At 40.3% G+C, this 72,089-nt stretch overlaps 2 protein-coding genes across 3 annotated transcripts in view; both read left to right on the forward strand.

Moving 5' to 3' along the window:
- Positions 1–17,276: 17,276 nt before the first annotated feature.
- On the forward strand, positions 17,277–28,018 carry LOC106611274 (zinc-binding protein A33). 2 transcript variants are annotated; one of them, XM_014211309.2, is made up of 6 exons: positions 17,277–17,832; positions 26,471–26,566; positions 26,656–26,886; positions 26,978–27,000; positions 27,084–27,202; positions 27,302–28,018. In XM_014211309.2, exons 1-6 carry the CDS (start codon positions 17,428–17,430, stop codon positions 27,829–27,831), a joined length of 1,404 nt encoding a protein of 467 aa, XP_014066784.1. In that variant the 5' UTR covers positions 17,277–17,427; the 3' UTR covers positions 27,832–28,018. The 2 variants fall into 2 exon arrangements, with proteins under 2 accessions (XP_014066784.1, XP_014066785.1); XM_014211310.2 differs by having other exon boundaries at positions 27,356–28,018.
- Positions 28,019–68,309: 40,291 nt separating this feature from the next.
- The window catches only part of LOC106611366 (forkhead box protein N3), a 215,342-nt gene continuing 211,562 nt past the window's right edge, over positions 68,310–72,089 (forward strand). Inside the window, exon 1 of the mRNA XM_045723679.1 lies at positions 68,310–68,554. The gene's annotated coding sequence lies outside the window, so the exon portion shown is untranslated. The remainder of the gene's footprint in view (positions 68,555–72,089) is intronic.

Below are 72,089 nucleotides of genomic sequence, written 5' to 3' on the forward strand. Positions count from 1 at the left end.
TAAACAGCATATAAACACTCTGAATAGGATAAATGTCATATTAAACAGCATATAAACACTCTGAATAGTTCCTCATATTAGACAGCATATAAACACTCTGAATAGGCTACATGTCATATTAAACAGCATACAAACACTCTGAATAGGATTCATGTCATATTTAACAGCATATAAACACTCTGAATAGGCTACATGTCATATGAAACAGCATATAAACACTCTGAATAGGCTACATGTCATATTAAACAGCATATAAACACTCTGAATAGGCTACATGTCATATTAAACAGCATATAAACACTCTGAATAGGCTAAATGTCGTATTAAACAGCATATAAACACTCTGAATAGGATAAATGTCATATTAAACAGCATATAAACACTCTGAATAGGCTACATGTCATATTAAACAGCATATAAACACTCTGAATAGGATACATGTCATATTAAACAGCATATAAACACTCTGAATAGGCTAAATGTCGAATTAAACAGCATATAAACACTCTGAATATGATACATGTCATATTAAACAGCATATAAACACTCTGAATAGGCTACATGTCATATTAAACAGCATATAAACACTGAATAGGATACATGTCATATTAAACAGCATATAAACACTCTGAATAGGCTAAATGTCGTATTAAACAGCATATAAACACTCTGAATAGGATACATGTCATATTAAACAGCATATAAACACTCTGAATAGTTCCTCATATTAGACAGCATCTAAACACTCTGAATAGGCTACATGTCATATTAAACAGCATACAAACACTCTGAATAGGATTCATGTCATATTTAACAGCATATAAACACTCTGAATAGGCTACATGTCATATGAAACAGCATATAAACACTCTGAATAGGCTACATGTCATATTAAACAGCATATAAACACTCTGAATAGGCTAAATGTCATATTAAACAGCATATAAACACTCTGAATAGGCTACATGTCATATTAAACAGCATATAAACACTCTGAATAGGATAAATGTCATATTAAACAGCATATAAACACTCTGAATAGGATACATGTCATATTAAACAGCATATAAACACTCTGAATAGGCTAAATGTCGAATTAAACAGCATATAAACACTCTGAATAGGATACATGTCATATTAAACAGCATATAAACACTCTGAATAGGCTACATGTCATATTAAACAGCATATAAACACTCTGAATAGGATACATGTCATATTAAACAGCATATAAACACTCTGAATAGGCTAAATGTCATATTAAACAGCATATAAACACTCTGAATAGGATACATGTCATATTAAACAGCATATAAACACTCTGAATAGTTCCTCATATTAGACAGCATCTAAACACTCTGAATAGGCTACATGTCATATTAAACAGCATACAAACACTCTGAATAGGATTCATGTCATATTTAACAGCATATAAACACTCTGAATAGGCTACATGTCATATGAAACAGCATATAAACACTCTGAATAGGCTACATGTCATATTAAACAGCATATAAACACTCTGAATAGGCTACATGTCATATTAAACAGCATATAAACACTCTGAATAGGCTAAATGTCGTATTAAACAGCATATAAACACTCTGAATAGGATAAATGTCATATTAAACAGCATATAAACACTCTGAATAGGCTACATGTCATATTAAACAGCATATAAACACTCTGAATAGGATACATGTCATATTAAACAGCATATAAACACTCTGAATAGGCTAAATGTAGAATTAAACAGCATATAAACACTCTGAATATGATACATGTCATATTAAACAGCATATAAACAATCTGAATAGTTCCTCATATTAAACAGCATATAAACACTCTGAATAGGCTACATGTCATATTAAACAGCATATAAACACTCTGAATAGGATACATGTCATATTAAACAGCATATAAACACTCTGAATAGGATACATGTCATATTTAACAGCATATAAACACTCTGAATAGGATACATGTCATATTAAACAGCATATAAACACTCTGAATAGGCTACATGTCATATTAAACAGCATATAAACACTCTGAATAGGATACATGTCATATTAAACAGCATATAAACACTCTGAATAGGATACATGTCATATTAAACAGCATATAAACACTCTGAATAGTTCCTCATATTAGACAGCATCTAAACACTCTGAATAGGCTACATGTCATATTAAACAGCATATAAACACTCTGAATAGGATACATGTCATATTAAACAGCATATAAACACTCTGAATAGGCTACATGTCATATTAAACAGCATATAAACACTCTGAATAGGCTACATGTCATATTAAACAGCATATAAACACTCTGAATAGGCTACATGTCATATTAAACAGCATATAAACAATCTGAATAGGTACCTCATATTAAACAGCATATAAACACTCTGAATAGGCTACATGTCATATTAAACAGCATATAAACACTCTGAATAGGATACATGTCATATTAAACAGCATATAAACACTCTGAATAGTTCCTCATATTAAACAGCATATAAACACTCTGAATAGGCTACATGTCATATTAAACAGCATACAAACACTCTGAATAGGATTCATGTCATATTTAAACAGCATATAAACACTCTGAATAGGCTACATGTCATATGAAACAGCATATAAACACTCTGAATAGGCTACATGTCATATTAAACAGCATATAAACACTCTGAATAGGCTACATGTCATATTAAACAGCATATAAACACTCTGAATAGGCTACATGTCATATTAAACAGCATATAAACACTCTGAATAGGTTCCTCATATTAAACAGCATATAAACACTCTGAATAGGCTACATGTCATATTAAACAGCATATAAACACTCTGAATAGGATACATGTCATATTAAACAGCATATAAACACTCTGAATAGGCTACATGTCATATTAAACAGCATATAAACACTCTGAATAGGATACATGTCATATTAAACAGCATATAAACACTCTGAATAGGCTAAATGTCGTATTAAACAGCATATAAACACTCTGAATAGGATACATGTCATATTAAACAGCATATAAACACTCTGAATAGTTCCTCATATTAGACAGCATCTAAACACTCTGAATAGGCTACATGTCATATTAAACAGCATACAAACACTCTGAATAGGATTCATGTCATATTTAACAGCATATAAACACTCTGAATAGGCTACATGTCATATGAAACAGCATATAAACACTCTGAATAGGCTACATGTCATATTAAACAGCATATAAACACTCTGAATAGGCTACATGTCATATTAAACAGCATATAAACACTCTGAATAGGCTACATGTCATATTAAACAGCATATAAACACTCTGAATAGGCTAAATGTCGTATTAAACAGCATATAAACACTCTGAATAGGATAAATGTCATATTAAACAGCATATAAACACTCTGAATAGGCTACATGTCATATTAAACAGCATATAAACACTCTGAATAGGATACATGTCATATTAAACAGCATATAAACACTCTGAATAGGCTAAATGTCGAATTAAACAGCATATAAACACTCTGAATAGGATACATGTCATATTAAACAGCATATAAACACTCTGAATAGTTCCTCATATTAAACAGCATATAAACACTCTGAATAGGCTACATGTCATATTAAACAGCATATAAACACTCTGAATAGGATACATGTCATATTAAACAGCATATAAACACTCTGAATAGGCTACATGTCATATTGGACAGCATATAAACACTCTGAATAGGATACATGTCATATTAAACAGCATATAAACACTCTGAATAGTTCCATGTCATATTAAACAGCATATAAACACTCTGAATAGGCTACATGTCATATTAAACAGCATATAAACACTCTGAATAGGCTACATGTCATATTAAACAGCATATAAACACTCTGAATAGGATACATGTCATATTAAACAGCATATAAACACTCTGAATAGGCTAAATGTCGTATTAAACAGCATATAAACACTCTGAATAGGCTACATGTCATATTAAACAGCATATAAACACTCTGAATAGTTCCTCATATTAGACAGCATCTAAACACTCTGAATAGGCTACATGTCATATTAAACAGCATACAAACACTCTGAATAGGATTCATGTCATATTAAACAGCATATAAACACTCTGAATAGGCTACATGTCATATGAAACAGCATATAAACACTCTGAATAGGCTACATGTCATATTAAACAGCATATAAACACTCTGAATAGGCTAAATGTCATATTAAACAGCATATAAACACTCTGAATAGGATAAATGTCATATTAAACAGCATATAAACACTCTGAATAGGCTACATGTCATATTAAACAGCATATAAACACTCTGAATAGGATACATGTCATATTAAACAGCATATAAACACTCTGAATAGGCTAAATGTCGAATTAAACAGCATATAAACACTCTGAATAGGATACATGTCATATTAAACAGCATATAAACACTCTGAATAGGCTACATGTCATATTAAACAGCATATAAACACTCTGAATAGGATACATGTCATATTAAACAGCATATAAACACTCTGAATAGGCTAAATGTCATATTAAACAGCATATAAACACTCTGAATAGGATACATGTCATATTAAACAGCATATAAACACTCTGAATAGTTCCTCATATTAGACAGCATCTAAACACTCTGAATAGGCTACATGTCATATTAAACAGCATACAAACACTCTGAATAGGATTCATGTCATATTTAACAGCATATAAACACTCTGAATAGGCTACATGTCATATGAAACAGCATATAAACACTCTGAATAGGCTACATGTCATATTAAACAGCATATAAACACTCTGAATAGGCTACATGTCATATTAAACAGCATATAAACACTCTGAATAGGCTAAATGTCGTATTAAACAGCATATAAACACTCTGAATAGGATAAATGTCATATTAAACAGCATATAAACACTCTGAATAGGCTACATGTCATATTAAACAGCATATAAACACTCTGAATAGGATACATGTCATATTAAACAGCATATAAACACTCTGAATAGGCTAAATGTCGAATTAAACAGCATATAAACACTCTGAATATGATACATGTCATATTAAACAGCATATAAACAATCTGAATAGTTCCTCATATTAAACAGCATATAAACACTCTGAATAGGCTACATGTCATATTAAACAGCATATACACACTCTGAATAGGCTACATGTCATATTAAACAGCATATAAACACTCTGAATAGGATTCATGTCATATTAAACAGCATATAAACACTCTGAATAGGATACATGTCATATTAAACAGCATATAAACACTCTGAATAGGCTACATGTCATATTAAACAGCATATAAACACTCTGAATAGGATACATGTCATATTAACAGCATATAAACACTCTGAATAGGATACATGTCATATTAAACAGCATATAAACACTCTGAATAGGTTACTGTCATATTAGACAGCATATAAACACTCTGAATAGGCTACATGTCATATTAAACAGCATATAAACACTCTGAATAGGCTACATGTCATATTAAACAGCATATAAACACTCTGAATAGGCTACATGTCATATTAAACAGCATATAAACACTCTGAATAGGCTACATGTCATATTAAACAGCATATAAACACTCTGAATAGGCTACATGTCATATTAAACAGCATATATACAATCTGAATAGGTTCCATGTCATATTAAACAGCATAGAAACACTCTGAATAGGCTACATGTCATATTAAACAGCATATAAACACTCTGAATAGGATACATGTCATATTAAACAGCATATAAACACTCTGAATAGGCTAAATGTCGTATTAAACAGCATATAAACACTCTGAATAGGATACATGTCATATTAAACAGCATATAAACACTCTGAATAGTTCCTCATATTAGAGAGCATCTAAACACTCTGAATAGGCTACATGTCATATTAAACAGCATACAAACACTCTGAATAGGATTCATGTCATATTTAACAGCATATAAACACTCTGAATAGGCTACATGTCATATGAAACAGCATATAAACACTCTGAATAGGCTACATGTCATATTAAACAGCATATAAACACTCTGAATAGGCTACATGTCATATTAAACAGCATATAAACACTCTGAATAGGCTACATGTCATATTAAACAGCATATAAACACTCTGAATAGGTTCTGTCATATTAAACAGCATATAAACACTCTGAATAGGCTACATGTCATATTAAACAGCATATAAACACTCTGAATAGGCTACATGTCATATTAAACAGCATATAAACACTCTGAATAGGCTACATGTCATATTAGACAGCATCTAAACACTCTGAATAGGCTACATGTCATATTAAACAGCATACAAACACTCTGAATAGGATTCATGTCATATTTAACAGCATATAAACACTCTGAATAGGCTACATGTCATATTAAACAGCATATAAACACTCTGAATAGGCTACATGTCATATTAAACAGCATATAAACACTCTGAATAGGCTAAATGTCGTATTAAACAGCATATAAACACTCTGAATAGGATACATGTCATATTAAACAGCATATAAACACTCTGAATAGGCTACATGTCATATTAAACAGCATATAAACACTCTGAATAGGATACATGTCATATTAAACAGCATATAAACACTCTGAATAGGCTAAATGTCGAATTAAACAGCATATAAACACTCTGAATATGATACATGTCATATTAAACAGCATATAAACACTCTGAATAGGCTACATGTCATATTAAACAGCATATAAACACTCTGAATAGGATACATGTCATATTAAACAGCATATAAACACTCTGAATAGGCTAAATGTCGTATTAAACAGCATATAAACACTCTGAATAGGATACATGTCATATTAAACAGCATATAAACACTCTGAATAGTTCCTCATATTAGACAGCATCTAAACACTCTGAATAGGCTACATGTCATATTAAACAGCATACAAACACTCTGAATAGGATTCATGTCATATTTAACAGCATATAAACACTCTGAATAGGCTACATGTCATATGAAACAGCATATAAACACTCTGAATAGGCTACATGTCATATTAAACAGCATATAAACACTCTGAATAGGCTACATGTCATATTAAACAGCATATAAACACTCTGAATAGGCTAAATGTCGTATTAAACAGCATATAAACACTCTGAATAGGATACATGTCATATTAAACAGCATATAAACACTCTGAATAGGCTACATGTCATATTAAACAGCATATAAACACTCTGAATAGGATACATGTCATATTAAACAGCATATAAACACTCTGAATAGGCTAAATGTCGAATTAAACAGCATATAAACACTCTGAATATGATACATGTCATATTAAACAGCATATAAACAATCTGAATAGTTCCTCATATTAAACAGCATATAAACACTCTGAATAGGCTACATGTCATATTAAACAGCATATACACACTCTGAATAGGATACATGTCATATTAAACAGCATATAAACACTCTGAATAGGCTACATGTCATATTAACAGCATATAAACACTCTGAATAGGATACATGTCATATTAAACAGCATATAAACACTCTGAATAGGATACATGTCATATTAAACAGCATATAAACACTCTGAATAGGATACATGTCATATTAACAGCATATAAACACTCTGAATAGGATACATGTCATATTAAACAGCATATAAACACTCTGAATAGTTCCTCATATTAGACAGCATATAAACACTCTGAATAGGCTACATGTCATATTAAACAGCATATAAACACTCTGAATAGGCTACATGTCATATTTAAACAGCATATAAACACTCTGAATAGGCTACATGTCATATGAAACAGCATATAAACACTCTGAATAGGCTACATGTCATATTAAACAGCATATAAACACTCTGAATAGGCTACATGTCATATTAAACAGCATATAAACAATCTGAATAGGTTCTCTCATATTAAACAGCATATAAACACTCTGAATAGGCTACATGTCATATTAAACAGCATATAAACACTCTGAATAGGATACATGTCATATTAAACAGCATATAAACACTCTGAATAGGCTACATGTCGTATTAAACAGCATATAAACACTCTGAATAGGATACATGTCATATTAAACAGCATATAAACACTCTGAATAGTTCCTCATATTAGACAGCATATAAACACTCTGAATAGGCTACATGTCATATTAAACAGCATACAAACACTCTGAATAGGATTCATGTCATATTTAACAGCATATAAACACTCTGAATAGGCTACATGTCATATGAAACAGCATATAAACACTCTGAATAGGCTACATGTCATATTAAACAGCATATAAACACTCTGAATAGGCTACATGTCATATTAAACAGCATATAAACACTCTGAATAGGCTACATGTCATATTAAACAGCATATAAACACTCTGAATAGTACCTCATATTAAACAGCATATAAACACTCTGAATAGGCTACATGTCATATTAAACAGCATATAAACACTCTGAATAGGCTACATGTCATATTAAACAGCATATAAACACTCTGAATAGGCTACATGTCATATTAAACAGCATATAAACACTCTGAATAGGATACATGTCATATTAAACAGCATATAAACACTCTGAATAGGCTACATGTCGTATTAAACAGCATATAAACACTCTGAATAGGATACATGTCATATTAAACAGCATATAAACACTCTGAATAGTTCCTCATATTAGACAGCATCTAAACACTCTGAATAGGCTACATGTCATATTAAACAGCATACAAACACTCTGAATAGGATTCATGTCATATTTAACAGCATATAAACACTCTGAATAGGCTACATGTCATATGAAACAGCATATAAACACTCTGAATAGGCTACATGTCATATTAAACAGCATATAAACACTCTGAATAGGATACATGTCATATTGAACAGCATATAAACACTCTGAATAGGATACATGTCATATTAAACAGCATATAAACACTCTGAATAGTTCCTCATATTAGACAGCATCTAAACACTCTGAATAGGCTACATGTCATATTAAACAGCATATAAACACTCTGAATAGGATACATGTCATATTTAACAGCATATAAACACTCTGAATAGGCTACATGTCATATTAAACAGCATATAAACACTCTGAATAGGCTACATGTCATATTAAACAGCATATAAACACTCTGAATAGGCTACATGTCATATTAAACAGCATATATACAATCTGAATAGTTCCTCATATTAAACAGCATAGAAACACTCTGAATAGGCTACATGTCATATTAAACAGCATATAAACACTCTGAATAGGCTACATGTCATATTAAACAGCATATAAACACTCTGAATAGGCTAAATGTCGTATTAAACAGCATATAAACACTCTGAATAGGATACATGTCATATTAAACAGCATATAAACACTCTGAATAGTTCCTCATATTAAAGAGCATATAAACACTCTGAATAGGCTACATGTCATATTAAACAGCATATAAACACTCTGAATAGGATACATGTCATATTAAACAGCATATAAACACTCTGAATAGGCTACATGTCATATTAAACAGCATATAAACACTCTGAATAGGCTACATGTCATATTAAACAGCATATAAACACTCTGAATAGGCTACATGTCATATTAAACAGCATATAAACACTCTGAATAGGCTACATGTCATATTAAACAGCATATATACACTCTGAATAGTTCCTCATATTAAACAGCATATAAACACTCTGAATAGGCTACATGTCATATTAAACAGCATATAAACACTCTGAATAGGCTACATGTCATATTAAACAGCATATAAACACTCTGAATAGGCTACATGTCATATTAAACAGCATATAAACACTCTGAATAGGATACATGTCATATTAAACAGCATATAAACACTCTGAATAGGCTAAATGTCGTATTAAACAGCATATAAACACTCTGAATAGGATACATGTCATATTAAACAGCATATAAACACTCTGAATAGTTCCTCATATTAGACAGCATCTAAACACTCTGAATAGGCTACATGTCATATTAAACAGCATACAAACACTCTGAATAGGATTCATGTCATATTTAACAGCATATAAACACTCTGAATAGGCTACATGTCATATGAAACAGCATATAAACACTCTGAATAGGCTACATGTCATATGAAACAGCATATAAACACTCTGAATAGGCTACATGTCATATTAAACAGCATATAAACACTCTGAATAGGCTACATGTCATATTAAACAGCATATAAACACTGAATAGGCTAAATGTCGTATTAAACAGCATATAAACACTCTGAATAGGATAAATGTCATATTAAACAGCATATAAACACTCTGAATAGGCTACATGTCATATTAAACAGCATATAAACACTCTGAATAGGATACATGTCATATTAAACAGCATATAAACACTCTGAATAGGCTAAATGTCGAATTAAACAGCATATAAACACTCTGAATATGATACATGTCATATTAAACAGCATATAAACACTCTGAATAGTTCCTCATATTAAACAGCATACAAACACTCTGAATAGGCTACATGTCATATTAAACAGCATATACACACTCTGAATAGGATACATGTCATATTAAACAGCATATAAACACTCTGAATAGGCTACATGTCATATTGGACAGCATATAAACACTCTGAATAGGATATATGTCATATTAAACAGCATATAAACACTCTGAATAGTTCCTCATATTAAACAGCATATAAACACTCTGAATAGGCTACATGTCATATTAAACAGCATATAAACACTCTGAATAGGATACATGTCATATTAAACAGCATATAAACACTCTGAATAGGATACATGTCATATTAAACAGCATATAAACACTCTGAATAGGCTAAATGTCGTATTAAACAGCATATAAACACTCTGAATAGGATACATGTCATATTAAACAGCATATAAACACTCTGAATAGTTCCTCATATTAGACAGCATCTAAACACTCTGAATAGGCTACATGTCATATTAAACAGCATACAAACACTCTGAATAGGATTCATGTCATATTTAACAGCATATAAACACTCTGAATAGGCTACATGTCATATTAAACAGCATATAAACACTCTGAATAGGCTACATGTCATATTAAACAGCATATAAACACTCTGAATAGGCTAAATGTCGTATTAAACAGCATATAAACACTCTGAATAGGATAAATGTCATATTAAACAGCATATAAACACTCTGAATAGGCTACATGTCATATTAAACAGCATATAAACACTCTGAATAGGCTACATGTCATATTAAACAGCATATAAACACTCTGAATAGGCTAAATGTCGAATTAAACAGCATATAAACACTCTGAATATGATACATGTCATATTAAACAGCATATAAACACTCTGAATAGGCTACATGTCATATTAAACAGCATATAAACACTCTGAATAGGATACATGTCATATTAAACAGCATATAAACACTCTGAATAGGCTAAATGTCGTATTAAACAGCATATAAACACTCTGAATAGGATACATGTCATATTAAACAGCATATAAACACTCTGAATAGTTCCTCATATTAGACAGCATCTAAACACTCTGAATAGGCTACATGTCATATTAAACAGCATACAAACACTCTGAATAGGATTCATGTCATATTTAACAGCATATAAACACTCTGAATAGGCTACATGTCATATGAAACAGCATATAAACACTCTGAATAGGCTACATGTCATATTAAACAGCATATAAACACTCTGAATAGGCTACATGTCATATTAAACAGCATATAAACACTCTGAATAGGCTAAATGTCGTATTAAACAGCATATAAACACTCTGAATAGGATAAATGTCATATTAAACAGCATATAAACACTCTGAATAGGCTACATGTCATATTAAACAGCATATAAACACTCTGAATAGGATACATGTCATATTAAACAGCATATAAACACTCTGAATAGGCTAAATGTAGAATTAAACAGCATATAAACACTCTGAATATGATACATGTCATATTAAACAGCATATAAACAATCTGAATAGTTCCTCATATTAAACAGCATATAAACACTCTGAATAGGCTACATGTCATATTAAACAGCATATACACACTCTGAATAGGATACATGTCATATTAAACAGCATATAAACACTCTGAATAGGATACATGTCATATTTAACAGCATATAAACACTCTGAATAGGCTACATGTCATATTAAACAGCATATAAACACTCTGAATAGGCTACATGTCATATTAAACAGCATATAAACACTCTGAATAGGATACATGTCATATTGAACAGCATATAAACACTCTGAATAGGATACATGTCATATTAAACAGCATATAAACACTCTGAATAGTTCCTCATATTAGACAGCATCTAAACACTCTGAATAGGCTACATGTCATATTAAACAGCATATAAACACTCTGAATAGGATACATGTCATATTTAACAGCATATAAACACTCTGAATAGGCTACATGTCATATTAAACAGCATATAAACACTCTGAATAGGCTACATGTCATATTAAACAGCATATAAACACTCTGAATAGGCTACATGTCATATTAAACAGCATATATACAATCTGAATAGTTCCTCATATTAAACAGCATAGAAACACTCTGAATAGGCTACATGTCATATTAAACAGCATATAAACACTCTGAATAGGATACATGTCATATTAAACAGCATATAAACACTCTGAATAGGCTAAATGTCGTATTAAACAGCATATAAACACTCTGAATAGGATACATGTCATATTAAACAGCATATAAACACTCTGAATAGTTCCTCATATTAGAGAGCATCTAAACACTCTGAATAGGCTACATGTCATATTAAACAGCATACAAACACTCTGAATTGGATTCATGTCATATTTAACAGCATATAAACACTCTGAATAGGCTACATGTCATATGAAACAGCATATAAACACTCTGAATAGGCTACATGTCATATTAAACAGCATATAAACACTCTGAATAGGCTACATGTCATATTAAACAGCATATAAACACTCTGAATAGGCTACATGTCATATTAAACAGCATATATACACTCTGAATAGGTTCGTCATATTAAACAGCATATAAACACTCTGAATAGGCTACATGTCGTATTAAACAGCATATAAACACTCTGAATAGGATACATGTCATATTAAACAGCATATAAACACTCTGAATAGGCTACATGTCATATTAAACAGCATATAAACACTCTGAATAGGATACATGTCATATTAAACAGCATATAAACACTCTGAATAGGCTAAATGTCGTATTAAACAGCATATAAACACTCTGAATAGGATACATGTCATATTAAACAGCATATAAACACTCTGAATAGTTCCTCATATTAGACAGCATATAAACACTCTGAATAGGCTACATGTCATATTAAACAGCATATAAACACTCTGAATAGGAAAGAAGCTCAGCCCGGCGGAGCGAAACTATGACGTGGGGGACCGGGAGTTGTTGGCTGTCGTCAAGGCTTTGAAGGCGTGGAGACATTGGCTTGAGGGGGCTAAACACCCTTTTCTCATCTGGACGGACCACCGCAATCTGGAGTACATCCGGGCGGCGAGGAGACTGAACCCTCGCCAGGCAAGGTGGGCCATGTTCTTTACCCATTTTGTTTTCACCCTGTCCTACAGACCATGATGTATGACACAGAGGAGCGGTCCATGGATCCCACTCCCATACTCCCAGCCTCTTGCCTGGTGGCACCGATAGTGTGGGAGCTGGACACGGACATCGAGCGGGCGTTACGTACAGAGCCCACTCCCCCCCAGTGTCCAGCTGGGCGTCTGTACGTTCCGTTTGCTGTCCGCGACCGTTTGATCTATTGGGCCCACCCGTCACCCTCCTCTGGTCATCCGGGCATCGGTCGGATGGGGCGCTGTCTTAGTGGGAAGTACTGGTGGTCCACCTTGGCTAAGGACGTGAGGGTTAATGTTTCCTCCTGCTCGGTGTGCGCCCAATGCAAGGCCCCTAGGCACCTGCCCAGAGGGAAGTTACAACCCTTACCCGTTCCACAACGACCGTGGTCGCACCTGTCGGTGGACTTCCTGGCGGATCTGCCTCCCTCACAGGGTAACACCACGATCCTGGTCGTTGTGGATCGGTTTTCTAAGTCTTGCTGTCTCCTCCCTTTGCCCGGTCTCCCTACGGCCCTACAGACTGTGGAGGCCCTGTTTACACACGTCTTCCGGCACTACGGGTGCCTGTGGACATAGTATCTGATCGAGGTCCCCAGTTCACGTCAAGGGTCTGGAGGGCGTTCATGGAATGTCTGGGGGTCTCGGTTAGCCTTACCTCAGGTTTTCACCCCGAGAGTAATGAGCAGGTGGAGAGAGTAAACCAGGATGTGGGTAGGTTTCTGCGGTCTTATTGCCAGGACCGGCCGGGGGAGTGGGCGGCGATCATACCCTGGGCAGAGATGGCCCAGAACTCGCTCCGCCACTCCTCTACCAACCTCTCCCCTTTCCAGTGCGCACTGGGGTACCAGCCGGTTCTGGCGCCGTGGCATCAGAGCCAGATTGAGGCTCCTGCAGTGGACGACTGGTTTAGGCACTCGGAGGAGACGTGGGACGCCGCTCATGTGCACCTTCAGCGGTCCATGAGGCGTCAGAAAGCCAGCGCAGACCGCCACCGCAGTGAAGCCCCGGTGTTCGCACCTGGCTCTCGACCAGAAACCTGCCCCTCCGCCTGCCCTGCCAGAAGCTGGGTCCGTGGTTTGTGGGGCCATTCAAAGTCTTGAGGAGAGTGAACGAGGTTTATTACAGTTTACAGCTTCTCCCAGATTACCGTATTAACTCCTCGTGTCTCTCCTCAGGCCGGTAGTGGCTGGTCCACTCCCGGAGTCTGAGGTGCGGGAGGTTCCTCCACCCCCTCTGGATATAGAGGGGGCCCCGGCGTATGCAGTCCGATCCATCCTGGACTCGAAGGCGTCGGGCGAGGGGCCTTCAGTACCTTGTGGAGTTGGAGGGGTACGGTCCCGAGGAGAGATGCTGGGTGCCTGTGGAGGCCATATTGGACCCTTCGATGCTGCGGGATTTCCACCGTCTCCATCCGGATCGCCCTGCGCCTTGCCCTCCGGGTCGTCCCCGAGGCCGGTGTCGGCACACTGCTGGAGCTGGAGTCGGTCCCTCTCCTTGTTCGAGCGGCTTTCGGCGGTCGACGTCACCGGCCTTCTAGCCATCACCGATCCACTTTTCATTTTCCATTTGTTTTGTCTTTGGTTTTTACACACCTGGTTTCAATTCCCCCATTTAACTGTTCATTATTTAACCATCTGGAGTACCCCCATGTTTGTGTGCGTGTTTGTTTTATTGTAAGGCTGTATCTGACGGGTGGTATATTGTTACCGGGTTTTGTATATATGCCCGTTTATTTCGTGGTACCGGTAATTTTCCAGCACCATAGTATTGTGTTTATACTGGTGTTTTCTTGAATTAAATACTTTGTCCACACATCTCAGCTTTCCTGCGCCTGACTCCTTTCACCAGTTACCCAAAGTCTTGACAGTCTGTTGTCATACTTGGCTTTAAACGATAACTCCAAAGTCTGCTACGGTGAGTCCAAAAACATAAACACCTGTCGCTGAAACGACATAACCTGTTTCAAAGCCGGGTGTTTGCAACCCAACGGGACAATCTTAATTGAACTTGCGAACTTCCCAAACCGCAATAACTCACACTCCAATAGCGTATTGGGAATAAACGGCGGTTGATTTGAAATCGTTACCCTTGTTGATGGAGATAAAAGCGGCGTAAGTTGAATAAACATTCCTTTAAGAAGTACGCCATGCTCAACCATACGAGGCGCTCTTCTTTAAGAAAAACCACCACCGCTTAATTCATCCGTGACGCATAAGCAACATTCTCATATCCTACCTTCTCTCCTATGGAGACCAGAAACTCCTCCACCGTGACAGTAGCTTCAGTAACACACCTAAAGCCGTGCCGAAGTGACAGGTACGTTGTCCCCATGTGGGTCGCCATCACCGCCAAAACCAGGGTAATTTCGACACGAAAAACAATGTACTTAATTCTACCACAACAACTAAATAAAATAATGATAACCTTAACCATGCATAGGAAGAAAAAAATGATAGCACCAAGAAAAGGAAACGTAAAAGAAAAACAAGATATCTAACTCCACACAACACTCGCACTCACTCACACAATTCCCAGCATGCACCAAACACTCCCAGCATGCAGAGAGAGTGAGAGAGAGAGAAATGGCCCACGTGTTTCTCCAGTTGTTGAGGTTTGGCATGGTAGGACTGGAGGCAAGGCAGGGGTTTGTCCAGGTGTTGAGGTTTGGCATGGTAGGACTGGAGGCAAGGCAGGGGTTTGTCCAGTTGTTGAGGTTTGGCATGGTAGGACTGGAGGCAAGGCAGGGGTTTGTCCAGTTGTTGAGGTTTGGCATGGTAGGACTGGAGGCAAGGCAGGGAAGGATGCATGCTGCTCTGGCAGTGTTCGGTGTCATTGTCTCTTTCAGCCACCAACACCCAACAGCAGGCCAAGTGCATTTCAGCTTGGCTCTCTAGGATAAAGCCAGGAAGAGAGAGAGAGGTGTGTGTGTGTGTGTGTGTGTGTGTGTGTGTGTGTGTGAACATAGATGTAGATGTGTTTCCTGAATATGAATGAGCAGAGTCAATGGGATCTCATTAATCAGCTGTGCCAGATAAATGATGGACCTCTGGTGGACCTGCTACCGTGTCACTGCTACACTCTTTCTCTGGCTTTCCCTCTATCTCTCTCTCTCTCGCTCTCTTTCTCTCGCTCTCTTTCTCTCTCTCTCTTTCTCTCTCTCTCTTTCTCTCGCTCTCTTTCTCTCTCTCTCTCTCTCTCGCTCTCTCTCTCGCTCTCTTTCTCTCTCTCTCTCTCTCTCTCTCACTCTTTCTCTCTCGCTCTCTCTCTTTCTCTCTCTCTCTTTCTCTCTCTTTCTCGCTGTCTTTCAGAACAACTCTTTACTCTCCCTGCTACTCTCATCCACCTGAAGAGAGAAAGTTATCTCCCACCATCTCACTCTGTTGTCAAACACATGCGGTTACGTAGAATCAGACTCAGACACACCCATACCCTCCCATACATGCACACATAGGGAAATTATTTTCCTGTGTAACCAGTCACTTGATTTCCTGTCTTCTCCACTCCATTCTCCACCTGTTGAAGGTGAAGTGCGGATCACTCCGGGGCTCACTCTCTAGGCCACAACCTCACACAGGGACTGGAGTTAGTTGATCAGAGAGAATTTATTCAACAGATACAAGACAACATTTGGAAGAAGGAGTGACAACAAATTATAAAATGGCTTCCAGCTCATTTTTCCCAGAAGAGGATTTATCTTGTCCTGTGTGCTGTGATATCTTTGTTGATCCAGTTGTTCTGTCATGTAGCCACAGCGTCTGTAAAACCTGTCTGCAGAACTTCTGGAAACAGAAGGGATCTCAGGAATGCCCACTCTGTAGGAGAAGATCCTCAAAGACTGAACCTCCCTGTAACCAGGTCTTAAAGAACCTGTGTGAGTCCTTCTTACAGAAGAGAATTCAGAGAGATTCAGCAGGACCTGCGGTGCTCTGCAGTCTGCACAATGAGAATCTCAAGCTCTTCTGTCTGGAGGATAAACAGTCCATCTGCTTTGTGTGCCAGGCCTCAAAGAAACATAAATATCATGACTGTGTGCCAATAGATGAGGCTGCGCAGGATCACAAGGTAAGAGAACCTGTTTAACTTGCTTTAGATTTACATGAGTCATGCTGAAACTGCTTCCCTGTCATTTGGCAAAAGTGATAACATTCCGGAATATGAATCCACTAGTTCACCAGTGCGAAACAAAAGGCAGAATAATATGTTGTTTGGAGCTATGTTAGATTCCATACATGTACTGTCTGTGTGACGTTCGTCATAAAGGGTAGACCAAGGCGCAGCGTGTGTTGGGTTCATCATATTTTTATTTAACGGTGAACCAGCAAAAAACAAAACAATAAACAACACAATGGACGAAAGGTCTTGCAGGCTACTAACAGCAATACAAAAACAAGATCCCACAACTGAAAGTGGGAAAAAGGGCTGCCTAAGTATGATTTCCAATCAGAGACAACGATAGACAGCTGCCTCTGATTGGAAACCATACTAGGCCAATCAAAGGAAAAAAAACACCATAGAAATATAACACATAGAATGCCCACCCCATGTCACACCCTGACCTAACCAAACAGAGAAAAACGTCTCTCTCAGGTCAGGGCGTGACAGTCTGTGAGTAGTTGTCAGGATTATACTAAACCACCTAGAGTCTAGGCTATTTGATTCAGAATTTTAGGACCCCTTTAGGTATAAAAAAAAACATACAAAAATTATTTGTGGAAACATTGAATTTAGTCTTACTGCTATTAGCCCATAGAAACACAATGAATAACAGATTCATACAGTGCATTTGGAAAAAGTATTCAGACCCCTTGAATTTTTCCACTTTTTTTTTTACATTATAGCTTTGTTCTAAAATTGATTAAATTATATAAAAATTGTATCGATCTACACAAAATATCCCATAATGAAAAAGTGAAAACAGATTTTTAGAAACTGTGGGACCTTATATAGACAGATGTGGGCCTTTCCAAATCATGCCCAATCAATTGAATTTACCACAATGGATACAGGATGCACTTGAGCTCAATTTCGTAGCAAAGTTCTGAATACTTATGTCAATAAGGAATTTCTGTTGTGTTTATATATTTGCAAAAAATGTCTAAAAAACAGTTTTCGCATTGTCAATATGGGGTATAATGTGATTTTTTTTAAAATAGATTTTAGAGATAAGGCTGTAACGTAACAAAATATGGAAAAAGTCAAGGGGTCTGAATACTTCCGAAGGCACTGTACATCCATTCATTTTTTAAACTGGTACTGGGCTACCTTCAGATGAGTCTTGTGAGACTTGTGGGCAAAACAACCAACATGCATGAGTTTGTGAGAATCTCACCTTTCCATAGAGGGGTAATATTATTATGTAGCCCAAACTGTTCGGACGCTACAGACAGAAGTTTTCAGATTGGCGGATCCGACTTTAGACGAGTTGTCACGTTAACTCCAGGGTAAGGAAGCATGCAGGAAACCCCTACCATCCCCGTCACCCCATCCTCCAAAGATTCACCTCTGGCAGGCGGTTCAGGTCACCCATGATCAAAACCTCCCACCCCCTGAAGCGTTTCTCCCCCCCGGGTTATGGCCCTCACCAACCGGCCACCTGGCCCATAGGAGGCTGCTGAGGGGATCTGGCCCATAGCGACTAAAGGACCATGTATACTGCACATCGCATCAAGCCATCTCTGAACTGTAGACAAAAAAGCTACACTATACTGCATTGCACTCTGTCCATCTCTCTGTATTTAGATATATTCTTACTGATACTGTAAATGTAGTATCCGTATAAATATATCTCCACTGTATATCAACCGTATACACACTGTACATTTGTGTATCTGCTCATTCTCTTATAGTTCTATGCTCACTCTACCTAGTTGTATATAATGTATGTACAATTTCTTTAAACTTCATTGTCTGTATTCTGCCTCTAAATGTTGTCTCTCAGGCAGCTCCATATCACCAAGTAACATTCTGACTGTGTACTTGGTGAATAAAGATGATTCTGATTCCACCGCAGATGTGGAAGGCCAAACATTGGTGGAGGCAGTGGATTGAGACACAGCTCAGTCCATGCAAACAGATATCTCTCGCTTAAACAGACAGATTTTATGGAGATGTTTGTATTATGCTAACTGGTTCAAGACCAACTTGGGGTGAGAAGAGGGAGGGAAGCAACACTGTTACATTGATGCTGTCGATCCGGATCACTGGTTGCTGCGGAAAAGAAGGTCAAAGGGGGATGAGTGTAACCGGTGTAAAATGGCTAGCTAGTTGGCTAGCTAGCCTTCCCTGTAGCTCAGTTGGTAGAGCATGGTGTTTGCAACGCCAGGGTTGTGGGTTCGATTCCCACGGGGGGCCAGCACAAAAAAAAATGTATGAAATTGTATGAAATGTATGCATTCACTACTGTAAGTCGCTCTGGATAAGAGCTAAATGACAAAAATAAAAATAAAAAATGTAGTTAGCGGAGTGCACTAGCGACGTCACTCGCTCAGAGACCTTGAAGTAGTTGTTTCCCTTCCTCTGCATGGGCCGCTGCTTTTTTTATAGAGTGATAGGTAACAAGGCTTCGTGGGTGACTGTTGTTGATGTGTTCAGAGGGTCCCTGGTTCAAGCCCAGGTTGGTAGCAAGGTAACTGTTACACTGGCTTGCTGTGATTGGCTCAGATAATGGATAAAAATGGTGTTCATGAACTTCTTTAGCTAGCTAACCAAACGAGACAGAAGACACCCTGTAACAACTGATAATATAATGAAATGCTAATAGTGTAATAACTGCTAATAATGTAATACTTTTTGCATTTATAATGTAATAAATGTCAATCATATTTTAAATATGCTGAACGCATAATGTTTCAGCGCATGTTGTAATAATTATTACATTATGTGTTGATGACTACCTTACAGTAAAAAAATGTTTCCATTACTAGTGTAATAACTGTCTCATCGTAGCCGGGGATCAGGTCTACCAACATCGTGTCGTCAGAAAACTTGATGATGGTGTTGGAGTCGTGTGTGGCCACGCGGTCGTGGGTGAACAGAGAGTACAGGAGGGGACTAAGCACACACCCCTGTGGTACACTGACAACCTGAAATAGTCCATTCACTCATGCTGCCAAACATACCCTCGTAAAACTGAATAGCCTACCAATCCTCGACTTCGGCGATGTCATTTACAAAATAGCCTCCAACACTCTAATCAACAAATTGGATGCAGTCTATCACAGCGCCATCCGTTTTGTCACCAAAGCCCCATATACTATCCACCACTGTGACCTGTACGCTCTCGTTGGCTGGCCCTCACTTCATACTCGTCGCCAAACCCACTGGCGCCAGGTCATCTACAAGTCTTTGCTAGGTAAAGCCCCGCCTTATCTCAGTTCACTGGTCACCATAGCAGCACAGCAAGAATTTTGTCTTGGTCACTAAGACCCTCACAAACGTTTACAGATTCACCATAGAGCATCCTGACTGGTTGTATCACTGCCTGGTATGTCAATTGCACTGTCACCAACCGCAGGGCTCTCCAGAGTGTGGTGCGGTCAGCCTAGCTCATCACCGGAGGCACACTGCCTGCCCTCCAGGACATCTGCAGCACCTGGTGTCACAGGAAGGCCAAGAAGTTCATCAAGGAGCTCAGCCACCCGAGCCATGGCTTGTTAACCCTGCTACCATCTAGAAGGTGGAGACAGTACAGGTGCATCAAAGCTGGGACTCAGAGACTGAAAAACAGCTTCCATTTCCAGGCCATCAGACGGTTAATTAAATAGTCACCACTAGCCGGCGTCCACCCAGAACCCTGCCCTGAACCTTAGTCACTGTTACTAGCCGACTACCACCCACTACTCAACCCTGCACTTTAGATACTACTGCCCTACAGATGTAGGAACTTAATTTGGTCAATATTTTGTTGCTGAGAAACGCGAACTTGTAGTATATTCATGGTTTAAAAAGGCTTCTAAAGTTTGTAATTTCCATTTTAATATGCGACCCATTTCAAGAAGCTAGGCGTATGTCGCACATCACCACTTCACAGGAGAGGCATTTGATAATCATTTTTTTTTAAATCAAAATGTGTTTTTGGCAGAAATGCCTTCTGGAACATGTGATTTTTAATTTGCCTTAATAACAAACTTGCGTGCCGTCTGTAAACACGAATACAATTGTTAAATTACGAGCCATGTAGGTTTAACCTGAGTGGCAGGTATCCTAGTGGTTAGAGCGTTGGACTAGTAACCGAAAAGTTGCAAGATTGAATCACCTAGCAGACAAGGTAAAAATCTGTCGTTCTGCACCTGAACAAGGCAGTTAACTCGTCATTGAAAATAAGAATTTGTTCTTAACTGACTTGCCTAGTTAAATAAAGGTAAAAAATAAAAAAACACGGAAAAAGGTCAGGAACCTTTCTGGATGACTGAGATAATGGATGATCTGGATATGCTAAAAGATGAGTTTGGATTAGTCTGTTTCTGTGTATAACATGAGCTGCTGCTCAGTATGTGTAGATAATCCTTGCTACAGTGTCTTTTTTGAAAATAAATCATGGAGAACTGCAAAAGTGTTGCTAATGCTCTCAACATTGCTGCCCTGAATTTATCAAGCGCTATCAACGAAGATCAGTGGGAAAAAGTTGTGATGAACTACTTTCTGGAAGACGATCGTGCCATGCTGACTCTCTCTGACTCTGAAAATGATGCCGGCCTTGAGGACATCCCTCATTTAGGTAAAAACAGTTTAATTGAATCAGACGCTGTAGAGTTTTCTGATGACAGTAATGGAGAAGAAACGGCGATCAACAGGGTTGTTTTTAAATCAGTGGAATGCGCGGTGGAAGCGCAGTATGATTGCAAAAGCGGAAGGAATCAAAAGAGAACCCAGAAGGCTGTTGTATAAAACACCTGTCTCCGGATTACATCTTCAAACTAAGGGCAACTATTGCGTCCATGACAGAGAGGGAGAAGCGTTCATCCATGTATACAGCTAACAGTCTAGCTACATTTTGAGATATTATAGTTCTACATTTTGTCAGAAAGCTGTTTTCACTGCATGGTGGCTAACTATGACAATCCGTTTGTATTGCTAGTAGTATGGGTTGGGATTATGGTTCATTGTTTAGCTCACTCTGTTTAGCACATCGCCTCACATGTGAATCCTTAAAGAGATGGGTGGGGCTAAGGCTTAAGAGGGTGTGAACGATGCTGAATGGGTGCAGACAAAGATGAGCTCTCCAGTAAGTTTACCAAAAGATTCAAGGGACATTTTCTCAAAAGTGGGGATACAGGTTTATCAACTTTCAAAGCAGAATTACTTTTCCATTGTTCCTCAACTGCAGTTTATGATACACCATTTTCTAGCTCTGACACTCTGCTTTTATCCAATGTAAAAAACAACATTTCAAATGTTGATACATAAGACCAAATCAAGGTGGTGGGTCACGTCAGACTTGATTTGCCCTAACGAAAAATGTATTAACCCCCACAAATAATGACCATTAATTATAATCCATATAATAATTAACATTTCCTGTTGCTGCAGGATTATTTTCCTGCCATAACAAACTGGCTCAAATTAAGATTCTACATCTGTATGTACACAGTCAATGAACATTGGCCACTTTAGTCATTTTTACATACTGTTTTACCCACTTCATATGTATTTACTTTATTCTAGTCAATGCTCATCCTATATAACTACTGCTGTAAATACATGTTCTATTCATATACTGTCCATACTGTCTATACCTATACAGTGTCTATACCTATACAGTGTCTTTACCTATACAGTGTCTATACCTATACAGTGTCTTTACCTATACAATGTCTATACCTATACAGTGTCACAGTGTCTATACCTATACAGTGTCTTTACCTATACTGTGTCTATACCTATACAGTGTCTATACCTATACAGTGTCTATACCTATACAGTGTATATACCTGTACAGTCTCTATTTCTATACAGTGTATATACCTATACAGTGTTACAGTGTCTATACCTATACAGCGTCTTTACCTATACAATGTCTATACATATACAGTGCCTATACCTATACAGTGTATATACCTATACAGTGTCTATACCTATGCAGTGTCTATACCTATACAGTGTCACAGTGTATATACCTATACAATGTATATACCTATACAGTGTCTATACCTATACAGTGCCAATAGAAAGTCTGCACGGTCTTGAACTTTAAAAATTTGTTGTTGTGGGACAAAGTGGGATTGAAATAGATGTAATTCTAATGCTTTGTCATTGATTTTAAAATATACTCTATAATATCAAAGTGAAAATACAATTATTTACTGTATATATATATATGGACACACGTACTCACGCAAGTTTTTAGATTTTTTTAAGAATGCCAAGAGTGTGCAAATCTGTCATCAAGGCAAAGGGTGGCTACTTTGAAGAATCTGAAATCTAAATTATATTTTGATTTGTTTAACACTTTTTTGGTTACGGCATGATTCCACGTGTGTTATTTCATAGTTTTGATGACTTCACTATTATTCTACAATGTAGAAAATAGCAAAAATAAAGAAAAACCCTTGAACGAATAGGTGTGTCCAAACTTGACTGGTACTGTATATATACAGTGCCTTCAGAAAGTATTCAGGACCCTTGACTTTTTCCACATTGTTACGTTACATTCTTACTCTAAAATGGATTAAAACAATAATAATTCCTCAGCAATCAACACACAATACCCCATAATGACAAAGTGAAAACAGGTTTTTAGAAATTTCACACATTTATAAAAAATTTAAAACAGAATTTTGCTGTCTAGCCATGATCCACAAAACCTTGACAGAGCATTTTGTAAAGAATAATGGCCAAATATTCCACTTCTCTGATTCAGAGGGGTTAAATGTTTTGGTTAAATGCATTGTTGTGCAACTGACTAGCTATCCCCTTTCTCCTTTCCCAATGCACAACGCTCTTATGACAATTACCCAAGAAGACTCACAGCTGTAATTACTGCAAAACGTGTTTCTAACATGTATTGACTCAGGGGGGTGAATATTAGTGTGTTATTTTTTATTAGTCTTTCGTTTTTCCAATTTGACCTTAGACTATTTTGTGTAGATCGTTGACCCCCCCCCAAAAGACAATTCAATCCATTTTAATCCCAGAATAAAATGTGAAGAAATCTAAATTGGGAAATATTTATTCCAGACTTTGACATTACTCATTCTGGTATTTCTTAATTTGGGTGTATTGTTTTGTATTGCTAGGTATTACTGCACTGTTGGAGATAGACACACAAGCATTTAGCTAGGTATTACTGCACTGTTGGAGCTAGAACACAAGCATTTAGCTACACCTGCGATAACATCTGCATACTGCACACCACCAATAAGATTTAATTGGACATGCGCGCGCACACACACACACACACAGGCACATACACACACAGGCACATACACACACAGGCACACACACACACACAGGCACACACACATACACACAGGCACACACACACACAGGCACACACACACACGCAAAGCTTTTAATAGTGTTTTCAACTTACATATTTTACACACTTTGACATACATAATTACGTTGTGTATGTTTATTCATAAAGTCATTATTATTCAACATGTCCTCACCTGGGATTTCAACTCACAACCTCTTGGTTGACGGAATTCCAATCATCCTGCTATGCCACCGTGTAGGTGTTACTGACTGACTGGTTTCACCTGTATTCCTACAACTTTACACTTCAAAGTACATCTCAGCTCTGTTAAAAAATACTCTCAAGAAAACCTCATTTATCAGAAGTCACATGAAAACAGAATACTATGTCCCACCAACATTAGACAACTATACTGAAAACACTATACTGAAAACACAAACTAAAATCTCAAATAAGTAAGTGAAATCAATGATGAGAGAATAGTCATATTAACTAATAACTAAGGGTGCGTTCGTAAATTCCCTCTGGCTATCTACTCCGATTTCAGAGCACTCTTGTCTGAGTGTCCCAGAGCGCAGAATAACTGATGAACTTAGGACCGCTCAACACCCGTTGAATATGGCCGGTGTCAGTAAACGACGGCAAAAAAAACGTAATTAAATTGTTGCCAGCAGCACAGTTACAGTCACCAACGCTCTAGTTAACATGAAAACAGCTTAACCAGCTCTGCTAGTGCAAGTAAAATGGTCAGAGTGAGGTGTTCTCTCAATTATGCCTGGAAGTCCCTAGCAAGCTAGCTAACTTTTGCCAGTTAGCTTGGATGCTTGTCTGCCTTTGTGAGGTCAGAACACTCTGATCAACCCTACTCCTCGGCCAGAGTGTCCAGTTTGCACTATAAACGCGAAACGCTCTGAATTTACGAACGGACAATCTGACAACGCTCTGAATTTGTAGTATGGAGCGACACCTGAGACAGCGTTTTTCACCAACATCAACAAAACACCAAATTATGGAATTTCTTGAGGAAGAATGGTGTCGCATCCTTCCAATGGTGTCGCATCCTTATTTTTGGCAGTTACCTGTATATCGAGCGCACCTCAAGTATTTCAAATATTTTGGATATTCAACCCATGTCCACTATGCTGCCTCTACAGGAATACATTGGATTTGATCACGTTGGATGTGTTCTGTTAGAACACATCCATGGATGGACTGAACAGTTCTGTTAGAACTCATTTGGTAATCTGCTGCATAACAGTATAGTGAGGTTTTGTCTCATTTCAGGAGCAACTCCAGACTGCCTTGAAGCCCTTACAGAATAAAATGGAAGTCTTCAATGAAGTTAAACAAACATTTGATCAAACAGCTGAGCACATTAAGGTATGTATAAATCCTACAAGTGTTCCTTAGTTATAGAAGTATTATTGGAGAATTCTAATTAGAATCCAAATGTTTGATATTGTCTCCAGAGCCAGACCCAGCACACAGAGAGACAGATTAAGAAGGAGTTTGAGAAGCTTCACCAGTTTCTACTAGATGAAGAGGCAGTCAGCATCGCTGCACTGAGGAAGGAAGAGGAGCACAAGAGTCTGATGATGATGAAGAAGATTGAGAAGATGAAAAGAGAGATATCATCCCTTTCAGACACAATCAAATCCATAGAGGTGGAGTTGATAGCTACAGACATCTCATTCCTGCAGGTTAGAACTTCTCTCTCATCTGGTCATTGTGGTCCGACAGTAAATACTAATCCCTTTGCCCAATAATCACATTTTGTCATATGCTTTACAGAACTTCAAGGCCACCATAGAAAGGTAAGTATGTTGCCTCCTGTCTCTCTTCTCTTGGGTTCTGAACCCAAGCCCACAGCAGAACTAACTCCTGAATGTTCTTCCAGAGCCCACTGCACACTGCCGTACCCAGAGAGGGTTTCAGGAGCGCTGATAGATGTAGCCAAACACCTTGGCAACCTGCAGTTCAGAGTCTGGGAGAAGATGCAGGGGATTGTCAAACATAGTGAGTACAAAATTGATAATATTAATGAACAGAGTTAATTGAAAAGCCAATATAATAAGCCATGTATTGTTCATACAATACGACCTCTTCTGTTTTTAGCCCCTGTGATTCTTGACCCCAACACTGCACATGCCTGTCTCTCTCTGTCTGAAGATCTGACCACTGTGAGATGCTCAGACCAAAGGCAGCAGCTCCCTGACAACCCGGAGCGGTGTATGTTCTACGCAGATGTTCTGGGCTCTGAGGGGTTTAGCTCAGGGAAGCACAGCTGGGAGGTGGAGGTGGGGGATCACCCATACTGGTTTCTAGGAGTGGTCAAAGAGTCCATCAACAGGAAGGTAGAGATAAATAGAACACCAAGTTTTGGAATATGGCAAATTGGGCAGATGTCTGGTCAATATATAGAAGCAGACAGGACACTTGCTATGAAGAGGAGACCCCGGAGGATCAGAGTGGAGCTGGATTACAACAGGGGGGAGTTGTCCTTTTACGACCCCAAGGACATGACACTTATCCACACATATAAAGACAGGTTTACTAAGCGACTTTACCCATTCCTCTCTGTTGGACTGGCTGTTGGTGCCAACAACCCTAATTTACAGATCTGCTTATCAAAGAGTTGTCTTTGACAGTGCTGTCATCACAGTGATATGTCCAGCTCCTTTATTGGCCCAATAACAAACTTTATTTCATTTTAACCTGTTGGGGCTAGGGGGCAGTATTTTCATGGCTGGATAAAAAAACGTACCCAATTTAATCTGGTTACTAATCCTACCCAGTAACTAGAATATGCATATACTTATTATATATGGATAGAAAACACCCTAAAGTTTCTAAAACTGTTTGAATGGTGTCTGTGAGTATAACAGAACTCATTTGGCAGGCAAAACCCTGAGACAGATTCTGACAGGAATTGGATACCTGATGTGTTGAATTACCTTTAAGCCTATGCCATTGAAACACACAGGGGCTTATTAATGTTTTGGCACTTCCTATTGCTTCCACTAGATGTCACCAGCCTTTACAAAGTGTTTTGAGTCTTCTACTGTGAGATCTGACTGAACAAGAGCCTTGGAACGGTGATGGCCGATTAGACTCTGGCGCGCGAGGTCATGTTGGGTACCCTCGTTCCAATACGTTTTAAAAGAGAATGCATTCGTCCACCTTGAATATTATTCATGTTCTGGTTAAAAAAGGCACTAATGATTTATGCTATTGTCGTGTCTTTGGGGGTACCATTAAACTGAAGATATGTTTATCAATTAGCTCCCTGTAATTATTATCACGCGATTAAACTGATTAATCGTTTAACCTGTTAGGGCTAGGGGGCAGCATTGACACGGCTGGATAAAAAACATACCCGATTTAATCTGGTTACCACTCCTACTCAGTAACTAGAATATGCATATACTTATTACATATGGATAGAAAACACCCTAAATTTTCTAAAACTGTTTGAATGGTGTCTGTGAGTATAACAGAACTCAAATGGCAGGTCAAAACCTGAGAGATTCCTTTACAGGAAGTGGCCTGTCTGACCATTTGTTGAACTTCTTGTCCATCTCTATCATTTACTAAGGATCTCTGCTCTAACGTGACACTTCCCACGTCGTCCATAGGCGCTCAGAGCCCGGGAAAAAACAGAATGTCGTCATTCCAGCCCCAGGCTGAAACACATTATCGCCTTTCTCAAGTGGCCCATCAAGAGACACTAGCTTATGCGCGTGACCCCGACCGCCCCCGCCTTTGGGATTTTTTCCTCTGTTTGCCGAAAAGGAGATTCCCTGTCGGAATATTATCGCTTTTCTACGAGAAAAATGGCGTAAAAATTGATTTTAAACAGCGGTTGACATGCTTCGAAGTACGGTCATGGAATACTTAGAATTTTATTGTCACGAATTGCGCCAAGCGCGTGACACTTCTTTACTATTTCGGATAGTGTCTGGAACGCACGAACAAAACGCCGCTATTCGGATATAACGATGGATTATTTTGGACCAAACCAACATTTGTTATTGAAGTAGCTGTCCTGGGTGTGTATTCTGACGAAGACAACAAAAGGTAATGACATTTTTATAATAGTAAATATGATTATGGTGAGTGCTAAACTTGCCGGGTGTCTAAATAGCGAGCCCGTGATGCCTGGGCTATGTACTTAGAATATTGCAAAATGTGCTTTCACCAAAAAGCTATTTTAAAATCGGACATATCGAGTGCATAGAGGAGGTCTGTATCTATAATTCTTAAAATAATTGTTATGCTTTTAATTGTAATTAACTAGGAGATCGGGGCACCAAGGAGAATATTCAGATTACAAAGCTATAATTTTCCTAATATAACTTTCCTGTACTATAATATTCTATTCTATTATAGTATAGGCCGATTATCTTCTAGTTTAAATGGTGTATTTACCTCGAGTCCAGTCTCATTCCAAACGTCGTAAATTGTTGTATCTGCACCAGTCTTTACTAAAATCATCCATACATCAATTGTCTTAAAATCATTTATTTACTACACTAAGTAATTAACAGAAAACATACAAACAGTAATTATCGTCACAAAGGTTTGGTAGAGGAATGTGCCCTTGTGGGCTAAACAGGCAGGTCGGCCTGTTGAACAATGGGTCATAAACGGTCTGCTGAGAAGTTACACAGAGTTCATTAATATTAACAATTGAAGGCTCACTCATTCGGGAACAATTGCAATCAATATATATTTACGCTCATGTGTCGTCGTGATCCTTGTTCGAGAGTTCTGTTCTGTTGGGGAGTTTTGTCCGCGTTCTCTCTCTCTCTCTCTCTCTCTCTCTCTCTCTCGGTTAGAATGGATCTTTCAGAGCGACATTCATTAATGTCGTCATCGAATGGTTGTTTCGTTGGTCTTCGCGTTCAATGATATAATTTACTTAGCTGCAGACTAATAATTAATATCTAAGACTTGTTCTTATTCTGTCGGTCTCGATAGTCTAAAAGTTAACCACGTGGTATAGTTCACTTTCAGTAGAGTACTTGGATGGTCAAACCTCTGGCCATAGAGTGTAGGCCTGGTCTGAAGAAATGTAAATCAGGGGGTGTTTTATAGTGCCCATAGAACAGCTTGTCAAATGACGCCTGGTCCTGTATGGGTCTCTGGGGGCGTGCCTATGACTGAGTTAGATTTGGTTACAGAAATACAATTCTATCACATTACATCAGTACATAGCATCTCAATGTCTTACAAAAGCTTTATCCTTATTAATACATTCTATACAACCATTATGATGCTATTATATAAACAGTTTTATGGTAATATGGCTATATTGTCTCTTCTGAGTATCACAAAATTGTACCAAGCGGATCAGTTCGTAGCTGGATTCTTCACCAATCTTCCATACCTTCTCCAGAACACAAAATGTCGCTTGGCTCTCCAATTCTATGAGTTGGAAGAATTTCCTGTGTCTCTCTATGGGCCATGTGGCCAGAGACTCTCTAGGGAATTTTAGAGTTTTTACGACCCTTTACACACAGGGTGGATTGGGGGGAAGGTAGGGGGTGGTTTTGCAGAAGGGAGGGGGTCAACTGTCCTCCCTGTACCAAAAGAGGCCAACGTCATGACACTATACAACGTTTGACATGTTTGAACGAACGTAAATATATTTTTTCCCCTCGTTCATGAAGTGAAGTCCGGCGGGCTTAGATCATGTGCTAACAACACGGAGCTTTTTGGACATAAATGATGAGCTTTTTTGAACAAAACTACATTCGTTATGGACCTGGGATCCCTGGAAGTGACATCTGATGAAGAGAATCAAAGGTAATGGATTATTTACATAGTATTTTAGATTTTAGATCTCTCCAACATGGCGGTTAGTCTGTATCGCAAAGCGTATTTTTCTGGGCGCAGTGCTCAGATTATTGCAAAGTGTGATTTCCCAGTAAGGTTATTTTTAAATCTGGCAAGTCGATTGCGTTCAAGAGATGTAAATCTATAATTCTTTAAATGACAATATAATATTTTACCAATGTTTTCTAATATTAATGATTTAATTTGTTGTGCTGACTTGACTGCCGGTTATTGGAGGGAAACGATTTCCTGAACATCAACGCCATAGTAAAACGCTATTTTTGGATATAAATATGAACTTGATAGAACTAAAAATGCATGTATTGTCTAACATAATGTCCTAGGAGTGTCATCTGATGGAGATTGTCAAAGGTTAGTGCATAACTTCAGCTGATTTTGTGGTTTTGGTGATGCCTGTCTTTGAATTGACAAAACATTACACACAGCTATTGTCAATGTACTCTCCTAACATAATCTATCTTTATGCTTTCGCCGTAAAACCTTTTTGAAATCGGACAATGTGGTTAGATTAAGGAGATGTTTATCTTTCAAAGGGTGTAAGATAGTTGTATGTTTGAAAAATTTGAATTTTGACATTTATTTGGTTTCAAATTTGCCGCTCTTGAAATGCACCTGCTGTTGATAGGGTGCACCACGGGTGGCACGCTAGCGTCCCACATAGCCCCAAGAGGTTAACACACTAGCAAGTTCGAAACAAACCCCACTCCTCATTCACTGCACATAGAACCCCATCCAATCCCTCTCAAAATCCCCCAGATGGTTTTCCATCCTCCCATATGCATACTCCAGTGTGAGCCGAGCCGGCATAAGTACTAGCAGCACAGCTCTGGGGTCTATACACCCCGCCACATGCATCTCATGTTTCCTGGCACACTGCCATTTTTAACTGTCCCAACCAGTAGTTTACTAGGCAGTCCCTTCACCTATTGGCTACGCTATACGTAGGCCCGCCAATAAATGGGTCCAGAGTCAGACCCAAAAACAAAAGTAGGGTGGTTGGTCGGGGTGGAGGGAGGGCTTATAACATGATTATCTAGCAACCAAAAGGTTGTGAGATCCAATCTCATCACGGACAACTTCAGAATTTTTGCTAATTAGCAACTTTTCAACTACTTACTACTTTTTAGCTACTTTGCAACTACTCAGCATGTTAGCTAACCCTGACCCTAACCTTCTCTATGAGAGGCTTATACAGGGAGCGCCAACATCCTCTCAGAGAGGAGCCACGTTCCCAACCCCCGTCCCTCTACCACCCTGTTGCCCTCAGCCCATGCAGATGGTCTTTCTGAGCCACCTTCACAGCTACCATGTACAGAGCCTTTTTGCTGTGCAAAAGGTTCCCAGCTTTGGAGTCTTGAACGATAGGATCATTCCCTCACCCTACTGGTATTCTCTGCAGTGGCAGCAATTGTGAAAGGAGGTAGATCAGTGTCATTAGTGGTTAGACGGTTCCAGTCTCCCTAGCGGCTCTCTGAATGAGCCCGGAAGTGCAGCATGGACCCCCTCCACCTCCTGCTGCAGCAGCCTGGCTGACCTTGTGGATGAAGCCTCCGCGATGTCGCTGGCAGATTTCCACCCAGCCTCTTCTTCCAGGTCACCCAACTTAGTGATCCCCGCTCTCACAAGCCTGGCTTGCAAGCTGGCGGAGGTCAACACTCTGGACTGGATGAATAGGTTGTGCAACGGTGGCTTCTCCATTATCCATGGCCATGAAACATCTCTGTGAGCAGATACCAAGGTCATACCCAAGGTCCTGTGCTCTCCTCAGAACAGCCCAAGCACTGTCCCTGCAGCACACACCCTTCTGGTACAGAAGTCTCTTTGCAGCTTTAAGACGGAAAGCTGTCACTCTGGACCCAATATCCACCAGCCCTTGGCCCCCGTGATGCAAAGGGAGATGTAACACTTCTGCATGTGGCCAGTGTTGACCAAAATAAATCCACCTGTGACCTCTGCAGTTGCTAGACGAGACTCTGTGGGGTTCCAACACCATCAGCCTGTGATAGATCATTGAAGCCGCCAAGTTATTGGTGACCAGTGGCAACAACCACCGCCATTTAGACAACTTAACTGCAACCTTGTCCACCAGCCCCTCCCAGTTTCTCTCCTGAAACTCTGAGGCCCCCAAGAACACCCTTAAGAACATCTCTTCTCTGCCCCACTGTAGCCCCCCAGGAAGACTAGGAGATCCTGCTATGACCCAGTGTAACCCCCCAGGAAGCCTAGGAGATCCTGCTCTGACCCACTGTAACCCCCCCAGGAAGACCAGGAGATCCTGCTCTGACCCACTGTAGCCCCCCAGGAAGACTAGGAGATCCTGCTCTGACCCACTGTAGCCCCCCAGGAAGACTAGGAGATCCTGCTCTGACCCACTGTAACCCCCCAGGAAGACTAGGAGATCCTGCTCTGACCCACTGTAGCCCCCAAGGAAGACTAGGAGATCCTGCTCTGACCCACTGTAACCCCCCCAGGAAGCCTAGGAGATCCTGCTCTGACCCACTGTAACCCCCCAGGAAGACTAGGAGATCCTGCTCTGGCCCACTGTAACCCCCCAGGAAGACTAGGAGATCCTGCTCTGACCCACTGTAACCCCCCAGGAAGACTAGGAGATCCTGCTCTGACCCACTGTAGCCCCCCAGGAAGACTAGGAGATCCTGCTCTGACCCACTGTAGCCCCCCAGGAAGACTAGGAGATCCCACTCTTCTCCCAGGTCACCTTAGCTGATACCATCACCTCAAACAACAATAAAGCCTTGCTAAACTCTTCTACATCTCCCTCCCCTTTAAAAACACTGTTACATCATCAGCAGAAGCCGACAATGAAACCGTCTCCGACAATCCAACTACTGCGCCTGGAACTGACAACCCCTGCAGCCTCTCCCTCAGCCTACTACCCCTGGAACGGACAACCCCTGCAGCCTCTCCCTCAGCCTACTACACCTGGGACTGACAACACCTGCAGCCTCTCCCTCAGCCTACTACACCTGGGACTGACAACCCCTGCAGCCTCTCCCTCAGCCTACTACCCCTGGAACTGACAACCCCTGCAGCCTCCCCCTTAGCCTACTACCCCTGGAACTGACAACCCCTGCAGCCTCTCCCTCAGCCTACTACCCCTGGAACTGACAACCCCTGCAGCCTCTCCCTCAGCCTACAACCCCTGCAGCCTCTCCCTCACCAAACTACCCCTGCAGCCTCTCCCTCAGCCTACAACCCCCCGCAGCCACTCCCTCAGCCTACACAGCAGTGTTTCTACGGCTAAACTGTAGAGCTGACTCGAGAGTGGACACCCCTGCCAAATCCCTCTCTTAACTGGGACTGGCTGGCTCAGCTGACCCCCACTTTTACCATAACAGAAGCCCCACAGTACAATAACTTGACCCATGATCTAAACCTGCTACCCAGGCCAAACACTTCCAAACAGATACGCATGACACACTCTACCAAAAGCCTTTTCTAGATCTATCGAAGTGAGTCCCAGATCCTGATCATACATCCTAGTGATGTCTATCACATTTTAAAAAATGTAACCTTTATTTAAATAGGCAAGTCAATTAAGAACAAATTCTTATTTACAATGACGGCCTACTCTGGCCAAACTCAGACGACGCTGAGCCAATTGTGCACCGCCCTATGGGACTCCCAATCACGGCTGGATGTGATACAGCCTGGATCTCCCACATCTCTCAAAAGAAACACGTTGTCCATTATTGTCCGCCCAGGCACACAGTATGCCTGGACCCTGTGAACTATTGTGTCCAAACAACCTTTCAGCCGATTTGCCAAACACCATGTAATGCAAGCCAAGCAATGACACCAGCCTCCAGTTCTTCAATATAGGGAAGTCCCCATTGTTCGGCAGCAGTGACAGCACTACCCACTGGCAGCTGACTGGTAGCACAGAGTTATAATACTCAGATGTCAGCCCATCGACCCATGGCACACAGCCTGGGGAGAGCTGCTGCACAGCGACTGTTAGTTCCTGAAACTAAAGTTCCCCCTCCAGCCCAACACTCTGCTCAGGCCTGAGCTTAGGCGACCCCTCTAAATTCTCCTGAGCACACAGTGTTGCTGTCACCGTAGAGGTCTGCGTAGAAGACCATAGTCATCCTCCTCATCTCTGTTGGATCCAACGTCAGAGACCCTGAAGGATGCCTGATCTTGTAAAAAAGACCCCAGCTGCGTCCGCTTAGCCCTCAAACTTCGTCTCTGACCCTGAGTCAATGTCTCTAATATCCGGCTCCAACCTCTGAATAGTAGACCTTATCCTAGCTGGCGCAGAGTACTGCTCAAAAATCATTCTTTAACTTGTCTCCTCCCTTTCATCTACACTGATTGAAGTGCATTTAACAAGTGACATCAATAAGGGATCATATCTTCCATCTGGTCAGTCTATGTCATGGAAAGAACAGGAGTTCTTAACATGTGATGTTTCTGAGATGCCACTAGAGCAAATCTTGGAGCCCAAAACCCTCTTTCTCCCTTACTGACATAGATCCTATGTAGCCTTGCTGCACTAATCTTCCCCTTCACTACCTTCACACATGTATAGATCCTGTCTCCACACGTCTACTAGTCCATGCTGTTTCAACACATTGGTTAAGGCCACCTCCAACTGTGGATGAGCTTCTTCCCAGTTCCTATCTAGTGTGGAATCTGTTTTACAGTTCCTCCATTCCTCTATCCTCATCGGGCAGCCCCACGGAATCCGGAGCCCCCAGCTGCCCCCCAACTGCCTCCAACTCCTCCCCACAATCACCCCGCGTGTCTGTAATTACACTGGGCACATCACCCTGCGTGTCTGTAATTACACTGGGCACATCACCCTGTGTGTCTGTAATTACACTGGGCACATCACCCTGTGTGTCTGTAATTACACTGGGCACATCACCCCGCGTATCAGTAATTACACTGGGCACATCACCCTGTGTGTCTGTAATTACACTGGGCACATCACCCTGTGCGTCTGTAATTACACTGGGCACATCACCCCGCGCGTCTGTAATTACACTGGGCACATCACCCCGCGTGTCTGTAATTACACTGGGCACATCACCCTGTGTGTCTGTAATTACACTGGGCACATCACCCCGCGTGTCTGTAATTACACTGGGCACATCACCCTGCGTGTCTGTAATTACACTGGGCACATCATTCTCTGTTGTCTGTGAGACAGGCGTATCAGCCTTGGAGTCAGCATTGCCACTGCCCTCGGTAACCACTGCTGGGAGTTCAGTCACTAACACGCCCGCCCCTGAGCTCTCCGCCACAGCAATCTCGGCTACATCAACATTAACGTCATCAGTATGTACCGAACTGATACACAAAACAACTCTGGATTCAAACTTAGATAGTTATAAAACAATTATTGCAACCAATAGAATGTTATATACAGTATGTTGGGGATACAACCAATAGAATGTTATATACAGTATGTTGGGGATACAACCAATAGAATGTTATATACAGTATGTTGGGGATACAACCAATAGAATGTTATATACAGTATGTTGGGGATACAACCAATAGAATGTTATATACAGTATGTTGGGGATACAACCATCCCAGCTCTGCAGATGTTTCTGCGAAGAGATAGAATCATTAGATCATTTGTTTCTGGCCTCTATGTCAATTTTTTTTATGGTAAAGGTCTTTATTTTTTTATTTACATATTTAATACATTTTGGGTATTGAAGATGCACTCTGTTCATTCTCCATATTCTGACACTAAGTGTATTTTATGTTGGTGTAATTAAGCATGATACAAGAGAATGATCCGATATCAATAATCATGGATTTTTTAACCCAGTGTATTGTTGAGTGGATTTTTGGAAATAAAAATGCAATTCTGAGTAGCTTTTCTTAATTTGAAACAAAAAAAGAGTAGTCTTTTGTAGTTGGGAATAATAATCTTCTGGTGTTCTGTAAAATATTTGTAGAGATTACATTTTTCATCCTCTTTGGCAGGTAAGAATTTCACTGTAAGGTCTACACCTGTTGTATTCTGCGCATGTGACAAATAAAATTGGATTTAATTTGAATTAAATTAGCCTTTTTTATTTATTTATATGTTTGTCTAAATGTGTGATTTAGGTTGCCTCCTAAATTAATATTTCCTGTCTGGGTTTGATTTAATATCGATTGAATGCTATTTAAACACACCAGGTTTGCCCCTACGGGGATATACAATACACTCAATGTGTATCTTTCACCATGTAAGGTGCAATTCAAAATGAGAACCTCTTTCTTGGTCTGTATGCTGGGATATAAGGGAAAATTATGTATTCTTATTTATCAGGATGCCTACACCTCTACTGTTACTACAGTAGGTGGCAGCATTGGCTTCTCTAACCCAGCTACTCTTTAAATATTACATTTCAAACATTTTTAAGTGTAACTCTTGCAGGAAAACCACATCTGCTGACAATCTCTTTAGATGTTCATGAACCTTATGCTTTTTTTGGACATCATGAAGCCTATGCACATTCCATGTAAAAAGCTGGATTTTTTTGGCCTTTGTTGGCCTTGACTTATGTGAAGAATCATAGTTATGGATGGAAATTACAAGTGTAATGGCTGTGCTCAATGCAATGGCACTTATAAATGTAGATCCTTCAAACACCCCCAAACAGGGAAATCTATCCCAATTAAAGGTGTTATTACGTGTTCCACTAAGGCAGTTATTTATCTTATAACTTGTCCTTGTGGTAAAAATTATGTGGGTAAAACAAAGCGTGAATTAAAAGTACGTATCTCAGAGCATCGTAGCACCATTAGGTGCAAAAACTTAACTTACCCAGTTGCGGCCCACTTTTTGGAAGCAAACCATCCGATTTCGTCTCTGTGTTATATTGGTATCGAACATGTCACCCTCCCGAGGAGAGGGGGTGACCTTGATACTTTATTGTTAAAACAAGAGGCTGCCTGGATCTTTAATTTAAAGACCCTTGCTCCCTTCGATCTCAACATAGACTTTGATCTGAAGCCATTCTTGTGATAATTGTGATTTTGCCATTGTAATTGTTTGTTAGATACATTTTAGACTACAAATGCTATGATCGTATGCTATCCATTTGTTTGTCTTTTTGTATGTTCTTTGTATGCCATTTTTTAAAATATTTGAGTTAACCAATGATATTAGGCCATACTTGGCCATGATTACAAACACCTGTGTGTCTCTTGACACTATATAAATGACTCATCTCGCAGTGTTTGATGATACCCTGATGAAGACAGCTTCGCTGTCGAAACGTTGGTTATTAAATTTTTGCATCTGAGCTCTTAGTGTGCGGCTTTCCTTTATTTTCAAGAATCATAGTTAACCTTGTCTTTCATTGAGAACCAGATGAAACATTTTAGCAGACATGTCATATGAGGACGGTGGACATCCCATGGATGTCGACGAGTCATAGTGTGAATACATAGTTATTGTATACATTACATACAGTTGGAGTCAGAAGTTTACATACACTTAGGTTGGAGTCATTAAAACTCGTTTTTCAACCACTCCACAAATTTCTTGTTAACTAACTATAGTTTTGGCAAGTCGGTTAGGACATCTACTTTGTGCATGACACAAGTATTTATCCAACAATTGTTTCCAGACAGATTATTTCACTTATAATTCACTGTATCACAATTCCAGTGGGTCAGAAGTTTACATACACTAAGTTGACTGTGCCTTTAAACAGCTTGGGAAATCCCAGAAAATGATGTCATGGCTTTAGAAGCTTCTGATAGGCTAATTGACATCATTTTTTAAATTTGAGTCAATTGGAGGTGTACCTGTGGATGTATTTCAAGGCCTACCTTCAAACTCAGTGCCTCTTTGCTTGACATCATGGGAAAATCAAAAGAAATCAGGCAAGACCTCAGAAAACAAATTGTAGACCTCCACAAGTCTGGTTCATCCTTGGGAGAAATTTCCAAAAGCCTGAAGTTACCACGTTCCACTGTACAAACAATAGCACGCAAGAATAAACACCATAGGACCATGCAGCCGTCATACTGCTCAGGAAGGAGACGCATTCTCTCTCCTAGAGATGAATGTACTTTGGTGCGAAAAGTGCAAATCAATCCCAGAACATCAGCAAAGGACATTGTGAAGATGCTGGAGGAAACAGGTACAAAAGTATCTATATCCACAGTAAAACGAGTCCTATATCGACATAATCTGAAAGGTCGCTCAGCAAGGAAGAAGCCACTGCTCCAAAACCGCCATAAAAACAGCCAGACTACGGTTTGCAACTGCACGTGGGGACAAATATCGTACTTTTTGCAGAAATGTCCTCTGGTCTGATGAAACAAAAATATAACTTTCTGGCCATAATGACCATCTTTATGTTTGGAGGAAAAAGGGAGAGGCTTGCAAGCCAAAGAACACCATCCCAACCGTGAAGCATGGGGGTGGCGGCATTATGTTGTGGGGGTGCTTTGCTGCAGGAGGGACTGGTGCACCTCACAAAATAGATGGCATCATGAAGCATGAAAATTATATGGATATATTGAAGCATCATCTCAAGACATCATTCAGGAAGTTAAAGCTTGGTTGCAAATGGGTCTTCCAAATGGACGATGACCTCAACCATACTTCCAAAGTTGTGGCAAAATGGCTAAAGGACAACAAAGTCAAGGTATTGGAGTGGCCTTCACAAAGCTCTGACCTCAAGCCTATAGAAAATCTGTGGGCAGAGCTGAAAAAGAGTGTGCGAGCAAGAAGGCCTACAAACCTGACTCAGTTACACCATCTTTGTCAGGAGGAACGGGCCAAAATTCACCCAATTTATTGCAGGAAGCTTGTGGAAGGCTACCCGAAACATTTGACCCAAGTTAAACAATTTAAAGGCAATGCTACCAAAATACTAATTGAGTGTATGTAAACTTTTGAACCACTGGGAATGTGATGAAAGAATTAAAAGCTGAAATAAATCATTCTCTCTACTATTATTCTGACATTTCACATTCTTAAAATAAAGTGGTGATCCTAACTAACCTAAAACAGGGAATTTTTACTACGATTAAATGTCAGGAAATGTGATTAACTGAGTTTAAATGTATTTGGCTAAGCTGTATGTAAACTTCCGACTTCAACTGTATATAGAACGTGTGAACATGTAGGCAGAGCAAACATTTAACAGAGAACACACCAACAAACATAAAGCAAAGTACTTCTTTTGACTTTGAGGGGTTTTGCCTTCTTAGGGTTTATAAGATCCATCCTCTCCTAATGTACCAACAGTCTGTGGATGATGTCATTGTAAATACATTGGAGAAAGACTCACTTAAATACTGAGGTCAGTTTGTAATACCTTATGAATTAAATCAAAGTATAGTGGCTGGCGGGGCTCTACTTGTGGAGAGTGGGTCCACTGAAAGACCGAAGTGAGATGAGTGGAGGCACCACGCGTACTTCAGGGAAGAGGGACCAAGCTTGTCCCTCTCTACCTCCTCCCTCCCAGTTGTATTTCCCCCTTTACCCCCCCAACCTCCCATCCTTGCCCACCCTTAGCCACCCTTACCCATCCTTGTCCTAACCGCCCCTCTTTTCCCACCCTCCTCTCTTCTCAGACACATTTACACCCATCCATCCATACATCAACTTACTTGTCCATTCTCCTTCATTCACATACAACGTATACCCTATGCATCCACACACCCATTCTCTCCCGCCCTCCAACACATATTTATATTGGGTCTCGTGAGAGCGTGTAGGTGGGCCATGGCCAGTCAATCATTTGTCATCAGTGAAGAGTAGAGAGAAAGGTAGAGAGTACAGGGGGAGGGACTGGGGGCAGGGTGAAATCAGTGATCAATCAAATGGTCAAATCAATCAACTAACCAGTCAATCCATCTTTTAACACATTTTACAAAGTGTTTTACGAAGTGCTGACAACATAGAGGGAGGAGGTTTAGGAGTGTGGATTCCTCTCCTCTCTCTCTCCTCTTCTCCTCTGCATGCGCGCCTGTGTGTGTGTGTGTGTGTTTGTGTGTGTGTGTCCCTCTCTTATTTGGCCCACTTCTAAAGGCAGGCTGGTTGCTCTGTCTGTGCCTTGGGGCAGCACTGAATCACCAATCTGAAGACTTAAAGAACTGGAGGAGGTTTTGCCATGCCAACGGCTGACAGAGAGAGGGAGAGAGGGAGATGGTGAGAGAGAGATGGAGATGTTTGTTACTCACAGATAGTGGCTGTATAATATTACAGATGAAAGATGCCCTGTTTAAATGACTACAGTTTAGATTTTCTTAAGCAAATCTGCCAAAACTGGCTGAAGGTCCAACACTGACCGCTTTTTATTATACAAGCAGAATTGGGGACTAGACTGTGTTTATCTCATACTTATCCTGGTTGGCTTCAAATGGAAACCATAAAACCAGCGACAAAGCCAGAGGGTGACTCTTTATTCTTTATATACATCTTCAAAATAGAAGTGAAAGGTCTCTCTCTCTCTCTCTCTCTCTCTCTCTCAAAGTAAAATAACATTAGAGACATGTAGAAGTATGATACACCCAAAGAGACGAACTCAACGAAAACATCTCAAGGCAGAGGGTGACTCTTTATTCTTTATATACATCTTCAAAATAGAAGTGAAAGGTCCATCTCTCTCTCTCTCTCTCTCTCTATTTTTCTCTCTTTCCCTCTCTTTCCCTCTTTTTCGCTCTCTCTCCCTCTCTTTGTGAAAGTATAATAACATTAGAGAGATGTAGAATACACCCAAAGAGACGAACTCAACGAAAACCTCTCCAGTTTAAAACTGAACAAGACCCAGATACAGAAACAGACCGTAAGACAGGGGCCGGCTACACACGCGCAGAGAGAAATTGGTTGCCATAGAGACAGGTCCTTTGGCGTCGGCAAACTATATCTTTATTTTTTTACACAACGAAAGACATCCCGCGGGTGACTGGCGTTCTCTGGAACTATCACAAAAACATCCCCATCTCATTATAACACACACTGTTACGCTGCCGGCCAAGGGGAAACAGAGATGAATGGAGAATGGACAGTGTGTTGGTTTTGCTTTCCTAGCTTCTCTATTTGTATGTTCCTGCCTGTGCCACTTTGCCAAGAGGTCTGGACTTTTATGGCGAAGGAGGCTCAGTCAGTGGTTCAAGCCCTGTTATGGATGGGCTATTCCCCCATCAATCATGACACATATTTCTTTTTTTAGGGTGAAACATTGCAATATCCCACTGACTAAGGCTTCCCCTGTAACCTTGACTGTGAATGACCTTGTCTTGAACAGTTTTCTGTCTGTAAACAATACACTCTAAAAATGAGAGGTTCAACCGGGGTTCCTCAAAGATCCTCAAAGTTCTTCAAAGAACCTTAGGGTTCTTGGCTCTGAATATTGCCCCCCCAAAAGGTTCTTCAAATAACCTCATAGGAGATGGGGTTCATTGAGGAACCTCCTTAGGTTCCTGCAAGAACCCCCACCAACTAACTGCCCAACTGAAACAGTTGGATTTGAATTTAAAATGACAGCAGGTGAAGGCACTTAACTGAAAAATGTAAAGAGCTCAGTTTAAGGTAAGGTTTGTTCCTTGTATGATCTAAATGTGTATTGTTTTGTGATGATACCATCTATCTTTTCATATTTGTGCCAATCTTTCTAAAATAGAGAATGGACACAATTCAATAGATATCAGTCAACAAAGAGGTAAGAATATTTATGTTATAAGAATATGTTGAAGGCTATCTGTATTGGGTGAAGATGACTGAACTGCTCACGTCTGTGTCTGTCTGCAGGTATACAGACAAGGAGGCATACAAAGGTATGTCAATTGCTATTGGTATGTTATTATGCAGATAATATTTACTTTCCTCCTCCCTTACGTCTTCAATGAATATCCCATAAGCCTCTACATTATGGACAAGGTATGTGTATGAAAACCGTTATCAAAACAGCTTTTAACATTCACATTTACCACAAAAAACCAAGGTATGAATACTGTTGTGTGTTTTGTTAATCATCTGTATAATTACTATTTTATGGGATTCACAGACTTCACCCTCCCTACACCTCTGATGAATATAACAGGAAACCTGTTCAATCACAATGCACTGCAAAATCATTCTGGCTATGGATACAGAGAACATCAACACAGTATCATCAACACATTAACATCAACACAGTATCATCAACACAGTATCATCAACACAGTATCATCAACACAGTATCATCAACACAGTATCATCAACACAGTAACATCAACACAGTAACATCAACACAGTAACATCAACACAGTAACATCAACACAGTAACATCAACACAGTAACATCAACACAGTATCATCAACACAGTATCATCAACACATTAACATTAACACATTAACATTAACACATTAACATTAACACATTAACATTAACACAGTAACATTAACACAGTAACATCAACACATTAACATCAACACAGTATCATCAACACATTAACAACATCAACACATTAACATCATCAACACAGTAACATCAACACAGTAACATCAACACAGTAACATCAACACAGTAACATCAACACAGTACGATCAACACAGTACGATCAACACAGTACGATCAACACAGTACGATCAACACAGTATCATCAACACAGTATCATCAACACAGTAACATCAACACATTAACATCAACACATTAACATCCACACAGTAACATCAACACAGTAACATCAACACGGTAACATCAACACAGTATCATCAACACAGTATCATCAACACATTAACATCAACACAGTATCATCAACACATTAACATCAACACAGTAACATCAACACAGTAACATCAACACAGTAACATCAACACAGTAACATCAACACAGTAACATCAACACAGTAACATCAACACATTAAAAACATCAACACATTAAAAACATCAACACAGTATCATCAACACATTTTAACATCAACACATTAACATCAACACATTAACATCAACACAGTATCATCAACACATTATCATCAACACATTAACATTAACATCAACACAGTAACATTAACATCAACACAGTATCATCAACACATTATCATCAACACAGTAACATCAACACATTATCATCAACACAGTAACATCAACACAGCAACATCAACACAGTATCATCAACACATTAACATCAACTCATTAACATCAACACATTAACATCAACACAGTATCATCAACACAGTACGATCAACACAGTAACATCAACACATTAACATCAACACATTAACATCAACACAGTATCATCAAGACAGTAACATCAACACAGTATCATCAACACAGTAACATCAACACAGTATCATCAACACAGTACGATCAACACAGTAACATCAACACATTAACATCAACACATTAACATCAACACAGTATCATCAAGACAGTATCATCAACACAGTATCATCAACACATTAACATCAACACAGTATCATCAACACAGTAACATCAACACAGTACGATCAACACAGTACGATCAACACAGTAACATCAACACAGTAACATCAACACAGTATCATCAACACAGTATCATCAACACAGTATCATCAACACATTAACATCAACACAGTATCATCAACACAGTATCATCAACACAGTAACATCAACACAGTACGATCAACACAGTAACATCAACACAGTATCATCAACACAGTATCATCAACACAGTAACATCAACACAGTAACATCAACACAGTAACATCAACACATTAACATCAACAAAGTATCATCAACACAGTACGATCAACACAGTAACATCAACACATTAACATCAACACAGTATCATCAACACAGTATCATCAACACAGTATCATCAACACAGTTACATCAACACAGTTACATCAACAGAGTAACATCAACATAGTAACATCAACACAGTACGATCAACACAGTACGATTAGATAAAGAACCTGATATTAGATAAAGAACCTAATATTAGATAAAGAACCTGATATTAGATAAAGAACCTGATATTAGATAAAGAACCTAATATTAGATAAAGAACCTGATATTAGATAAAGAACCTAATATTAGATAAAGAACCTGATATTAGATAAAGAACCTAATATTAGATAAAGAACCTGATATTAGATAAAGAACCTGATATTAGATAAAGAACCTGATATTAGATAAAGAACCTAATATTAGATAAAGAACCTGATATTAGATAAAGAACCTAATATTAGATAAAGAACCTGATATTAGATAAAGAACCTAATATTAGATAAAGAACCTGATATTAGATAAAGAACCTGATATTAGATAAAGAACCTAATATTAGATAAAGAACCTGAGTGAACAAATAACACAACAATTACATACTTACTTCATTTATTTGATTAACAAAGTTATGCAACACCCAAAGCCCCTGTGTGAAAAAGTAATTGCCCCCATTACACTCAATAACTGGTTGTGCCACCTTTAGCTGCAATGACTGCAACCAAACTGCTTCCTGTAGTTGTTGATCAGTCTCTCACGTCGCTGTGGAGGAGTTTTGATCCGCTCTTCCTTGCAGAACTGCTGTATCCAAAACTACACATTTGTTCCTTTTTAGCCATTTTCATGTAGACTTGATTGTGTGTTTTGTATCACAAGTTCACGTTTGTTCCACCTGAGTGAGTCTGACCACAAGTCAGAGACCACTATGATGACACACCAAATGTGTTTGATGGATCGTGGGAAAAGAGCAGGAATGGGCTTTGGTAGGCTACAGTCCAAGCTATGTCTTCCAATGGTGCAACTGCTGTCGGCATCCAAAGATTATCCAACTTGAATAAACGCTTGGAGTTAAGGATGACAGCAGTGGTGTAGTCTACAGCGATACGGATATCACTTATTATTGACATCTACATAGCGCACTAATGTGAATCACACTGCTGCTCTCTCATTTAGCTATTTGCGCCTTACGGATTGTGGTTGTTGTGGACGGCTGTTCACAAATCTGAATGTATATTTGAACCCAATAATGGTTGAATTCAAGAAGTTTAAGCTGCCTATCAATCATTGTTTTTGAAACCTGTGGACAGCCAGGAAAAAATGCACTCTTGCAACAGCTGCATATTGCGGATCCCAACCTATGGAATAAAAGTGGGGCTTTTATTTCTCAATCTAATTCATGCTGTTAACAATAAAAATCCATAGGCCTAATGGACACATGTTGAAACTCACACAGTTTTGATAGACTTAAAGGGTCAACCTTTAGTTACTACATCCATTTTTGGACTTCTAAATATATACATACCCATTGATTCTTGACGAATATAACTTATACATGCCTCATAAGTTTAGTTCAACTGTCACACTCCATCAGAACCCAAAATATGCACTTGTTTTTCTCCAATGTTTGTAAATGTAAACCAACAATGTATAGCCTCATAACTTGGTAAAAACAATTGTTATATCATGGATGTTCAGTCCTTGCATCCATGGCTCTGTCTATTAATATGAGGGTGTTTACATTTCTCCAGGCCCATCCCTCAGCTTTTTACCAAAATAGAGGCGGGGTGTCCGTTTTGTTATTGTTTCATCTGTGGATTTGCCCTTTAAACAACTGCATATTATCAAGATATCAAAGTGTCATCAACAAAAACGTAAACAATATGCCTATAGCAAATGCAGCATATGGAAATCATTTTTCCCATAAAATATATAGTACTTTTCAGTAGTGCTCAAAGCATGCCATTCCATGAGCGTAGAACTCGAATCAATGAGCCCAATCAGTCCTCCATGACAACAAAATCATAAACAGAGAAGGGCTGGCTAATAAGTTCTTAGTTTTGGGGTCATTCTCAGGTAAAACAATTTGGCTAATCTATACTTCCATATTTACTTATCCTATTCTTGAAGATCAAGGGGTATAACATTTATTGGAATGACTGGAATTCTGATATAGACTTTGGTTTTTAAGGTAAAGATATAATTTAATCGTATTATTATATGTAGTAGAAAGCGATGGGTTAGAAGAAGCCTACATAACCAACCCATAAAGTAAAAATGTACATCCATATATGGCCAGCTATGTAGACTCCTGAACAGGTAATCAAATGGCTACCGGGACTATTTGCATTGTGTGCCCCCCAACCCCTCTTTTTACGCTGCTGCTACTCTCTGTTCATCATATATGCATAGTCACTTTAAACATATCTACATGTACATACTACCTCAATCAGCCTGACTAACCGGTGCCTTTATGTAGCCTCGCTACTGTATATAGCCTCGTTACTGTTATTTTTCACTGTCTTTTTACTGTTGTTTTTATTTCTTTACTTACCTATTGTACACCTAATACTTTTTTTGCACTGTTGGTTAGAGCCTGTAAGTAAGCATTTCACTGTAAGGTCTACACCTGTTGTATTCGGCGCAAGTGACAAATAAACGTTCATTTGATTTGATCAGTCATTTTTCCACATTGAGTGTACAGTACATGTCCATGAGAGACCGTTCATTACACTTTGAAAGTTTCAGTTGAAAAAGACATGATGGATTATGTACCCTTGTGTCTCTGCTTTCTCAGTAGTATGAAGTATACGATACAGACAGGACATATACATATTATTAAACTCCTATATACTGTAGGCTGCTTTTCTCACTCCACAATACAAATAAATGCTTCTCTTCTTGCCTCCATGGTCACATTCAGTCAAATATATTATACAGTGTTACACATGTTGGGGTGAGAGTTTCCGTCCATGCTTGTCTTCCTGCATGCTGTCTGTATGTGTGTTTCTTCCGTCTAGTCTCATACCCGTCCCATCCCGTCTCATCACCGTCCCGTCTCATCACCGTCCCGTCTTATCCCCGTCTCGTACTGTCTCATCCCAGTCTCATCTCTTCCCCGTCCCTTTCCTCTGTCTCGAGTCAATAAACTCTTGGTCACACCTCACAAATCCTGACTCTCTCTTCCCATTCATTAAGCAGCCTAACGTCCCTGTGCTGAGTGTCCCACAGGAGGAAGTAACAGAGCCGTGTCATCTTGGACGGATGGAGAGAGAGAGTATGAGAGTGTGTAGGGGTGTGTGTGTAGACCTGCTGGGTAGAGAGAGTAGGAGAGTGTGTATCCTGCTTAGACCTGCAATATCCCATGATGTAAATGACCCTCCAGGGCCCGGGGCCACTAGAGATGAGAAGAAGTAAACGAACGACTCCATCTGTGCCTGCATTTGACCTTGCCACTGCCAGAGTGTGTGTGTGTGTGTGTGTGTGTGAGTGTGAGTGTGAGTGTGAGTGTGAGTGTGAGTGTGTGTGTGTGTGTGTGTGTGTGTATCACACAACAGGGTGCTCCATAATAACATGGGTTTATAGTCACTCCAGCGATGTGTGTCATTATAACAGAGAACGGCTCAATCTGACTGGAGCTAATACACCTGTCACTCCTTCACGGGAGGGAGGGAGGGATGGAGAGACGCAGAGAGAGAATATGACAGTTCATGAAACGGTTGTATAATGAGTAGAGAGAGAGAGAGAAAAGGAGTAAAAGAGAGACAGAAAGAGAGAAAGTGATGGTTGGGACATCTCATAGTGCTAGATAAAGTGAATGAGAGAGGGATTTGTAGTAATTCTAGATTAAGAGAGAAAGTAGAAGTAGAAGTAGAGAGAGAGAAAGAGGGATAGAATTGACAGATGGTAACATTATTCCCCTCTGCAAGCGATATTTGTGGCATGAATATTGGTTGTTTTTATTGAAAGAGAATCACGTGTGCCATTTTACTGTTTGCCTATCACGTTAAGCTTGCACAGCATTCCATATTCCACATTCCGTGTTCTGTATTCCAGTGTTCAGTGTTCTGTCAGGGGAGTGGATACGGGCAGCCTGGCCATTAATTTGATTGATTGTTGCCAGGGGGAACGTACGACGGTGTCAAATCCATCACCTGCCCTCCGGTCTACACTCATTCACTCTCTTCTCCCTCTTCTCTCTTCATTCTCTCTCTCCTATTCTTACCTCTCATTCCCCTTCTTCCCCCTTTATCCCACATCTTGGTTGTTGTTAGCTCTCATGTTGATGGAGGGGATGAAACTAAGAAAACCACAACAACAACCACCGTCATGCACACATTATTTTAGAGGGGGAACTAAGTACACAAGGACGGAGGTGGCGCAGCCCCTCTTCTGGAAGTTGGAGAGTTTAGCATTTTTCAAACACCTGAAACAGCTTTTTCATGCAATCTCTGAGCTACAAGTCATTATGCCTAATTCTATGTCCGAAATATGTTATGTTTTGTTCTGCATAGGTTGCATTCCTCTTTATCCGTCCAATTGTCATTTTATTAAGGGTATAATACCTGAATGTTCTAAATCACACATCTCAATACATTGCACCAACATGCCTAGGATATTACATCAAAACACAGTGCATGGGATCATAACACATATCATCGAAACAGGCACATACTGTATCATAATTAACTTCTATGCGGGACATTGTCGGCGGAAAATTCAAAAACAACAAAATGTCATAATTCAACTTTTCAACTATTTTACACAATTTTAAAGATAAACTTCTCGTTAATCTAACCACATTGTCCGATTTCAAAAAGGCTTTACAGCGAAAGCAAAACATTAGATTATGTTAGGAGAGTACATAGACAGAAATAATCACACAGCCATTTTCCAAGCAAGGACATGTGTCAATAAAACCCAATACACAGCTAAATGAAGCACTAACCTTTGACGATCTTCATCAGATGACACTCCTAGGACATTATGTTACACAATACATGTATGTTTTGTTCGATAAAGTTCATATTTATATGCAAAAACAGCATTTTACATTGGCGCGTGATGTTCAGAAAATGTATTCCCACCAAAACGGCCGGTGAATGTGCACATCAATTTACAAAAATACTCATCATAAACGTTGACAAAATATATAACAATTATTTTAAGAATTATAGATAGACTACCCCTGGATGCAACCGCTGTGTCAGATTTTAAAATAGCTTTACGGAGAAAGCACATTTTTCAATATTCTGAGTACATAGCTCAGCCGTCACGGGTAGCTATTCAGACACCCGCCAAGTTCGGGGCAACCTAAACTCAGAATTAGTATTAGAAATATTCTCTTACCTTTGCTGATCTTCGTCAGAATGCACTCCCAGGACTGCTACTTCCACAAGAAATGTTGTTTTTGTTCGAAATAATCCATATTTATGTACAAATACCTCCGTTTTGTTCGTGCGTACAGATCACTTACCCAAAGGCATAACGCGCGAGCGCGGAACGAGAGACGAAAAGTCAAAATGTTCCATTACCGTACTTAGAAGCATGTCAAATGCTGTTTCAAATCAATCGTTATGGTATTTTTAATGTACAATTGCAATAATATTCCAACCGGACAATAGCATATTCATTCAAGAAGAAAAAGAAGGAGGGGCACGCTCGCGGGACCGAGCATGTCCAATCCCTTTGTTGCCAGGCAGTCCACTCAGAAACTGAGCTCCTATTATCTGCCCAGTGACAGGAAAATACTCAAACCACTTTCTGAAGGCTTTAGACAGCCAATGGAAGCCTTAGGAAGTGCAACATCCCCCACAGACACTGTAGTTTCGATAGAGAATCAAAAGAAGAACTACAATTCTCATACTTTCCACTTCCTGCTTGGAATTTTCTCAGGTTTTTGCCTGCCATATGAGTTCTGTTATACTCACAGACACCATTCAAACAGTTTTAGAAACGTCAGAGTGTTGTCTATCCAAATCTACTAATAATATGCATATTCTAGTTTCTGGCCCAGAGTAGTAACCTGTTTAAATTGGGTACGTTTTTCATCCGGCCGTGAAAATACTGCCCCCTTGCCCAGACAGGTTAATACAAACATATCCTGATGTTTTACATGTTATCTGTCACCTTATGATAATAAGTATTTTTCATTATATCTAAGCATACAGTGTTTTCGGAAAGTATTCAGACCCCTTCTCTTTTTTCCACATTTTGTTACGTTACATCCATATTCTAAAATGAAATTTAAAAAAAATGTCTTCATTAATCTATACACAATACCCCATAATGACAAAGTGAAAACAAGATTTATGACTTTTTGCAAATGTATTAAAAATAAAAAACAGAAATACCTAAGTATTCAGACCCTTTGCTATGAGACACGAAATTGATCTCAGGTGCATCCTGTTTCCATTGACCATCCTTGAGATGTTTCTACAACTTGATTGGAGTCCACCTGGGGTAAATTAAATTGATTGGACATGATTTGGAAAAAGCCTTTTAGAAATCGGACAATGTGGTTAGATTAAAACCTGTTAGGGACAGACGTTCCGCTAACTTCAATTTTTCAAACATATTATTATTTTACACAATTTTAGCCTGTTAGGGCTAGGGGGCAGTATTGACACGGCTGGATAAAAAACATACCCGATTTAATCTGGTTACCACTCCTACCCAGTAACTAGAATATGCATATACTTATTACATATGGATAGAAAACACCCTACATTTTCTAAAACAGTTTGAATGGTGTCTGTGAGTATAACAGAACTCAAATGGCAGGTCAAAACCTGAGAGATTCCTTTACAGGAAGTGGCCTGTCTGACCATTTCTTGAACTTCTTATCCATCTCTATCTTTTACTAAGGATCTCTGCTCTAACGTGACACTTCCCACGTCTTCCATAGGCTCTCAGAGCCCGGAAAAAAACAGAATGTCGTCATTCCAGCCCCAGGCTGAAACACATTATCGCCTTTCTCAAGTGGCCGATCAAGGGACTCTGGGCTTATGCGCATGACCCGACCGCCCCCGCCTTTGTGATTTTTTCCTCTGTTTGCCGAAAAGGAGATTCCCTGTCGGAATATTATCGCTTTTCTACGAGAAAAATGGCGTAAAAATTGATTTTAAACAGCGGTTGACATGCTTCGAAGTACGGTAATGGAATATTTAGAATTTTATTGTCATGAATTGCACCATGCGCGCGACACTTCTTTACCATTTCGGATAGTGTCTGGACGCATACGAACAAAACGCCGCTATTCGGATATAACGATGGATTATTTTGGACCAAACCAACATTTGTTATTGAAGTAGACGTCCTGGGAGTGCATTCTGACGAAGACAACAAAAGGTAATCAAACTTTTATAATAGTAAATATGATTATGGTGAGTGCTAAACTTGCCGGGTGTCTAAATAAGCGAGCCCGTGATGCCTGGGCTATGTACTTAGAATATTGCAAAATGTGCTTTCACCAAAAGCTATTTTAAAATCGGACATATCGAGTGCATAGAGGAGGTCTGTATCTATAATTCTTAAAATAATTGTTATGCTTTTTGTGAACGTTTATCGTGAGTAATTTAGTAAAATGTTAGCGAATTCCCCGGAAGTTTGCGGGGGTATGCTAGTTCTGAACGTCACATGCTAATGTAAAAAGCTGGTTTTTGATATAAATATGAACTTGATTGAACAAAACATGCATGTATTGTATAACATAATGTCCTAGGGTTGTCATCTGATGAAGATCATCAAAGGTGAGTGCTGCATTTAGCTGTCTTCTGGGTTTTGGTGACATTATATGCTGGCTTGAAAAATGGGTGTCTGATTATTTCTGGCTTGGTACTCTGCTGACATAATCTAATGTTTTGCTTTCGTTGTAAAGCCTTTTTGAAATCGGACAGTGTGGTTAGATTAACGAGAGTCTTGTCTTTAAATAGCTGTAAAATAGTCATATGTTTGAGAAATTGAAGCAATAGGATTTTTAAGGTTTTGAAAATCGCGCCACAGGCTGCAAGTGGCTGTTACGTAGGTGGGACGAATTCGTCCCGCCTAGCCTAGAGAGGTTAAAGACGAGACTCTCTTTTATCTAACCACATTGTCCCATTTCAAAAAGGCTTTACAACGAAAGCAAAACATTATATTATGTCAGGAGAGTACCCTCCCAAAAATAATCACACAGCCATTTTCAAAGCAAGCATATATGTCACAAAAACCAAAACCACAGCTAAATGCAGCACTAACCTTTGATGATCTTCATCAGATGACACTCCTAGGACATTATGTTATACAATACATGCATGTTTTGTTCAATCAAGTTCATATTTATATCAAAAAACAGCTTTTTACATTCGCATGTGATGTTCAGAACTAGCATACCCACCGCAAACTTCCGGTGAATTTACTAAATTACTCACGATAAACGTTGACAAAAAACATAACAATTATTTTAAGAATTATAGATACAGAACTCCTTTATGCAATCGCGGTGTCAGATTTTAAAATAGCTTTTCGGTGAAAGCACATTTTGCGATATTCTGAGTAGATAGCCCGGCCATCATGGCTAGCTAATTTGACACCCACCAAGTTTGGCCCTCAACAAACTCAGATTTACTATAAGAAAAATTGGATTACCTTTGCTGTTCTTTGTCAGAATGCACTCCCAGGACTTCTACTTCAACAACAAATGTTGTTTTGGTTCGAAATAATCCATAGTTATATCCAAATAGCTCCGTTTTGTTCGTGCGTTCAAGTCACTATCCGAAGGCTGACGCGCCGGTGCATTTCGTGACAAAAAATTTCAAAATATTCCATTACCGTACTTCGAAGCATGACAAACGCTGTTTAAAAAAAATTATGCTATTTTTCTCGTAAAATAGCGATAATATTCCAACCGGGCGACGTTGTATTCGTTCAAACACTGAAAGAAACAAATGGAGAATTCTCGTGCACGCGCGCTCCAGTGTCATTGTTCTTAGAAGGACCACTCAGAAAAACTCTTGCTGTTTTTCGCCCAGAGACTGGAGAGCTCTCATTCCACTTTCTGGCGCCTTCTGAGAGCCAATGAAAGCCTTAGAAAATGTCATGTTACAGCAGAGATGCTTTATTTTTGATAGAGATGCCCTAGAAGGAGAACAAATTGTCAGACAGGGCACTTCCTGTATAGAATCTTCTCAGGTTTTGGCCTGCCATACGAGTTCTGTTATACTCACAGACACCATTCAAACAGTTTTAGAAACTTTAGAGTGTTTTCTATCAAAATCTACTAATTATATGCATATTCTAGTTTCTGGGCAGGAGTAGTAACCAGATTAAATCGTGTACGTTTTTTATCCGGCCGTGAAAATACTGCCCCTATCCCAAACAGGTTAACGAGAGTCTTGTCTTTAAAATGGTGTAAAATAGTCATATGTTTGAGAAATTGAAGTTATAGCATTTTTGAGGTATTTGTATTTCGTGCCACACGTTTCCACTGGCTGTTGACTAGGGTGGGACGCAAGCGTCCCACCTAGCCCAGGGAAGTTAAGGTCCCCAAGAACACAGTGACCTCCATCATTCTTAAATGTAACCACCAAGACTCTTCCTAATGCTGGCTGCCCGGCCAAACTGAGTAATCGGGGGAGAAGAGCCTTGATCAGGGAGGTGACCAAGAACCTGATGGTCATTCTGACAGAGCTCCAGAGTTCCTCTGTGGAGATGGGACAACCTTCCAGAAGGACAACCATCTCTGCAACACTCCACCAATCAGACCTTTATGTTAGAGTGGCGAGATGGAAGCCACTCCTCAGTAAAAGGCACATGACAGCCTGCTTGGAGTTTGTGAGAAACATGAGAAACAAGATTCTCTGGTCTGATGTAACCAAGATGGAACTCTTTGACCTGAATGCCAAGCGTCACATCTGGAGGAAACCTGGCACCATCCCTACGGTGAAGCATGGTGATGGCAGCATCATGCTGTGGGAATGTTATTCAGCGGCAGGGACAGGGAGACTAGTCAGGATTGAGGGAATCATGAACGGAGAAAAGTACAGAGAGATTGTTGATGAAAACCTGCTCCAGGTTCACCTTCCAACAGGACAACGACCCTACGCACACAGCCAAGAAAACGCAGGAGTGGCTTCGGGGCATGTCTCTGAATGTCCTTGAGTGGCCCAGCCAGAGCCCGGACTTGAACCCGATCGAACATCTCTGGAGAGACTCTTTGCCCTGTCCAGTCAGTGTGCCCCCTCTGAAAAATACAGCTGACAAATCATTTTTATAAATAACTATGATAAAACATGGACAAAAAACTGTTTAGTTTAACATCATTTAACATCTGAACATTTGTAAAACAGGACAAATATGAGCAGGCACTTGCCCTTGTGTCCCCTAGGGCATGATGCCTCAAAATAATCTTTGTCTCAGCAGGAAAAGGCCATCCTTGAATCCTCCCCCCCAATCTACCAGTCTTCCAGTCCCCCTCTTTATGTCTCTTCCCATCCTCTCTTTCACTCTCCCTCTTACTCTCTCTTCATCCCTCCCCCCCCTCGTTTTCGCCCTCTCTCTGTAGAAGTGTCGGCCCCACAGGCTGTAATAGATAGTAATGAATGTAAAAGGTCCCTGCGGTCTCATCACAGGTGTGTATGATCATCACGCACTGTGTGCGTCTGTGTGACTGATGGTTTGTGTTCAGTCTTACCCTGTGTGTGACTGATGGTTTGTGTTCTGTCTTACCGTGTGTGTAACTGATGGTTTGTGTTCTGTCTTACCGTGTGTGTGACTGATGGTTTGTGTTCTGTCTTACCGTGTGTGTGACTGATGTTTTGTGTTCTGTCTTACCGTGTGTGTGACTGATGGTCGGTGTTCTGTCTTACCGTGTGTGTGACTGATGGTTTGTGTTCTGTCTTACCGTGTGTGTGACTGATGGTTTGTGTTCTGTCTTACCGTGTGTGTGACTGATGGTTTGTGTTCTGTCTTACCGTGTGTGTGACTGATGGTTTGTGTTCTGTCTTACCGTGTGTGACTGATGGTTTGTGTTCTGTCTTACCGTGTGTGTGACTGATGGTTTGTGTTCTGTCTTACCCTGTGTGTGACTGATGGTTTGTGTTCTGTCTTACCGTGTGTGTGACTGATGGTTTGTGTTCTGTCTTACCGTGTGTGACTGATGGTTTGTGTTCTGTCTTACCGTGTGTGTGACTGATGGTTTGTGTTCTGTCTTACCCTGTGTGTGACTGATGGTTTGTGTTCTGTCTTACCGTGTGTGTGACTGATGGTTTGTGTTCTGTCTTACCGTGTGTGTGACTGATGGTTTGTGTTCTGTCTTACCGTGTGTGTGACTGATGGTCGGTGTTCAGTCTTACCGTGTGTGTAACCACGACTTGTCTAGAGGTGTGACACTACCCTCAGGAGGATAATCATTGATTTTAAAACATCCTTCAACTAATCGGGTTTTAACACGTTTTTCAACAGCTTCCTCTTGTCACTCTTACTTTCTCCCCTGTCTTTATTTACCTCACCACACCCCCCCATCTCTGACCTCTGTCTCTCTGTCTCTCTCTCTCTCTCTCTCTCTCTCTCTCTCTCTCTCTCTCTCTCTCTCGCACACTCTCTCATCCTCTCTCTCTCTCCCTCCCCTCTTTCTCTCTCTCTCTAAGGACATCAAGGCCAGTCCAGTGTTGCAGTAGCTGCATCCTTCTGATACCAAGGAGTATTGTCCTGGATGTACTGTAAGGTGAGATGTTCCATCATGGGCGACAGAAGTCTCCACAACAACACCGCAATCAGAGACAGTCACTGGCTCAGTTTGCATATCAATTCGTGTCCACCTGAGCTCCAGTCCAGTCCAGTCCGGTTGCACAGGATGTTGAGGTCCGGCCAGGCTGACCAGACTCCAAAGCCCGCAGCACGAGTGTCCAATATTTCATTGGCCTTCCTCCTGAAGCCCAGGAAGTTGTCCTCAATGTTCCTGGCCAGTGGAACCTTCCTCCTCCGTAGGTCCAGAAGGAGGGATATTCTGGCTAACTCCTTAACTGTCACATCGTCACTGTTGAACATGTTTAACTGGTGAGTCAGTCTGGTAGGAGTGTAAATCCACTCAATATTCGGGACACCTAAACCCCCCTCTCTTCGGCTCAGGAAGAAAACATCACACGTGGTGTAAGTGTTTAAGCACAGCCACTTTCTCATCACTTAAACAGCTTTGTTATTCATTTCCCCTAGATATGCACATTTGCAAGCTTCCTCTCACCTCTCTTTCTTTCTCCCATCTTTGTTTATCTCCCCCCTCTCTGACCTCTGTCTCTCTCTTCCTCTCTCTCTCCCCTCTGTCTCTCTCTCTTTCTCTTTTCTCTCTCTCTCTCCCTCCCCTCTTTCTCTCATTCATCCTCTCTCTCGCCTCTTTCTCTATCTCTCTCTACCCTCTGTCTCTCTCTCTCCCTCCTCTCTCTCACTCTCTCATCCTCTCTTTCTCTCCCTTCTCTCTTTCTCTCTCTCTCCCATCTCTCTCTCCCCTCTTTCTCTCTCTCTCCCTCCTCTTTCTCTCATCCTCTCTCTCACTCTGTCTGTTGTTGTCTTTCAGTGTGGTCTCTTGTTAAAGGGACATAGTACAGAGACGAGAGGTCACAGTGACCTACAGCCTTTACTCAGAGAGACACTATGAGGAGATGAGATAGTATTTTATTAGAGAGAGAGAAAGAAAGAAAGACAGGGGAGAGAGTGAGATGAAGCTATTAATATCAAATGTTATTGGTCACGTACACATGTTTAGCCGATGTTATTGCGTGTGTAGCGAAATGCTTGTTTTGAGAGAGAGAGAGAGGCAGAAGAGATAGCCCTGTTCATCAATTTTTGCTTGATGATTATTCTATAATGTTATTTTTATGTAAAGAGTAGCCACATAATTAAATAGAAAATGTTGTATATCTATGGTGTTGCGCCTGCAGCTATATTGTACTGTGATCCAGAGCCCAATAAACCCATTGTACACATTGGCTTGACCTCTTACTTTAACATGGGCTTAAATGAGCGCTCCACATACAGTATGTCCTGTGACATAATTAATGCTATTACCTCCCTACACACACACGCACACACACACACATTTTAAATACTTTATTTGAATCCACCAATCACATTTTCCAGAAAAAACATCAAACACTTCAAATGTATGGTACTCAAGGGTACAGAAAGCACCTCCTCCAAACAGCTGAGCTGCCCACAACAGCTGAAACAGAGCAGTATCTAGCCAACTGCTTTGCCCTATTTTTTGTCAGGCCCGCAATCTGGAAGCCACGCACTGGAAGCCTGTGTACTTGGCCGAGACTGCCAAATATCAGCACCAACAGCACTGTCACGGATCCCTCTGGAACTTTCATTACACACACCTGTCCCCACTGATAAGTACTTGTATAAGTGTGCCCTTTGGATTCCATTGGGCTCTCGATTATTGTTACTATGTCTGTTGGTGCGTGTGAGTACCTGTGCTGTGGCTTTCATGCCCTTGTGGATTGTGCAGATGATTACAGGTCTCGTCCCGTGTGTTAATCATTTTTTAATTTTACCTTTATTTAACTAGGCAAGTCAGTTAAGAGCAAATTCTTATTTTCAATGACAGCCTAGGAACAGTGGGTTAACTGCCTTGTTCAGGGGCAGAACGACAGATTTGTACCTTGTCAGCTCGGGGATTCAAACTTGCAACCTTTCAGTTACTAGTCCAATGCTCTAACCACTAGGCTACCCTGCCGCCCCATTGTGCACGTGTGTTATTAATTCGAGGTACTCCTCGCTCTTTTGTTTTGGGTTTCTACCCTGTGTTTTGTTACGTGTTTATTTGGTCTTCGTCTTCGTGACTTTTAACGGCATGCCGTAATTTGGGTTTAATGAAAACCCCTATTACGCATTCCTGCGCCTGTCTCCCAAATCGCTTCATACCAACGTGACAGAATAAAACAACCATTAAGGGAGACAGCGAAAATGGCCGTCCGACAACGCTGCGACTAGCCGTCCAGCGCTGCCTCAACTTCGGCAGCTGCAATGGGTTTTCCGACGACACCACTTCAGCAGCCTCAACTGGCCCGTCCGATGCCGCCACAACCGGTCCATCCTGTCGCCACTGGTCCCTCCGACGCCACCGCAACTTCTGCAGCGGCAACTGGCCCGTCCGACAACGACACAACTTTGGCAACTGAATTGGGTCCTGATCGACCTGCACTGCGTTCCTGTGATTGTCCTTGAGGCCGGTGTCGTTGCGCTGCTGGTGCAGGGAGTCTGGGGGTGGTACCGTCACGGATCCCTCCGGAACTTTCATTACACACACCTGTCCCCTATTCCCACTGATTAGTACTTGTATAAGTGTGCCCTTTGGTTTCCATTGGGCTGTCGATTATTGTTACAATGTCCGTTGGTGCGTGTGAGTACCTGTGCTGTGTGTTTTGGCTTTCATGCCCTTGTGGATTGTGCAGATGATTACGGGTCTCGTCCCGTGTGTTAATCATTGTGTGCATGTGTTATTTATTCGAGGTACTCCTCGCTCTTTTGTTTTGGGTTTCTACCCTGTGTTTTGTTACGTGTTTGTTTGGTCTTCATCCCCCTGCCTTTACATGGCACGCCGTAATTTGGGCTTCATAAAAAAAAGCTATTACGCATTCCTGCGCCTGTCTCCCGAATCTCTTCATACCAACGTGATATGCACCTACACCCGAGGCTGTCCCAGCATGCCACGAGGGGCTGGTACTGGACTGCAAAGGCCGTCTCCATGTAGCCGTCCAATGAGCAGCCCACTTCCAAAATGAGCCCCTCTCCCTGGCCTCCCCCCACAACAACAATATCTGGTGTATTTGGCCCACAGGAAAACACATCATCAACATCACACCAGCTTCAACCTTAAACAAGAATGTTCATGCATGTGTGCTGTTGGTGAGAGCACTTGTCTCACCTCACTGGCTATCAGTTCAACAAGGCGGTCATGTCTAGCAATGTACAAATCCTTGATTGAACAGCAGCCATTCGCAACATGGGTAATGGACTCCATTACATTTGACTCATGTAGAATACAAAAAGGTTCATGGTTTTCAGGGTACCAGAGTGCTAGATTATATTTCGTTGGTAGAACTTGCAGCCTCACCTTAACAGTAAACGTGAGAATGTCCTCGCCAATGGCAGTATTCTGGTACATGGAATGTGAGACAGAGTGGTCAGCACAGTCCAGAGCAGCGAGTTTCCCCTGCAGCCTCAGGCCAGTCCAGTGATACAGTAGCTGCATCCTTCTGATACCAAGGAGTGTTGTCCTGGATGTACTGTAAGGTGAGATGTTCCATCATGGGCGACAGAAGTCTCCACAACAACACCGCAATCAGAGGCAGTCACTGGCTCAGTTTGCATATCAGTCCGTGTCCACCTGACCTCCAGTCCAGTCCGGTTGCACAGGATGTTGAGGTCCGGCCAGTCTGACCAGACTCCAAAGCCCGCAGCACGAGTGTCCAATATTTCATTGGCCTTCCTCCTGAAGCCCAGGAAGTTGTCCTCAGTGTTCCTGGCCAGTGGAACCTTCCGCCTTCGTAGGTCCAGAAGGAGGGATATTCTGGCTAACTCCTTAACTGTCACATCGTCACTGTTGAACATGTTCAACAGGTGAGTCAGTCTGGTAGGAGTGTAAATCCACTCAATATTCGGGACACCTAAACCCCCTCTCTTCGGCTCAGGAAGAAAACGTCACATGTGGTGTGTGTGTTTAAGCATAGTCATTTTTTCACCACTTGAACAGTTTTGTTATTCATTTCCCCCAGAACCTTCTGTGGATATGCACATTTGCAAGCAAATGTTGAATCTTTGCTAGGGCCACCTGTCTCACAGCTTCAAGTCCACAGACACACACGTTAACGTTCAGTCCCTGGAAAATAAAGTAGACGAGCTCAGGTCAAGGATCTTCTTCCAGAGAGACATCAGGGACTATAACATACTCTGATTTTATGGAAATAAGAAGGTGGAGGGGTTTTATTAACAACTCATGGTGTGATTATGGTAACTTACAGGAACTCAAGTCCTTTTGTTCTCCTGAAATACCTGACCATCGCATTACAGCATTACCTCCCAATGATAATTTTCTTTGATCATTGTCACTGCCGTGTATATTCCCCCGTAGCCGACACTGCGACAGCTCTCAATGAACTACACTGGACTACACTGGACCACGTTTATTGTAGCTGGGGACTTTAATAAAGGTAATCTGAGGAAAATGCTACCAAAATTCTATCAACACATCTGTGCTACGTGCGCAACCTGGCCCTGGATCGTTGCTACTCTTCCTTCCCGGGACGGCTACAAGGCCATCCCCGCGCTCCCTTCAGCAAATCAGATCACGCCTCCATCATGCTCCTCTCCTTACATCTAGGCAGAAACTTAAACAGGAAGCTCCCGTGGTAAGGACTATTCAATGTTGGTCTGACCAATCAGAATCCATGCTTCCAGATTGTTTTGATCAAGCAGACTGGGAAATGTTCCGGGTTGCCTCTGAGAATAGTATTGGCGTATGCATTGAGTTAGTGACTGAGTTAAAACCACTTAACCTCTATGGGCTAGTTCAATTTACAGTTCATGAGGGTTGCCTAATCACACATATGAAGTTTTCAAAGATGTGACCTTTTTAACCCTTCAAAACAGCCCCTATGACCCCAATTTAACCTCTTGGGGCTAGGTGGGACGCTAGCGTGCCACCCGTGGTGCACTCCATCAACAGCAGGTGCATTTCAAGAGCGGCAAATTTGAATCCAAATAAATGTCAAAATTCAAATTTTTCAAAAATACAACTATTTTACACCATTTGAAAGATAAACATCTCCTTAATCTAACCACGTTTTACGATTTCAAAAAGGTTTTACGGCGAAAGCATAAATTTAGAGTATGTTAGGACAGTACATTTACAAGAGTTGTGTGTAATGTTTTGTCAAGTCAAAGACAGGGTCACCAAAACCATAAAACCAGCTAAAATGATGCACTAACCTTTTACAATCTCCATCAGATGACACTCCTAGGACATTATGTTAGACAATGCATGCATTTTTAGTTCTATCAAGTTCATATTTATATCCAAAAACAGCGTTTTACTATGGCATTGATGTTGAGGAAATCGTTTCCCTCCAATAACCGGCAGTCAAGTCAGCGTCACAAATTAAATAATTAAAATTAGAAAACATTGGTAAAATATTATATTGTCATTTAAAGAATTATAGATTTACATCTCTTGAACGCAATCAACTTGCCAGATTTAAAAATAACCTTACTGGGAAATCACACTTTGCAATAATCTGAGCACTGCGCCCAGAAAATACGGCGTTGCGATACAGACTAGACGTCATGTTGGGGAGATCTAAAATCGAAAATACTATGTAAATAATCCATTACCTTTGATTCTCTTCATCAGATGTCACTTCCAGGTATCACAGGTCCATAACGAATGTAGTTTTGTTCAAAAAAGCTCATCATTTATGTCCAAAAATCTCCGTCTTGTTCGCACATGATCTAAGCCAGCCGGACTTCTCGTCATGAACGAGGGGAAAAAATATATTTCCGTTCGTTCAAACATGTCAAACGTTGTATAGCATAAATCATTAGGGCCTTTTTTAACCAGAACATGAATAATATTCAAGGTGGACGAATGCATACTCTTTTATAACGTATTGGAACGAGGGTACCCAACATGAACTCGCGCGCCAGGTGTCTAATGGGACATCATCGTTCCATGGCTCTTGTTCGGTCAGATCTCCCTCCAGAAGACTCAAAACACTTTGTAAAGGCTGGTGACATCTAGTGGAAGCAATAGGAAGTGCCAAAATATTCCTAAACCCCTGTGTTTTTCAATGGGATAGGTTTAAAGTCAATACAACACATCAGGTATCCACTTCCTGTCAGAAAATGTCTCAGGGTTTTGCCTGCCAAATGAGTTCTGTTATACTCACAGACACCATTCAAACAGTTTTAGAAACTTTAGAGTGTTTTCTATCCATATATAATAAGTATATGCATATTCTAGTTACTGGGTAGGATTAGTAACCAGATTAAATCGGGTACATTTTTTTTATCCAGACGTGCAAATGCTGCCCCCTAGCCCTAACAGGTTAAGTATCGGCCCCTTTTTTTAAATTTTTGCCTAAAATGACATACCCAAATCTAACTGCCTGTAGCTCAGGACCTGAAGCAAGGATATGCATTTTCTTTGTACCATTTGAAAGGAAATACTTTGAGTTTTGTGGAAATGTGAAAGGAATGTAGGAGAATATAACACATTAGATCTGGTAAAAGATAATACAAAGAAAAAAAAAAACCGTTTTGTACCATCATCTTTGAAATACAAGAGAAATGCCATAATGTATTATTCCAGCCCAGGTGCAATTTAGATATTGGCCACTAGATGGCAGCAGTGTATGTGCAATGTTTTAGTCTGATCCAATGAACCGTTGCATTTCTGTTCAAATGTTGTATCAAGACTGCCCAAATGTGCCTAATTTGTTTATTAACAACTTGTCATGTTCAAAACTGTGCACTCTCCTCAAATAATAGCATGTAATAGCTACTGTAAATTGGACAGTGCAGTTATATTAACAAGAATTTAAGCTTTCTGCCAATATCAGATATGTCTATATCCTGGGAAATGTTCTTGTTACTTAACCTCATGTTGTTACAACCTCATGCTAATCGCATTAGCCTATGTTAGCTAAACCGTCCCGCAGGGGACCCACCAATCCTGAAGAAGTGTTAGGAAGTGCATAGAGGAGGTCGTTCCTACTGTGACGATTAGAACTTATCCAGGCCATTCACGCAAAACTGAAAGGGTAAACCAACACATTTAACCACGGCAAGGTGACTGGGAAAATGGACAAGTACAAATAGACCAGCTACGACCTGCACAAGGCAGGTCTGCTCCTGTTCTCCGTGGCCGACGTGGTCTTACGAGGACTGTCTACTCTTGTTCTCTGGGGTCGACGTGAGTAAGTCATTTAGACAGCATCCCAAGCTGTGTCCTCAGAGAACGTGCAGACCAGCTAGCACTCACTTCTGTCATCATGAAGAGCTTGAGAGGCTAGTTAAGGACCACACCACTTCCATGTTACCCAACACCCTAGACACACTATCACCGCCTGGTATTGCAATTACACCGTCCGCAACACTGCCTGCCCTCCAGGACATCTACAGCACCCGAAATCACAGGAAGGCCAAGAAGATCATCAATGACCTCAACCACCCGAGCCACTGCCTGTTCACCCCGCTACCATCTACAAGGCGGAGACAGTACAGGTGCATCAAAACCGGGACCGATAGACTGAGAAACAGCTTATATCGCCAGGTCACCAGACTGTTAATTAGTCACCACTAACCTTAGTCACTGTTACTAGCCGGCTACCACCCGGTAATCTACCCTGAACCTTAGAGACTGCTGCCCTATGTACATAGAGTCAATGAACACTGGTCACTTTAGCCTTTTTTTATAATTTTTTTTCGAGCAGCACATTCAAATTACATAAATAGTAATATTTAACATTCATGAAAATACAAAGTGTCATACATCAAAATAAAGCTTAACCTGTTAGGGCTAGGGGGCAGTATTGACACGGCTGGATAAAAAACATACCCGATTTAATCTGGTTACCACTCCTACCCAGTAACTAGAATATGCATATACTTATTACATATGGATAGAAAACACCCTAAATTTTCTAAAACTGTTTGAATGGTGTCTGTGAGTATAACAGAACTCAAATGGCAGGTCAAAACCTGAGAGATTCCTTTACAGGAAGTGGCCTGTCTGACCATTTCTTGAACTTCTTTTCCATCTCTATCATTTACTAAGGATCTCTGCTCTAACGTGACACTTCCCACGTCGTCCATAGGCGCTCAGAGCCCGGGAAAAAACAGAATGTCGTCATTCCAGCCCCAGGCTGAAACACATTATCGCCTTTCTCAAGTGGCCGATCAAGGGACACTGGGCTTATGCGCGTGACCCCGACCGCCCCCGCCTTTGGGATTTTTTCCTCTGTTTGCCGAAAAGGAGATTCCCTGTCGGAATATTATCGCTTTCTACGAGAAAAATGTCGTAAAAATTGATTTTAAACAGCGGTTGACATGCTTCGAAGTACGGTAATGGAATATTTAGAATTTTATTGTCACGAATTGCGCCATGCGCGCGACACTTCTTTACTATTTCGGATAGTGTCTGGAACGCATACGAACAAAACGCCGCTATTCGGATATAACGATGGATTATTTTGGACCAAACCAACATTTGTTATTGAAGTAGCAGTCCTGGGTGTGCATTCTGACGAAGACAACAAAAGGTAATCAAACTTTTATAATAGTAAATATGATTATGGTGAGTGCTAAACTTGCCGGGTGTCTAAATAGCGAGCCCGTGATGCCTGGGCTATGTACTTAGAATATTGCAAAATGTGCTTTCACCAAAAGCTATTTTAAAATCGGACATATCGAGTGCATAGAGGAGGTCTGTATCTATAATTCTTAAAATAATTGTTATGCTTTTTGTGAACGTTTATCGTGAGTAATTTAGTAAAATGTTAGCGAATTCCCCGGAAGTTTGCGGGGGTATGCTAGTTCTGAACGTCACATGCTAATGTAAAAAGCTGGTTTTTGATATAAATATGAACTTGATTGAACAAAACATGCATGTATTGTATAACATAATGTCCTAGGGTTGTCATCTGATGAAGATCATCAAAGGTGAGTGCTGCATTTAGCTGTCTTCTGGGTTTTGGTGACATTATATGCTGGCTTGAAAAATGGGTGTCTGATTATTTCTGGCTTGGTACTCTGCTGACATAATCTAATGTTTTGCTTTCGTTGTAAAGCCTTTTTGAAATCGGACAGTGTGGTTAGATTAACGAGAGTGTTGTCTTTAAATGGCTGTAAAATAGTCATATGTTTGAGAAATTGAAGTAATAGGATTTTTAAGGTTTTGAAAATCGCGCCACAGGCTGGCAGTGGCTGTTACGTAGGTGGGACGCAAGCGTCCCACCTAGCCCATAGAGGTTAACTTCTTGTTAATCCAGCCGCTGTGTTAGATTTCAAAAAGGCTTTACGGCGAAAGCATACCATGCGGTTATCTGAGGACAGCGCCCCGCTTACAAAAGCATACAAACATTTTCAAGCCAAGTAGAGGAGTCACAAAAGTCAGAAATAGTTATAGAATTAATCACTTACCTTTGATGATCTTCATCTGGTTGCACTCACAAGAGTCCCTGTTAAACAATAAATGTTTGTTTTATTTGATAAAGTCCCTCTTTATGTCCCAAAAACATATGCATATCCTAGCTTCTGGGCCTGAGTAACAGGCAGTTTACTTTGGGCACCTCAGTCATCCAAACTTTCGAATACTGCCCCCATCCCAAAAAAGTTTTAATAAAGTTTACATACAGTACTGTTTAACACAATTTATATGTATATATTGTATTTTACCATATCTACATGTATATAATACCTCAATCAGCCTGACCAACCGGTGTCTGTATGTAGCCTCGCTACTTTTATAGCCTCGCTACTGTATATAGCCTGTCTTTTTACTGTTGTTTTATTTCTTTACTTACCTATTGTTCACCTAATACCTTTTTTTCACTATTGGTTAGAGCCTGTAAGTAAGCATTTCACTGTAAGATCTACAACTGTTGTATTCAGCACACGTGACAAATAAACTTTGATTTGATTTGTATTAACACCTCATCCTATATAACTACTGCCGTACACACCTTTTCCATGTTTTACTTTTATTGCCAGGTATTACTGTTGGAGCTAGAAACACATTTCGCTGCACTTGCGATAACATCTGCAAATCTGTGTAACTACTGCCGTACACATCTTTTCTATTCATATACTGTCTGTACTGTCTTTACACATCAGTGTATATATACATTTATATTCCGTTCTCTGACGTTGCTCTTTCTAATATTTCGACATTTTTCTGGGATATGCGTGTCTTGTTTTTTATAGTTTTTTTTTATTGCTAGGTATTACTGTTGTTAATTTGATTTGACACACACACATGCATGCCTGCAAACATGTACACACACACACTCACACACACACACACGAGTCAAGTCTTCCCCTTCAAGTTCCTGAAAGGTGAAAGAATGTTGTCTTCACTTTTTGAGTGTGTGTGTGTGTGTGTGTGTGTGTGTGTGTGTGTGTGTGTGTGTGTGTGTGTGTGTGTGTGTGTGTGTGTGTGTGTGTGTGTGTGTGTGTGTGTGTGTGTGTGTGTGTGTGAGTGTGTGTGACTCCAGGCGATGCATTGTCTCTGTGTTGTAGCTGCATCTCCACTTCCTCCCATTACATGGGTCATTGTTCTGTTCCTTCTCTCTTCGTTACTAAGTGTTCTTGTAACAGACGTTGGTTTCCGAAAACTAGTCTTCCCTGGCACTGTTGTTGTTTACAGTAATGTTGCAGAGACATTGATTTATCTCTTTCTCTCTGTCTATTATTGTCTCTCTCTTTCTCTCTTCTCTCTCTCTTCTCTCTCTCTCTTCACCCGCTCCTCTCGCTCTCTCTCCCCTCTCCCTCTTCTCTCTCTCATCACTCTCTCCTCTCTTCTCTCTCTCTTTTCTCTCTCTTCTCTCTCACTCACTCACTCTCAGTTTGAGTTTATTTAATTGTCATACATATGCATTCAAATCAAATGACTCCTACCACCTGGAGATGACGTGTCACCCAGGATGAATGTACATGTGTCTTAGTGATGAAACCAAACAGCGGTGGTGGCTCACTGTGTACACACACACACACACACACACACACACACACACACACACACACACACACACACACACACACACACACACATACACACACACACACACACACACACACACACACACTCACGTGATCTTGCACTTGATCATTCCCCATATTCAGAATGGTGATAATGAAATTCCGTAGTGATAATCTTGAACATTCTTTATGATCATGTACAGTTAAATCAGAGATGAGGCTATGTGGCTATAAATGTCTTTAACATGAGAGAGATGAGACGATGCTGAGATATAATGGGGACATGCTGTATAGCGGTAATAAGAAACTTTCACGTCATAGAAGATGAGAACATGAGACAAGAACAGTCTGATAATCAATTTTTTTTTCTTTTTTTTTTCCTCTCATCACCTCTTTTTCCTCTATTTTTTTACGTCCTCATTCTAAAATCCTGCACACGTATAACACATTTTTCTTGTGCTCTTAAGTATTTTTCCTGTAAGGCGTGTCTCTTTCTCAGTCTGGAAACGTTACGTTTCAATTATGGCTGTCACATCACTAATGGCTTTTCTGATTGGTGGAGAAAAAATGACATCGAGACTTAAGCTCACTTTGTTCTGTGTGACTATGACTAGTGTGTGTGTGTGTGTGTGTGTGTGTGTGTGTGTGTGTGTGTGTGTGTGTGTGTGTGTGTGTGTGTGTGTGTGTGTGTGTGTGTGTGACTGCGTGTGTAGCAAGGCGACAAGGAACAATGACATTCTCTCAGTCAACCCAGGAAACACTAGGACCCAGAGAGTCTGTTTGACTGCCTCCTCCGCTTCAGCACAGAGAGAGAGAGAGAGTGAGAGAGAAAGAGAGAGTGAGAGAGAGAGAGAGTAAGAGAGAGAGAGAGAGAGAGAGGAACAGAAGAGAGGAAAAGAAGAGAGGAACTGAAATGAGTGTGGTTGTCTCTCTGTGGTCTCTGCTGTAACACTGATTCTGAATGGAATGGAGCGATTAAACGCTGGGATTTAAACCTTTTGGAGGAAGAAGGGAGGAGGAAGAAGGGAGGAAGAAGGAAAGGAAGGAAGGAGTGAAAGAAGGAGTGTATCAGGAGCGGGAGAGAAGCAGGATTTAAAGGTTAATATACGTTTTATCTAATCTGTGAGCTCTGACTTGTTCTTCTCAGTGTGAGGAGTCCTGTGTGTGTGTGTGTGTGTGTGTGTGTGTGTGTGTGTGTGTGTGTGTGTGTGTGTGTGTGTGTGTGTGTGTGTGTGTGTGTGTGTGTGTGTGTGTGAACAGGTCTCGCTCTTGTCCCTGTGAGGGGGTACGTATGGTAGTCGACAGTACACACACCAAGCTAACAGGGTACACACACACCAAGAGAACAGGTTACACACACCAAGCTAATTAACACACCAAGAGAACAGGTTACACACACCAAGCTAACAGGGTACACACACACCAAAAGAACAGGTTACACAAACCAAGAGAACAGGTCACAAACCAAACTAATAGTTTAACACACCAAGATAACAGGTTACACAACACCAAGAGAACAGGTTACACACACCAAGCAAACACGTTACAAACACCAAGCAAACAGGGTACCCACACCATGGTAACAGGTTACACACACCAAGCTAACATGTTAAACACACCAACCTAACAGGTTACACACACCATGCTAAAAGGTTACACACACCAAGCTAACAGGTTAAATACTCCAAGCAAACAGGTTACACACACCAAGCTAACAGGTTAAATACTCCAAGCAAACAGGTTAAATACTCCAAGCAAACATGTTAAACACACCAACCTAACAGGTTAAACACACCAACCTAACAGGTTACACACACCAAGCTAACAGGTTACACACACAAAGCAAACGGTACCCACACCATGCTAACAGGTTACACATAGCAAGCTAACAGGTTTTGCAGAGACCAAACAAATAGATTACACACCAAGCTAATATGGTACACACAACAAGGTAACAGGTTACACACACCAAGCTAACAGGGTACACACACCAAGCTATTAGTTTAACACACTAAGCGAACATGTTACACACACCAAGCTAACAGCGTACACACACCGAGCTAACAGGTTTTCGCAGAGACCAAACGAACAGGTTACACACACAAAGCTAACAGGTTACACACACCAGGCTAACAGGTTACACACAGCAAGCTAACAGGTTACACACACCAAGCTAACAGGTTACACACACCAAGCTAACAGTTTACACACACCAAGCTACCAGGTTACACACACCAAGCTACCAGGTTACACACACCAAGCTACCAAGTTACACACACCAAGCTAACAAGTTACACACACCAAGCTACCAGGTTACACACACCAAGCTACCAGGTTACACACACCAAGCTAACAGGTTACACACACCATGCTAACAGGTTACACACACCATGCTAACAGATAACACACACAAAGCTAACAGGTAACACACACAAAGCTAACAGGTGTCACACACCAGGCTAACAGGTTACACACACCAGGCTAACATGTTAAACACACCAAGCTAACAGGTTACACACACCAAGCTAACAGGTTAGACACACCAAACTACCAAGTTACACTCACCAAGCTAACAGGTTACACACACCAAGCTAACAGGTTACACACACCAAGATAATAGCACTCCAAGCTAACAGGTTACACACACAAGATAACAGGTTACACACAGAAGGCTAACAGGTTACACACACCAAGATAACAGCACTCCAAGCTAACAGGTTACACACACAAGATAACAGGTTACACACACAAGGCTAACAGGTTACACACACACCAGGCTAACAGGTTACACAGCAGGGGTTGGAAATGAAAGTATTTTCATTCTGAACAGAAACACTACTTTTTCCGTTCTGTTCCACTGTTCTGACCAGCAAAATAAAGTTCTGAACCGGTTCGAACCCCCAAAAAGTACTGATTTATATCGTTCCTTTCTGTTCCTTTTTTATCCTGTGAAATCAACTGTTTTTCACATTTAGCTCATTCAATGACTTCACCAATCATTGCAGATAGAGCAGGCAAGCTAGTTGTTTACATGTGTGATGGGCAGACAATTGTAGCCTATGGAGCAAGATGTGACTGACATTTTGCGGGTGGGGCGAAAGTGAAGGAGGGTTGAGGAGGAGGCTTGAAGCGCTGGACATCTTTTTATGACATCCATTATCTGAATAAGTTTCACAGAATTACTCTATGGAGGAACATTGAAGGTCCTTTGAACTAGCTAGCTAACAAGCTTGTGTGTGCAGAGTAGAACCAGAATTAAAAACATGTCTTAACTTTTTGTAGTAATTAAATCGAATGTGAAATGTGATAACTGGGCATATACTATCCTTAACTAGCATTGACAAAGTTAATGCATTCTTCTCTAGCTAATTAAAAATCTCTCACTATCTTCTGAATCAAGCTTGTAACGTCAGTACAGTAGCCAATGGTAAAGTCAGTACAGTAGCCTATGGTAACGTCAGTACAAAAGTCTATAGTTACGTCAGTACAGTAGCCAATGGCAACGTCAGTACAGTAGCCAATGGCAACGTCAGTACAGTAGCCAATGGCAACGTCAGTACAGTAGCCTATGGTAACGTCAGTACAGTAACCTATGGTAACGTCAGTACAGTAGCCAATGGCAACATCAGTACAGTAGCCAATGGCAACGTCAGTACAGTAGCCTATGTTAATGTTAGTAAAGTAGCCAATTGTAACATCAGAACAGTATCCTATGGTAACGTCAGTACAGTAGCCTATGGTGAAGTCAGTACAGTAGCCTATGGTAAATTCAGTGCAGTAACCTATGGTAAAGTCAGTACAGTAGCCTATGGTAACAATTGTAAAGTAACCTATGGTAACGTCAGAACAATAGCCTGTGGTAACATCAGTACGGTAGCCTATGGTAAAGTCAGTACATTAGCCTACGGTAACTACAGTACAATAGCCTATGGTAAAGTCAGTACAGTAGCCTACAGTAACTACAGTACAATAGCCAATGGTAAAGTCAGTATAGTAGCCTACAGTAACTACAGTACAATAGCCTATGGTAAAGTCAGTACAGTAGCCAGTGGTAACGCGTCAGTAGAGTAGCCTATGGTAACGTCGGTACAGTAGCCAATGGTAACGTCAGCACAGTAGCCTATGGTAACGTTAGTAAAGTAGCCTATGGTAACGTCAATACTGTAACCTATGGTAACGTCAGTACAATAGCCTATGGTAATGTCAGAACAGTAGCCAATGGTAACGTCAGCACAGTAGCCTATGGTAACGTTAGTAAAGTAGCCTATGGTAACGTCAATACTGTAACCTATGGTAACGTCAGTACAATAGCCTATGGTAATGTCAGAACAGTGGCCAATGGTAACGTCAGCACAGTAGCCTATGGTAACGTTAGTAAAGTAGCCTATGGTAACGTCAATACTGTAACCTATGGTAACGTCAGTACAGTATCCTATGGTAATGTCAGAACAGTGGCCAATGGTAATATCAGTGCAGTAGCCAAGGGTAACGTCAGCACAGTAGCCAATGGTAACGTCAGTACAGTAGCCAATGGTAACGTCAGTACAGTAACCTATGGTAACATTAGAACAGTAGCCAATGGTAACGTCAGTACAGTAACCTATGGTAACATTAGAACAGTAGCCAATGGTGA

This window comes from Salmo salar, chromosome ssa09 (assembly GCF_905237065.1).
Source record: "Salmo salar chromosome ssa09, Ssal_v3.1, whole genome shotgun sequence".
In the NCBI taxonomy this organism is placed as follows: Eukaryota; Metazoa; Chordata; class Actinopteri; order Salmoniformes; family Salmonidae; genus Salmo; species Salmo salar.

Bases quoted from the DNA above. Each gene is read 5' to 3' on its own strand.
- LOC106611274 (XM_014211309.2), top strand. From the start codon at position 17,428: ATGGCTTCCAGCTCATTTTTCCCAGAAGAGGATTTATCTTGTCCTGTG. The intron at 17,833-26,470 runs GTAAGAGAACCT...GTCTCATTTCAG, and splicing joins AGGCTGCGCAGGATCACAAG to GAGCAACTCCAGACTGCCTT. The intron at 26,567-26,655 runs GTATGTATAAAT...TATTGTCTCCAG, and splicing joins AAACAGCTGAGCACATTAAG to AGCCAGACCCAGCACACAGA.